Source organism: Haliotis asinina, chromosome 10 (genome assembly GCF_037392515.1).
Source record: "Haliotis asinina isolate JCU_RB_2024 chromosome 10, JCU_Hal_asi_v2, whole genome shotgun sequence".
NCBI lineage: Eukaryota > Metazoa > Mollusca > Gastropoda > Lepetellida > Haliotidae > Haliotis > Haliotis asinina.
This window is the reverse complement of record NC_090289.1, coordinates 6491531-6563619: the sequence shown is the minus strand read 5'-3', so window position 1 is coordinate 6563619 and position 72089 is coordinate 6491531. Positions and strand designations below refer to the sequence as shown.

The window sequence follows — 72089 nt, the reverse complement described above, 5'->3', positions numbered from 1 at the left end:
CCTGTACCTGACTTCATTCAAGTTGCCATCAATGATGTGTAGTGGCGTCCTCCCTGTAATGGTGATCCTACCCCATACCATTACGCCATCTTCCTGCAGTTTCAGGCTTCCTGCGGATTGTCAAATTCCATATCAAAATGATCTCCGCAGTAAAGATGCCATAGATATGTTTAACACATATCACACATACTTTATTACTGGAGGAGAACATAAATGATGCTTTAGGACAGCCAAGCTTTTGATTACGTTGACAGAAAGAAATTGTTATATGTACTGCTTACTAAAGGTTGTCATGGAAAATTGTTTAACGTCATTCGCAATATGTATTCTTCTGTAAAAGCTTGTATTAAAACTTCATCTGGTAGAACAAAAGGGTTTTCCACTTCTAGTGGCGTGAGACAAGGTTGCATTTTAAGCCCAGCCCTATTTATCGTTTTCATTAATGAACTCATAACAGAAGTATACAAAAAATGTAGTTATGATGTATTTGTGACCCAGGATATTGTTGATTCAGTGTTACTTCCTTTTGCTGATGATGTAGCCATGTTTTCATATACTGTAAGTGGCCTGCAGAAACGATTAAATATACTGTCTTCTTTTTGTAAGAAATGGGGTTTGGAAGTCAACTTACAAAAAACAAATGTCATTGTATTTAGACATGGTAAAAGTGCTCAGCAAGAACACTGGACATACGACGGTGTTCCCTTAGAAATTAGGACATATTAGAAGTATTTAGGATTACTCATTTCTTCTAGATTACCATGGTCAGTATCTTGCAAGAAATTAGCATGTCAAGCGTCTAAAGCCCTTTTTCCAGTTTATAAACTTTTAAAAAAAATTGTAAATGTTCCATTTCCTTCAGTGTATTCTATTTCTGATCGTAAAATTGCGCCAATTTTGTTATACGGGTCAGAGATATCGGGCACAAAATATTGCGAGGCAATAGAGAAAGTCCAGTCATCATATTTTAAACGCCTTTTACGGGTTGGGAAGTTTGCTTCAAATAAGGTCATCTTGGGCGATACAGGGCGCTATCCTCTTTTCATTCTCAGCCAAGTTAGAGTGAGTGAGTTTAGTTTTAAGCCGCACTCAGCAATATTCCAGCTATATGTCGGCGGTAGCCAAGTTAGAGTGGTCAAATATTGGTGTAAATTACCGATATCCTTTTCATTGTTATGATTTATTAAAAACTCTTGATGAAAATGGTCAGACCAGTTGGTATTCTTTTGTCTGGATTGAGCAAGACTTTGGTGCTGAAGTGCTATTTCTATCCTCGTTAAAACAAAGATTACAAGATATGTATTACCAAAACTGGCACAATAGCATTTCATCTTCATCCTTTTTATGTCATTATAATTCGATAAAATCAGCTATAGAGCCAGAAAAAATATTTAACATTATTAGAAAACAAGAATTTGATGAGAGCCATGTGTAAATTTAGACTTTCCCTACACAATTTCAATGTCAAATCTTCCAGAAGGCATAAACAAGACGATATTGATCTAATTAAATGTGCAAACTGTAAATTGGGTTTTAACTGAAGATGAATTTCCTGTATTATTAGTTCGCGATAAATATAAAGATCTGACAGAGAGATATCTTCCACATATTAAACATGTCCATAAAAACAATATGTTAATGGTACATTTACTAACATCTTAAAATCCTCTTGCTATACATTCACTTGCAACTTTGTTGAAACATATATTCATTGCTAGATAATTATTTTAATTTGTGTTCACGTGACATTAAAAAACACATTATATATCAATTGTAAATTGGGCCCAGAGCCCGTATATTACCGAATAAAGTGTCTGTCTGTCTGTCTGTCTGTCTGTCTGTCTGTCTTCTCCAAAAGGACCTTCTTCCATGACACCTACAAGCGATATCTGCCATCAGAGCGATGCAACAAAAAACGTGACTCGCCGCTGTGAACAGAACCATTCGCCACTCACGTGCTCTCCATCGCCAATGCTGTCGGCACCACTGAAGTCGTAAACTCTAATGTTGCTGCGTCGGAACTGGCCTTGTGTCCGTAGTCTTGTGTGGTGCAGACAGCAAGACAAGATTTGCACTGGCGAGTGGAAATTTCACGTTGACAGCTCAATGGTGTACAGACGGCGAGGTAAACGGTATGTTGACGCCTGCGCCTTTCAACGCCGACAGTTGTTCAGAGGAAGTGTTTTGGTATGGGGTGCCATCCCATCTCATGATCGGATACAGCTTGTCATTGTCAAGCTGTCTATATGCATCTTTATAACCGCTAGCCTGCATTTTACATGTACTTTTACAGGCCACGCGTGGTTGAAATGGGCTTTGTGACGTTGTTGCTGCTGAAGGAAAGACATGTCCAACAAGTGAGACTTCAGGGGGACATATCTGATGTTATATTTCCATCACTGGCGTGATTGGCACAACTTGCTATTGTGTTGTTGCTGTTACAGACCTATCGAGAGGTTCCTTCATCAAGGAAGGACCTGACCTGTCAGGAACTTCCTTCATCAATGTTGCTGTCACAGACCAGAGCTGTCTGCAGGTTCCTTCGTCAATGTTGCTTACCCTTTGTTATCATCTAACAAAAAAACAAAACAAAACAAAAAAACAAAAAAAAAACAAACAAACAAAAAAACAAAAAAAACACAACCAAACAAAAAGACAAACGTTTAACTGCACAAGCTCTATGTTTATTTTTGCTCTTTTGTAGGTGATAATTGCAATGTGTGCGTCGGTCTATAAGCAAAGGCTATCAGCAGAAACATGAGAAATATTTATCCAGACAGGTAATCTTGGGCATTTGTTGATTTAGTTGGCTCCACAGCTGTGTGAGTAAAGTAGTGTTTATCTAGTGTGAATAAACAAAAGAACAGGTTAACAGTAGCACAAGCGAAACGTGCTGTGGTGCGTGCACACGAACTTTTCCTGTTTCAATTTCTTTCTTCAAGAGAAAGTTTAAGAAAACGATGACGTTATAGCAAGACAATGCGGAGACACATCCATTTCCAACTGTTTGGATTAAGGGTGCTCTACTGTGATCAACTCAGCCCTGTATTTAAACTTTTGTGACTTAAAAATATAAAATGCAATTAGCCCGCAAATACTACCATAAAATCAGTTAAATGAATAGCAGTCACAACATAATCATATATTGAATTTACTCTGTCATTCTGATTTGTGTTGACTTCGAAAGAGTTGAAACTACTGATAAAAAGGATTACAGCTAAATGCTTAGAGATATATATCATTTAAGGGTTGAGTTTTCTAGTCTTACGTCGCAGTCAGACCTATTCAATTACTTCTTTATAGTGGGTCTGGGACGGTACATACCATAGACGACAGTTGACACCTTTAGGTCACGATGACATAAATCTGCTAAGTACCACACTGTAAGTTTTCACGACAGGCTTGAGATAATGAGGAACTACTCACCCCCGACGAACAGTGAAGGGATAAAAATCACAAGAACAAAGTGACAGCCTTCGTTTAAAGCGCTATGACGACACGCCTGAAGCCAGCGTTCGAATGTCACCTTATGTGAAATCACGATATTGATGGCATACTACGGAAGCGCTGAAGGGACATGAGTATGAGAATTTTTTTAATATATATTTCGTGCGCACGAGATACTAAAATGTGCGCACGATATAATATAGCGTGCGCACGATATGATATAGCGTGCGCACGATATACCAAAGCGTGCGCACGATATAATAAAGCGTGCGCACTATATAACATAGCGTGCGCACAAAATGAAAGGAGACACGTATTTTTAAATGTTAAATCGTGCGCACGAGATACTATATCGTGCGCACGCTTTGTTAAAGCGTGCGCACACTATATCATATCGTGCGCACGCTATGTAAAATCGTGCGCACGCTTTGTTAAATCGTGCGCACACTATACTATACCGTGCGCACGTTTTCCTATATCGTGCGCACGCTATATTATATCGTGCGCACATTTTAGTATCTCGTGCGCACGAAATATATATTAAAAAAATTCTCATACTCATGTCCCTTCAGCGCTTCCGTAGCATACTCCTAAAAGCGACGTAAAACCATATTCGTTACTAGGGCCAGGCATCTCGGTATACATCAGTTTGTTTCTATTTTGTATAAACATACATCGGCGTAATCAACGTAGTTGAGTAAATGCATGCACGCGACTCTGCTGTCTTTACTCCATAACTTCTATGTTAATATCGGGACTCTGTGTGTTATGTCGAGATATGCAACTCCTATAAAATGTAAACGAGTAGCCATATAACATGCCCCATGGGTCGAGGATGTGGTGACCTTTGCGGCCGTTTGAACTCACGTGATCTACGTCAGCGTTACCGTCCTTGACCCACATCGACCTAAATGATACAAAGGGAAATCTCGCAGAATCACGTCCAAGTTTCAACACTTTGACATGCACAATAGTCTCGTCCATAGTGTTTTCCATGGTTACCAATGCCATTCCACCATCCTTGTAAAACACTGTGAACTCTAGCGCTTCCGGGTTGATGTGGACACGAGTTATTTGCGCAGCAGGTCTCAGAGATGAAGAATTTACTTGGCCAATCAGAACAGAGGATCCAAACGGTATCCAATCAACTCCGTGAGGTGTGTATGGCAGCAGTCTCACGTTGCCATCTTGGTACATGATGAAAGTCTGAGAGAATGCATCTGCCCAGGGCACCTGAGCATACATTCTGAAGTAGTGCGCTGTCCAGGACTTGTCCTCTCCCTCAATGGTGATATTTATGGCGTCTTTTAGCCACCACATGTCGATATCAACACCCTCAATGATCACGTTATTGTCGTTAAAGATTGAAAAGCTTCTATCTCCCTTAAGAAAACGTTTCTCCAATTTCACACTGGAAACCGACGCAGAATTAACGTTATCTCCGATGAAGACGATCTTCAAGATGTTTTGCTTTCCTTCTGCCCATGTGTAGTCGGGGATGTCCCAGGTGAGGTTGGTGATGTTACCTTTCTTGATGTATTTGGTACCAACGTTGTCCCAGACACCGGCCCTGCCTTGGAGGACAACGCTAATGAATATTCCCGAGGGAACGTTGAAAAACGCTACCGTCAGTAGTGAGCCAATGTCATGGTCATTCATTCCCTCCTCTTGGCCTTTAACTTTAAACTTAGCAGTCATCTCAACAGCAAGCGAATGCTTCTTTACAATGTCTAACTTGACTGATTTGTCAACGTACTTAAAGGTTCTTTTAGTGAATTTTATACCCTTCACCTCCCAGAGAATCCTTGTGCTAAATTCACATTTGGTGAAATCAGGTTCTCTTAGATTGGCTAAAGTATGGTAACCAGGATGACGTGCCCTGATTCTGTATTTCTTGACGTTTTCATGGAATAGCATGATTTTGATATTGTCGGCCTCAGCGCACTTGGTGGGGTAACTTTTCTGTATAGCCTTCGCAGGTCCAATGGTTTCTTTAAAAAATGAGTTCACGTCAGATGAAAATGGGATCTCAGAATAGCAAAAGCTTTTACACGTGAATGCCTCTTTAGTTAACTCCGTGTCTTCAATGTCCAGTATAGCCATGTCGATATTGACCCCATGGCGGTCATCATTGGTCATCTGTACGCGCAGAACATGCCGACCACGTGCTAATGTCATTTCTTCTCCATTTCCCTTTAAGGACGTGTATTTACTGCTCATTTTACCAAAGGCAGCCTTGTGATTAGAGGACATCACTCCAACATAAGTCCCATCCACTTGTATCACAAGCGTCTTGAGATTTCCATCGTTGAAATATCGCAGTTCTCCTAAAGATACCTTCGACTCTTTCTGTAGACAAAAGAACATCTGGTGCTTTTGTCCGGATTTTAAGTAAACAGCCCTATTTCCAGATGCGTTTCTGTGTCCTATAACCGTTCCTTGGGTCCTGAAGCTCTCGGCTTCGAGATAGAATTGGCTGCACTCTGCCAAAGCACAAGCTAACAGCATGAATAGTATGGACATCATTGGGATAGGACGCTCTCCACCAGAATACACCTTGATATTCACTTCATTCGTGGAACGAATGCATGCAGCCTAGAGTATGCCCTTCACAGTCAACTGTTTGATAACATACGAGCGGCCCACATTACCGAGTACATACTAGCCACAACACCAAACACACATGACTTTTATACAGTTATGTAACAGTGTCGTAATCTGAGAGACGCCACGATAGGATTCCGACGAGTGCACACCCACGTTAAATACCTACTGATCACGTACCTGCATAACGAATGACGAGCTATACGTTTGTTGGATGAAGGTTTATTGTGACGAGCGTCGCTTAACGGAATTGTTTATTTGTCTTTTTGTATTATGTCACGAGGATTTAAAGTAACTTACACCATTAAGGAAGTAAGCGGCATTTGTGAGCAGCAGTGATAGGGCAATTGTAGGCTGACTCGTGTCAATTAGTTTGGACTGGTGTAATGCTTGGTGCCTCTGTGTACGGAGATGCTTACTCTTTAGAAAGTATGAGTTTAGTTTTACGACGCACTCAGCAATATACCAGCTGTATGACGGCGGTCTGTAAACAGTCGAGTCTCGACCAGATAACCCAGTGATCAGCAGGATGAGCATCGATTTACGAGAACTGAGGACATGTGTCAACCAAGTGAGCAAGCCTGACCTGCCCGATCCCGTTAGTCGCCTTTTACGACAAGCATGGTTTATTGAAGACCAATATTCGAACTTCACGGGTCTTACTTTTTACAGGAACTCATATCATTCAATTTGTTTTCTGAAATTAATCATGTATTTTAAGGAATACATATATTATTTTGTTATCAGATGTTTATTCTTCCCACAAATCGGTTACATAATATCGAGGAGGGTGCTTGCTCTTAAAATCGATTATGCATTATTTGCGTTAATAATATTTCCCTTTTTGAACGATTTACTGGAGCCAAACTATAAGTGTTATTCACAAATTGTTACCAATTCTAATGCAGGAAGCAGACATACGAATTCAGAACAATGAAGTCTGTAGAATAATTTCAAACTGTTTTTTACATTGAGCATTAACTACTGAGGGCGAGTGGCTTAACTTTTTATGTGAAAAAGAACTAGTATTTAACGCTGTTTGATGTCATATATCCATGTCACACATTTGTGCAACGATCAGTTTTGTGGAGCATGTTGACTTACCGGGTGTGGTAAGCTTGGCATGTTCCACATTTAAGTATTTCCATAATCTGACAAAAGAAAAATAAATACCCTAAAGACTTTGATCCGCTTAAATCCGTGTGCCGGAAATCCCCTTTAAGGAGCTGCAGGCGCGATAGTGGGAAGAGGGAACATGTTTAGTTCTTAATGGCCATTAATGTGTGAAACATACTGTTTTATGCAAACACAGAGTCCGTATACAATTAGACAAAAATGGAGGCTAGCTGCAATGTCGGAAAAAATACAAATTGCAGTAGCAGGAAAGTAGACCAAACTATACTAATACTGGCTTCACTTTATACCTTATTACAAAGGACACTGACAACACCGAATACCTGACAAAGGATACCAACTATATTCTGGAGCTAATTTCAAAGGACACTGGCAACATCGTAAACCCAGTTTCAAAGAATACTGGCAACATTTTAGACCTAGTTACAATAGCCACTCTAAGGACACTTTCAACACACTAGACCCAAGTATAAAGGACAATGGTAATACCATACACTTAATTATAACTGACACTCGCAGCACAGTACACCAATAATAAATGGCATTGACAACCAAGTACACCTACTTATATACTAGGATATTGGCAATACCGTGGAACTACTCACAATGGGCACTGGCAATACCGTAGACCTTATTGTAGGGCTCCACCTTAGACCCCAATGTACAAGCACTAGCATCATCTGTAGACAAAGAGATGAGAGAAAATCACTTCAATGCCGGACTCTAACCATTGGTTTGATTTTACACACCATGGACTTGTTGAGATGAAATAATCCGTAATTTCCCCAACATCCCTGACAGGTTCAGATTGGTGTGTTTTACCATCTTCAATTTCCATCGCACCATAACTATTTCTGACGAAGGGAAGACGCTAATAGTGATTACATGCAAGCTGTATGAAGATCTATTGTGTCTAATGCCAAGATCAACCACATGCTCGCCTCCCGTCCCTAATCTACGCAGTAATAACCAATTATCAACGTCCTCTGAAGTCCCCATGTATATTCACAGCATAACAGGAGTAATGCCAAGTGAACCAGTGCGTTAAGGTGTTGAATACTTGGTTATGCGGTGAGACCATGGAGTGGCTACTCAGACCACCCTGTCACGTACGTAGTCGGCATGCATGTTAACTATTCCCGTATGGATGGGGCACTCCTTCACTGCATAAATGCACATACTTACCTCCGACATGCGCAAGAATATCACTCGGAAATAGCGCTGACATTACAGGAGCTAGCTGGACATGGTAGTTTGGTACAATCATTAGTACCACATACAATCAAAATATGAATTATCGAGCGCTTTCGCATAAATATTATTAAAATTGACTCTGTTGATGTGCCTTTGAAGGAGATGGAAAAAGGCAGTTGTGCAGTCTTGGTAGACGACAGGACGTACCGCAGATACCGCTAATCTCATTTGATCCTTGCGTTATAGGCCTCGTCAGCATTTTGGTGAGTCTGCACTTACGACTAGCAACATATCTGTTATCAAATGATAATGGGTACAGTGGTTTGCGATCTGGTTATGGTGTTTTGCAGTGTTAGCTAAAACGTTGTGTCGTGTTGGTTATGTGGCTGTATGATGTTGGTCAGAGTGTTGTATGATATTTGCACTTGTCTAGTGTGAGGTTTCTAATAGTGTTATATGATATAAGTTAGAATATAGTGTGATGTTTGTAACAGTGTTTATAATAGTGTAAAGTGGTGACAGTGTTGTATGATGAAGGTCATATCGTTGTGTGATGAAGATTGTAGTGTTATGGGATGTTCGGTATTGTATTGTGTGATGGAGAGGTATTCCATTGTATGTTAAAGCATAGGAGTAGTATTGTATGATGTTTAGGTATGATACCATCTTATGGCTAGTGTGGTGCAAGAACACAGAACTGTGTGATGTAGAGATTCACCATTGTGTGATGGTGAGGTATTCCATTGTATGTTAAAGCATAGGAGTAGTATTGTATGATGTTTAGGTATGATACCATCTTATGGCTAGTGTGGTGCAAGAACACAGAACTGTGTGATGTAGAGATTCACCATTGTGTGATGGTGAGGTATTCCATTGTATGTTAAAGCATAGGAGTAGTATTGTATGATGTTTAGGTATGATACCATCTTATGGCTAGTGTGATGCAAGAACACAGAACTGTGTGATGTAGAGATTCACCATTGTGTGATGGTGAGGTATTCCATTGTATGTTAAAGCATAGGAGTAGTATTGTATGATGTTTAGGTATGATACCATCTTATGGCTAGTGTGATGCAAGAACACAGAACTGTGTGATGTAGAGATTCACCATTGTGTGATGGTGAGCTATTCCATTGTATGTTAAAGCATAGGAGTAGTATTGTATGATGTTTAGGTATGATACCATCTTATGGCTAGTGTGATGCAAGAACACAGAACTGTGTGATGTAGAGATTCACCATTGTGTGATGGAGCGGTATAATATTATGTGGTAAAGTGGTATCCTACTGTGTATTTGAGTGGCACTTCATTGTGTGATTGAGTGGTATAATAACACGTGATCGTGCAGTATATTATTGAATGAAGGAGGTTTTAGCACTATGTAATGCCGTAGTGTGGTGTCCTATTTACGTTTCTGTAATTGTCCTCGAATGTGATGTAGCGGTTCACCATACACACATTACTCTCAAGGATGCAAGCCCATCAACATCTAAACAGGAGACAGTCTGTCGGATATCTCCGTTTCTGAACTTTCCGAGAACTCCCTTTCTAATGATGTAGACATACTGACTAAGTGTTGACGATCAGCTAAATGCTACTCTTGCAGTACTTTTAGCAAAACTTATGCCCCCTAAGACCAATTCAAGAAGGTGAGATCTCATTCTTCAAGAATGTTTAGGCATGTATCTGCAAGACGCTGGAAAAAAGTCCAGTCTGGAAATACAGCGGCAAATTGTCAACATGGAAAGGTGCCATATCAACTATTTTGTTTCGCGCCAGATCCCAGTATTACAATGACCTCATAAATACCCCAGAGTTTTATATATTACTATGGCATCCTTATTGGGTAAATCCTCTGAAGTTGTTCTACAAGCTAGAAAAGATAGATATTGCTGAGTGCGATATAACCCTAAACTAAGCTATACGAGTCTCAAATCTTGAACATATACAGAGATGGAACCTCCCAATCCACTTTCTGTCCATTGGATCCTGTACCAATTAAGTTGCCGTTGAAGGTGATTCGTGTCCTTCATATAGTGATCAAAACTGATTAATCTCAGTCCAGAGATTACAATAATATCCAGGGCATGGGAACTGGCTGCCATAAAATCTCTCATAAAGAAACCTTCTCTTCCTAAAGACAACATCAAGAACTATGTGCCTGTATCATATCTACCATTTTTATCCAATATCCTTCAGAAGGCAGTCAAAGAACGACCTCTAGCTCATCTCATCGACAAGTATCATTCAACGTATCGGACGGCACACAGCACGGAGACGGGCGGTCTTAAACTATGTTATTGATCAGCCACGTAGTAGACATCCTCTATATCTCCAGGTAAAACGTTCCGATAAATCTCCAATATACCCTCTATGCATCTACGTCCCGATGATTTCATTACCTCCCTTTGCTGGCCCCGCATCCTCACAGGAGCCAATCAGCTCAACCGGCGTTACAAGCGAGCTTGTCAGTGTCAACAAAGATAGCGGTGGCAGCTTTGAAGGTTTCTTCCAGTGCGACTCAGATTTGGTGGAAATCATACAAACAAATTGTCACGTCCGAAACTTTAAAAACAACATATTAAAACTCCTTCTACCTGTTTCAGACTTAGTCTGCATGATTTGTGTTGCCAAGTTTGATCGCTTAGATATTTTAAAAAGAGAAAACGAGTTGTGATTGGTACGCTCAACTTCAACTACGCGTCGACACCTGATTGCGTACAAAGCCAACCAAGGGAGATAATAATATTATCGGGACGAGCCGTATATGCATCCAGGGTATAGTGGAGATTTATCGGAACTCATACCCTGGAAATATCAAGGATGCGTAGTGGGATGGTTGAGGATCGAATTGCTCTTCTGACACTTTGTCTGACTTGTCATCGGCATTCGACACCATCGACCACTCATCCTCAACGAGTTTACAACGTGTTTAGCTAATGAGGCATTCATAACTTGTTTACTTCCAAAAATACAGATCGGAGTCAGTATGTGAGTAGAAGAAACTCTTCCACCCTTTTGTGGTGTTCCACAAGCTTCAATCTTAGGACCAGTTTTATTCACCCTGTTTACCACTCAGATTTGAGGTGTCATATTGCAGCATAACACTTCTATTTAGATGATACACATATTAAAAATGGTTTCATGACAGATGGAATAGCCGAGCAAAATACGTCACAAAAAATGACGTGTGATGGGATGGTATGCCACAGCGTGATAGAGTGGTTTACCATAGAGTGTAGGAGTGGTGTAACATTGTGGGATTGAGTGGTATATCATACTAGTATGATAGAGCTGTTTGGGTGGAATAGACTTGCTTGATGGGGTGATATAGTCTTGTATGATTTTCTGGTGTTTGGCGTATATTAAGTGGAAAATATCATATTATGTTGGAGTATAGTGCCGTAGGGTGTATGTCACTGTGATATGAATTTGTATAGTATTTACTGTTGTTGGCGTATACTGTTGTTCAGATATGGTATAGTAATGTCACCACTGTGTGGTATAGGGCAGTTCATATTGTCAAATGTAATAACGTGTAATAACGTGTAATAACGTGTGTATTGTTGTGCACTGTGATGTAGTGATAATACTTTTGTGTGATGTATTGAGATGGTATTGTTAAGGTCATCGTATACATGCAGTATGTATTTTATGTGTAAAAATGTTCGATGTAGCGTATTCCATTGTATGAGGTAGGCTTTAGCATGGTGTAATGCCGTAGTCTTGAATCATATTTCCTGATCTGTAGTCGTCTACGAGGCTACCTCACTCCCTTTTAAATTCAAATTTTGAAAAAAAAAACATGTACCTGTACTATGGGTCGTTTGGCCTAAAATACTGAATAAACTGTCTATATCTATATTGCTAGTTATCCAAAATGATAACGCTTGGTTCGTCCAGCTGCGATAAAAGCTGATGTTCGAACCAATCTGAAATACCTGCCCATTGCTATGGGCAACCTGCTATGGTAATCACCATCAGATTTCTTGGCCTAAAGTCACAACCGTCAATCAGTCCCTTGCTACGAGTACCAGCATGCAAGATGATCAAGCGTCTACTTTTGCCTGAGAACAACCTGGAGGAAGAAACATCCGATCGGATGAGTGATTTTTATAACAACATGTTCCATCAATGTATATAATTTGCGGTATTCTTCAACTGTTCTGAGATAAGGTGATCGCTGATCGAGTACTTTTCCTCTAAACACCGCTCTGTCATCTCCCCTCTTTGTGTATCTGAACCACATTCCAACCAGAGCTATAGTAAAAGTTGTTTTAAAGGCCTTTATTGCATCTTTAGTCTTGTATCTTTGATTTTAGCACATATCGGTTGGATTTTGCGTTCATATAGTTTATAAACTGCACGGCGTATGACCCCCTTATCAAAGATAACCAGTTTGTGTCTCCTGCCTGGTCTCTACACATGAGGTAAATGATCTATTCACAACTTTGTACACCTCACCATTTGTCAAATTAAGGGCGTCACACTCTCTATAGTAAACCCTGTCATAGCTGACGAGTTTGTTCTCCCTTTGTTTCTCCAGTATGAAACATTGGTATAAAATTGCACGTACATGAAGTGAAACTTCTATGGGTTAACAGGATTATTTCTGCAATTTGAATTCAGACTTTTTTGCGACATTATTTTGAATATACGTACTTCAAGATTCCCATCTTTTTGACATATAGATAGTCAAAACAAAACTTTTTACAATCGTTAATGTTATTTAATTAGTTGAGGCTATATCGTTAATATTAGTCTGTTTTTTTTTCTAAATTTTAGCTTGTACTCAACATATTTAGGAATGTTGTTAAAACGTCAATATTTCCTCCAGTGAAGTCACCCCTCGGGTGAATTTTTTCATCAGAGCTTTCATATCTAACTAGGTAGAGTCATATATGTATCATTTATATGTGCTTTTATCTTGTGCACAATTCATCATACTGATGTTGAAGCCAAAAAGCATTTTCCAAGCGTTTCCTTCAGAACTTGTGCTTGACGAATACATTACGATGATGTAAAACTGAGGAAGCGTACGTACAAGCTGATGAAGCGTTACAATAATTGCTGAATCGCAAACTACAAGAAGCTCATTTAAAATCCTTCGAGCACCAGGATTGTTTGGAGATGCTACATGATAATCAGTTTTCCTGGATTCTTATCTTGCGTTGAGTATGATTGATACACAGTAGTCACTTTAGAACTTTGGCTTCTAGAATTCAAAATTTCTTTCAATAAGTGTATTTGTCTGGACACGTGCATGTTAAAATGATTGCATGATACATAAATCTTAATCGACGTTTAGGAAAATAATTGTTTTTTTACAACCATCTCCTAGGTTTCGTTCAGCACTTCTAACCATCACCATAACACATCGTGCCGAGCCCAATAAACGACACAGTTTTCATGCGGACATAAAATCACTCACATGTGCATGGGATTCTGGACAGCGGGTCAGAGTATTCAGCCTGGGTGAATGCTGCTATATTGTCACTAAATGACGACAACATACAGACCGGACAAACACGTGACCATAACGCTGTGCAAAGACCTACTTCAGCGGGAAACGACTTCAGCCAGGAAACAGAAAATGACCAGCACAGACTTCAGTTATTTCTCTAAACTAAGCAATCAATACATATATCTGCCATATGCGTTCGTGTTTGTAGAGTTTCATCACAATGTGGGTCCTGACAGGGTTAGATAACAAGTGCTTATACTTTTCTGGAAATTTGCTTGCGTTTGTAGGTGTTATTAATACAGGAGCAGCGTACCTTTTTCAAGAGCACCTTGTGTTATAACTGATTTTTCACCATTTTACCCTGTGCTCGATATGGTTTTTAGTTTACCAAATGCATTGTAAGGGCACTGGCCGCACAAAGGAAAACTGACGACCAGTTAATTACTGAAATGGAAAAACTGTTGATGTGTTTTCTGTCTGGGAGGAGAGAGTTGAATTTACAACAACATGAAGCCACCGTGTTTGAAACATTGTAAATTTGTGATGAAGAAAAGCCTTATTGGTTTCTACGTTATGAGAGTGAGTTGCGTTGAAACATACCCGCAGAGAAGTATGTCTTCAAATTGGTCTGTTGAGGAAATGCTTTCGCTTTGAAAAATGTACAGAGGTCTGTGATGTTTGGTAGTTTGAGGGATGTACGTTTAGAATGAAACAACTTGTCCAAATGAATCGAACTGCATGTCCAGAAGAAAATATTTCACTTTTACGTAGCTCATGAGGCACGGAACATCAATGGACACTCGTAAGAAATTGCTGAATTCTCGTACAGCCTACAAAGCCCTTGATTACACGATGCCATTTAGAAAGTGGTCAAATGCAACATATGTCATATTTGAAAGTGAAATCCCAAATATGACATATGTTACAAAGCCCTTTCATAAACTTCCTCGTTTCATGTCATGGAGTGCAAGCAGTGCGACATGAATCTTAGCCTAGATTACTGAAACCCACATTCCACAACTCAGCTCACCTCATGTTAACAATTAACACAGGGACAATTGACATTTTGTAATCAAAGACACTGTGTTAGGCTCTCATGCTTGGTGGCACGATCATAGTGTAGACATTGTTATTCTCACAGTGGACCATGGTCGGGTACAGTTTACACTTGTAAGAAAGACTTGATGTAAATTAAAGCCTTGGGACATACTGACTTCAGATGACTTGGTGCTTAAAAGATGATATGCGTAACTTTTAGTTCAGCGTACCATGGTCCTGTCGACAGCTCAAGCATGGGTACTTTAGGCATTAAACAAAATTCATTCACTCGCTTGCAGAAAATGAAGTTCAGAGGAGCCAATACACAATTTATATGCTAGTTGATAAAGAAAACAAACAAGAACTGGCTGATTTCTGCAGATATTTCTGTTCTGATTTTTATACGGTTTTATAGCTGATCGAAAATGTCTAATATTTCTGATGCCATGCACGTATCGTCTCAAGGAACGTCATGGTCGCAATTTCAAATCCGATTTTCACGGTATAATTTCTTTTTGCCCTCATCTTATGTTTTAAGACGAAAGCAAGCGACTGTGTTTATACACTAACAATGCAGAAGATGACTACGCAAAAACAATATGGCACCACTCACTATATCCACCCTTCTCAGATATTTTAAATGGCATTCGGCACATATGTTTTACATTCGTTTTGGTTCGCGGTTCCCTACTCGCACTGAAAGATATCGGAGTCGGTTATCCAAAAACTGTTTCAATGTAATGTGTGTGACTGCCTGTGTCATGCGATGAGCAACAGTATTTGTGTCTATCTGAAAGAATAGCCTACAGTGTTCTTTAATTGTTTATCATGTATCAGTAGTTTTTTTAGCCATTTTCAGAGGTCATGTGATCGAAAACTATTTTATTCATTAAGTCATAACTACATGTGCTAGTTCGGAGCTACCTTTTCGGAAAATACAATTACCATATGTGTGTGTGTGTGTGTGTGTGTGTGTGTGTGTGTGTGTGGTCACACGTTAGTTTACCTATGCATGCACCTCCACACAATAAAAAACAATGTCAATAACATATTTTTGAAAAGAATCTTATTCACGTAGTTTCACAAGGAAAACATTTTTAATTCTGTAAATAATTGTCGGTTGAGACGCCACAAGCTGTCAACTACGTGATTGCTAGGGAAGACAGTCATCCTTTACAATATTGACTATTTATTTATGTAGCCGTGTCTGAAATGTTCTCAATGAGCATCATGCTTACCATAGATACCTTGCTGTAAACAGTGTCTATACAGAGATGCTGACATCGGTCAACATGCCCCGGAAGGTGCAACGATGCATTGTCAGGCAACACCTGGCGCAAACAAAGGATAGGTTGTGCAAGACAGTCTGTTCCTCTATAACTGTCATGGTTTTCATACTATTTGCCAACTTAAACTGGATTCTAATGGATGTATATTAAGTGCACGGAAATTTGCATTTATGTTAATGCTGTTCTCTTTTATATGAAAAATAAGGTTTGATTATTTGATTATTTGTCTAATACATATCATGTGTAATAAAGGGTAATTGCGCTTAGGGACAATGGGGTAGAGGGTTACTTATAGGGAGAATGAAAGAGGGGACATCGAGGGAAAGAGAGAATATGAGGCGCTGTGAGGGAGGTTGAGGGTAAAACGTCCGTCGGAGACAATGAAAGGGTGTGAACCTTCGATTTAGACAGATTTGTAGCTTTTATATAATTATGGAGATAGATCGATTCCTCTAGATCTGGAAAGACGGCAGGATCATAGACACATATAACCCCATGTGGATGCTGACATATTGCGAGGTATGTTCAGAAATGGAGAGACAAATTGGTTACTTGGGACCGAGCGTTAGATCCGGAGAAACAGATAGACTTACTAGATTTATGAAGGTAGAAACACATTTGGAGATATGGAGAATAGTAAATATGAATCTTAGGTGATTGAACATTTGTATATCATAAGTACACGGTACGCATAGGGAGTATATAAAGTTTCATAAGTCATTATAACACAATCGATAATGTAAAATGCATTTCCTTATTTATAAATATATTGCGGAAGTGTTACACAGCGTAAATGCAACTCTGGAACTACTAAAAAAGTATGTTATATGATATTAGCAAAATGGTTAAATTGCTATGGTAGACAAGCATCCAATCCATTCTCTCTGACCAACCTGCACCATCACACTTGCACACGATCACGCATGCAGAGGCCATATGCACTGACACGTGTGTCTGCGTCTATGTTGGAAGCATCACATGTCACCTAACCTTAACAAAGTTTAAGTGAATTGATATTTACCGCTATATATTACGAACTACGGAGAATGCGGACGCATGCAAAAAAGAAAATCTCTGGTTCGGCGAGCGCTCACAGATAGAAGTGCTAAGCCAAGACACCCCTCGCCTTGAAGATGACGAATGTCACACATGGCTAGTTGTCCGCCCTCCAGCATGGCGTGACGAGAAGAGGTATCCATGACGTATTTTCGTCACTTCATTAGGTTGAAAGGTGGCGTGATAGTACGTATATCGAAATTTAATGCAGCAGTGACAAGAAGTACTTTATAGTTTCCTTGGCATGCACTATAAGTGACTTTTGTAGCTAAACAATTTACAAGGATTTGCGTATGTTGATGTGGGGCAGTATGGGTTTTTCTGTTCTGTAAACCCGTGTTACCATCACTATTTTGATAGAGAGACTCATAATCACCTGCTCATAATCAACCACAGTGCTTTTAGCAGAGTTTTTCATTTTTAGACAAAGACCCGCTGGGAAAACAAAGAGAAAGGTGACTGTGTTACTTCACCACTTGTATATTTTTTGACAGAAATACAGCTATAAAACGAAACATTTATGATCCAACACGCAAATCCATCTTCAGTCAACTCTGTAATCATTATATGCCCAAACCTTACTTCCTCATGTACTGACACTAAAACTGAAGTCGTCACGGCGACATGGGTATAGAGTGTGAAGCTCTTGTCTGGTGTCCCTTGCCGTGATGTTTCTGGAATATTGCTACAAACGGCGTAAAACCATTCTCACTCACTAAACTTTAAAGGTCCCATGCAACGTAAAACACAACTTTGCAGATTCTGATACCTTTCGGCATCGACTTACACTAACAAATTATCAAAAATGCAAATTCAGCTCAGAAAGTTGAAAGATAACGCGATGAAAAAAAATCCCGCGAAATTGGAGTTCAAACGATTCACTAATTTCTGCATGCCTGTCTGCAAATGACAATCACTGACCACACGCAAGTAACACCTATCAGGCTGTACACCTTCAGTGGCTCGTGCACCTGAGTTCTGCCTCTGTCACATTATGTAATTATACAGACAGGCAGATGTGACAGTTGTACACGACATGTTATGATGTCTGTTGATTGCAAACAAACTGCATCCATTTTTCTCGTTATGACTGGATCAGACTGAAATCGGTGCAAAGTCAGATTGTCTGTATTTGTTTGTCAGATCGAACACAAATTCAGAAAAAATGAGCCTGTATTTACAAAACTCAACATATCTGTATATACACACCAGAACGTATCGACAAATTAAGGAGCCAGTCTGAAAGTCACGCCCACCCGCTCAGACTGGGTTCAGTGTCCCGGCTGCTTCGTTTCGAGGGTAGTATACCCAAGTACGAAATGTTGCAGTTTTGATTTGTACGCTTATATTTTTTTCGTAATTAGAAATGTATATTAAATGTCATAAAATAAATGATTGGGGGTTGTATGTAAACTTTTAGTAAAATATATAGAGGACATTTGATAAACTGGTAGATGAAGATACAAACAATAAAGACAGATGTAACAGTACGAAGACTGTAAGACTTTCAGCACGGGAGGTCAGTTTAAAAAAAAGCATGACTGTTAAAAAAAGAGTATTTTGTTAAACAATACTTTTAAGTGTCTATTTCTTTGTGTCACCAGGCGATACAAACTATGCGTAAATATTTGAACTCGGTGACGAAGCTACCTCATAACATGGTCACCTAGTCACGTGATTGACAATGCCACAAAAGCAGGTGATGGCATTGTTTCGACAATGGTTATCACAAGCAAACTATTGTTTTGTACCTTGTGTGTCGCTGGCATATGACCTTGTCCAGGTTACACCACATGTGTATGCTTGTATCATTCTGTCAAGAATAATCATGTGGTTTGCCTCGAAAAGGTTTCGTTAATGTTTCGTTTGCTCCTGATTGTAACGACACCATTTTGTTTTTCTGTAACATAACCTTATTGGCCGTCTTGTATCAACTGTTTTAATGTTAGCTTATGTTGGTTTCCAGGCTTTTGAACTATGAACCTATGAAAATGCTTTGGTCTTAGACATAATCCGGTATCCACATATTGATGTGGGCCATTTGCACCCAAACCATCGCAAAGATTGGACCCCATCCCAGAACCTGGTATGATGACGAAAATGAAATATTTGTAAATGTATATCTCAGATACGATCACTTGTGTATCCTCAATTCCCAATCCAAACCTCTTCAAAACATACATGTTTACTGAACTCCGAGATCCGTTTACAGGCATTTACTCGATTTCTTATATAATCGTGCTGTTTTGACACCTGTATCAACGGGTAGTTGCATTTAGGCCAGGGGTCCTAGCATAGGCTTTTAGCCCTGAGATGGCTCTAAGATGATATGGTGTACCTTTTGTACTGTATTTACTTCTCACATTTGTCATCTTTATACCCATAAGCCTGAACGTTAGCACTTTGGTTTTCGTTATTTACACTAATCAAAAACAGATTTTTGTTGACGTGGAAACTCATCGGAAAAAATAGAAAGTAAATGTTCTACTCATTTGGGACAAGTTCAACATGTAAAAGCTGAGTAACTTCACATGCTGATGCTTTATTTGTAGACGTTTTACACATATCACCGATTCAGAAACGACATTTGAATTAGTATAGGTGTGTGAGTGTGAACCTACCTTTCCCACGCCAGAAGTCCCTGAAAACAGGTGACTCACACGCTCAGGAAATATGTGACCAGAGTACTAACATATGAAACCTACCCAGCTTGCATCTCTTTCTGTTGTCGGTTACTCATGTCAGTTATCCAGTGATGTGAGCGAGCAAGTGAATGAGTCGAGCCAGCAGTCAGGTCAGTCAGTCAATGAGTGAACGACCGAGTCACTCAGTCAATGAGTGAATGACTGAGTCAGTCATTGAGTGGATGGTTCAGTCAGTGAATGAGTGAATGACTGCGTCAGTCAGATTAAACATATGCACAATTTCTCACTTGATCCCCGCACACAGACTTTACTCAGTACACCAAGGTTAAATAATGTCTGCACAGATGGAAGCTGTCATCTTGGTATTTTACCACTTTATGGCAAAAATGAAACACACAAAAGGTAAACATTTAGGTGTTGAAATTGATGTTTACTGATTTCAACTAAATATGCCGCTGCACGCTCATTGAATTGTTATGTGTATGTTTTCACACGATGACTGTTTGAAAACATTTAGATCTCATGGAAAAAAGACGTTTAAGTATTTCTCTTGACATGCCGAAGCTAAAGAATTCATTTTGTTTGTACAATAAGGCACATACCATAAATTGCTGATGGTGTGGGTAAGCACATGCAACTAAACGTATTGATATACCTTTTTGCACGATGTATTAAATTAACACCTGTAAGTATACATGATTACCATCACGTCCAAAACATGTGGGGATGGTTTCCAGCTATCAGAATACAGTGTGGTGAATTGTCGCCCCCAACATTCAACGCTTAATAAACTAAATAGGGAACACACTTCGTGGTATGAGGTATGGTAAACAACCTAAGATTGACATCGTCATCGGTGAAAGACTGTAAAATTCATGAAATGCTAGTGTTTATTATGAAAGCAGTCATCGTGGAGAAGCGCCACCGAAATGTGCGGATTCCAAACCTTGGCATTCAGACAAATATGTCGTTTTTAATATCCACGGATGTTGATTCCGCATGACCTTGTGTGACCTTGTTCTCCAGGTCGTAGCTATAACTCAGAACTGGTTGTGATTAAACAACTCCATGTCCTGTTCATCTGGGTAATTGTCTCAGCTCAAGTTTTGAACGAGATCCATGACCTTGTTAATTGTTGGCATTCAAGCAATACTCTGAATTGTGGGTAATGAAGAATCTTTGTGTTCACAACGGATCAATGGTCCCCTACGTCTGAACAGCATGTGTCATCTACATGACTATGTCGTTTCGTTTCTATGTATGTACTCAACTGTTTAGAAATATGTATAAACAGATTTTGATTATTCATTTATAAGCATGACATTGTGTTGGTCATGGGAGGTAAACGGGCTTACCTGTTGTGTACACACATAATCAGTATGTTAAACGATTATCAAAACATAAATGATACATTTATTACCAAGAAATATGTTCTAGAAATATGTTTAATGGGGTAAAAACAGATCTGTTTCACGTTGGCATAATTCAATCGTTGTTAAATCAATTTATAAGATTAATCTCGTTAATTAGACTTACAAAAGTTGTATAGTAGAAGTCTGATGATATTTCCAGATTTAATGGGTCAGTGCTCATAACGATTTGCCATGCAATTATCTGCAATTTTCCTTCATGGGGGAGTTCTGATGGGTGAGTAAGTGAGTATAATTTACGCTGCTTTTAAAATATCCCAGCAGATATCACGTCGGTGAAACGAGAACTCGGTTTCACACATTGTACCCACATGATGATTCGAACCGGGTTTTCATCGTGACTATCGAACGCTTTAACCAATAGGTTATCCCATCGTCCCAGAGTTCTCATAACTGATGGACGATTTGATAAAACGAAAGGAATGGCAATATCATATTTGGCATGACATGAACACAGACTGCAATCACTGACTTCAGTGCCAAATTTTCGTTTTGCCTTTCTGTTTCACCGGGTGGAGATTTTCCGATCTCTGTCTGGGTGGACGTTATATGTTTACTTCGCATTCTTTGGTTTTACAGAACGGTAGGTATGATAAAAGAAGCCGAATCATATTCAGTTAGCACATTTACATGTTTGTTTGAGTTTTAACGCAGCAAGTGGACAATTTAAACTAGTGATCGCAGTTATGTTAACCTTCAGCCTTAGTTGGAGTATGACCACACGGTCGCCCAGAATCAACCTTCAGCCTAGCCACGTGTGTAGTCGTTTAATACAACGAGCACCGGCTACGAGGGCCACCCCAACGACGTTGTACGTTTCAACGGGCAGTTTGATATGTACAATGACAGTAAGTATCTAGTGATAATCATACAGCTAATTCCTATTTTTCCAGTTCAGATTCCATGATATATTTTCTACCAATTTATTGTTCATTGTGTTTGTTAACCTTCCTTGTCGTATAAACCATATACACCTATAGATAGAACTTGTTTCGTATTTTTGTCACCCAATGTTTAAACCTTTCATGGTCAATTTTTCGATCAAATCTTCGTTGGTCTTGATAAACATTTACCCAATTGAACCATGCTCAACAAACACTTATAACATTTGCAAGGTGGTCATTGAATGTTCTCTGTTTTGTTGAAACTGACCACAGGCAGACTGCCAAGGTAGAAAGCATGTGGTAGTTATGTATTTGAACAACAGAAATGTAAACATCATCGCTGAACATGAAATTGATGTCTGAGCTTCAACGCCGGTTGGCCATGAATCGGAAATGGCGATGGGAGAAACAATGTTAGCTATCATTTCATGTGTTTGTAAAGCTGCACTTTTCGTTGACTTTCCACGATCACCTTGATTAGCCATTGATTACAGAACCTATTTAAGCATTTAATGATGCAAACTCTACCACCAGATGCCATCGCTAACAAAGAAACACGCTCTGTTACATTTGTGGTTTATTCAGAGAAGAAGGTATTTGTATTACGCTGCTTATATACAGTCACACTAGTAGAACGGTTAGTTTTCACAAGATTATACAGTAGTGATAACAGAACGAATCACTTAAAATTAATCCTTTGTTTGAATCTTTAATGAAACCTCTATCATAATTCAGGAACTAAACAGAGTCTAATTCAATCAGAGCTGTTGATATAAAAAAACGTATGTTTTTTAATCAGCTTGTATGCACGTGAAATGTATAAACAAACACACACTTCTAGTTTGTATGCATTGCAAAATAATTACTCCCAATAACAATCAAAATGTTTTAGTCCAGAACATTAAGAATAACTCTTTTGTTGAAACAAGAATTGCCAAGTTGAACAAAGGCATGCTTTGGGAAGCAATGTGTTTTGAGAGGAAACACCCGACATACTCGGATGTCTTTGAACTACTGAACCCAAGGAATACAGCTGTTGGTAATTTATGCTACCTGTTTAGTAATTATATTTGCAATTTCCCCTTCACAATCTATTGTGGTCTTCTCTTTTTGTCGCAAGAATTTTATCTCCTATGTGTGCACAGCTCCTAAGAAACACTGTCTGAGCAGGCAGCAAATACGAAAACAAGTAGCTCATGAAACAATATTGATTAGACAAAACCTCCTAATTGTTTGTGAATTGTTCGCAGTCTCGAAATCTCGTTGTCCAAGCGGTCACTGCCATATGCTATTTAGACGTTCTCACGGTGTTAACCTTGGCAATTACATTAACAACAGTGATCACATACCGAAAGGTCCTGACCAGTCACTGTCATGAACGTAGTGTCCAGACAATTGGTCCATGTAATGTCGAAAATTTATTTATCTCTCTATATATTCCAATAATATACAAAAAAGTCATTCAAAGAAGATTACGCCTAGTCCTTCTTACACCAAATGTGTTTAGAGGACATGTTCACATATGCCTGCAGGTATTTCACTGCGTGGCAATCTACGCCTGAACTGGTACTGCACATGTAGGTAACTTACGTGCAGTTATTGTTAGCTTTGACTCAGTTATTGTTTCACGACTGACAAAGAAGAACCACTCCGTGTAGATATCTCGTATACAGAGTTTCATGGTTTCTTCTTTTCTTCTGGCTCTGTGCCTACGGCTTGCCTTAGAGTGTTGAAACCAGAACAAATATGTTTGTTCTGCATATTTACTCCTTGTACTTTTTATTGTATCCGTAAAAAACAAACATAAATGTTATACATGAATTCATTCGCGCACGTATGTGTGTATGTGTGTGTGTGCGTGCGTGCGTGTGCGTTTGTATGTTTTGTTTGTGATAGCGTCACATAATATTTGTGTCAGTGACTCACGGATCTTTTCAGAACATGCATTTCCTGAAAACATCAGGGGTACAGCAGCTTCAGCACTACAATATGTTGGAAGTGTCCGTACACTTTGAAAGCAAAACATTTTAAACTGCGCAAGAATTTCTCTGTTGACTATTTACAAACAATACAATCGTAAAACTCTCGATGAAAGTACTGATAATGAAAACCCAGTAATTTCGGATCAAAAATGGGTTTGAAGCAAGAATTCCTATGACGAATATGTTTAGCATGGAGATATCAACACCATGATACCGTAATGTATATCATCGACACATGTAATTATTAACGTTGAGAAAACACATATGTAACAATGTGAAAACATATGTTTAACCTTGTGATAACAATGATAACGTCAAAAATAACTCATATTTAGCACTGAAATTGCATATATATATATATATATATCATAATTGGATTTGTAGCAGGAACAGTCAACCGTGTGATACACGCTAAATGATCATGCTTCCTGTATACATCCAGCTAAACAATTGTTTTGTTCGGTTATCACGTCAGCATATTTTTCATAAGACGCATGTCTTCCTGTTGAAATCCAACGTGCTTGCACTAGTTTTAAGTGGCTATCAGGTGTCTAAATACATGGGTTAATCCCTTTTTAAGTCAAGGAGACGATGATTGTCATCAGTGATTAAACATTTGACTTTGACGGCTGTAGAATTATCGAACGTAAAACCGCCTAGTGATTTTGACCTTCATTTTTACGGGTGACAAACTTGGCTAACCGTCTTCTCCCAGCCATTCTCTACATTTGTAATTCAGTACAATTAGAAATAATGTAAACATTTGTTCTGACACTGTCTCAGTGTTCTGTTGGATCTACCATAAATTAAAGGCATTGGGGCTGTTTCACTTCAATTATTCATCAACGAATAATTGATTTATACGTACTATATTCGACCTTGGCGAAACAAGGAAACCCTCTGAACTACTCGGTGTCAATGGTGAGTTGTTTACTAGTTCCACTGCTATTTCCTCTCATTCGGACAAGTGACAGATCTAATCTACTAAAATGACTCTTTAAAGATGATACTTTGCGGTGAGAGTACATCTAATTTATCGTAATACTAAAGTCCCACCAATACCGACAATTCTGAAGTAACGTTATATTGTTTTGAAGATCCAACAAGTTTCTCTTTAGTGTCTGTACTTGTATATATCGATAGGGCTTTCATTCCTTTCAGCAAGATATGGACCATATCACGGAGAAAGACAGAAGGATGGGATTCGCACATTGTACACTGGGGAGAGCAACCGGTTTGTTGATGTGAAAAGCGAACGATTATAAATCTGGACAAAATATGAAATATGAGGCATCCTAGCTTAAAAACATTAACCTGCAATACACATATCTATTAATGTGCTTTTGTCGATTTAAGACTATTGGGTTGATATTAATTAATGACAGTGCATAATGTCATATATTGCAAGCGTTAATACCATATCAATTTCAACTGTCAGTAAAAGTTATTGCTAATTTAAAGTAATGTCTTTGCATTGAATTTGTGCTGTATTTACTATTGTGTTAGACTGGGAATACATCAAAGAAGGTACCTCACCTCATTAAAGAAAAGCATTTTAACAAATACGCAATTTTTTATTTAAAAAATGATTAATTTGGACGGGAATAGTCTGGGAGACCCCTGATCTGTCAATATTTGCAACTAAATTGCATCACATAACATGACGCATTTAACTTAACGTCTCACAAGCTCTTCCTATAACCAACATCAGTTCGCAATTCTACAGATGTGTGGGAAATCTAGTCAAATGAATGTCGCAACATTCTAAACAGTCCAACCCAGGTTTCAGTATGGCACGAACAACTTAGTTCTCTGATCCAAACATCATGATCACATTGAAAGCCTCCTTCATCAAGACACGATTTCAATCAAAGGCTGGTTCAGGCCTTCAGCGAATCCACAGTCATCTCCCGAACCTTTTTTGAAGTGCTTTCTGGCCCACGTGGGCTGTCCCGCCAAAAGCAAATTTCTCAGGGCGTAGCAGACGTCATTTTGAGTGTCGTCTGCTCTAGCATCGAAACTCCGCACTGTCACGTCTGCACTTGTTTGAGATACCCTCCAACGTGTGCCGTTATTTAAAGCTTTGCACAGCCTGAGAGCGGGATTACCTGGGCAAAAGAAACTGTTACAGGCCCCTGTGCGGTCGATGCTAGAGGGTGGTTGGCGTTTAACAGCAGCCAAGACAAGGAGTGTTGATTCATTAAGAGCTAAGATCTCCACAAGTATAGAAGGAGTGTGACAAGCAAGTGAAAGCTACAAACCTTCTTGAGAGGAAGGAGGGGTACAGCTGGGAGAGCTGCTAAGTCTTCGTGAATTATGATACGGATGCTGGAATTGTGTGAAAACGACGGGTTTTGAGCAGACATAACGTGGACTTAGACTGCTGACCACTGCTGACTACAGAGAGTAAACCTCTGTAGGTTTTGAACTGTGTTGCCTTCATAATAATTTATCATAATACCAAAAACACTTCAAGGCAGAAGTGTACCAAGCTGAAATATGATAAAACGGTTTCGGAAGAACCCGTCTAGGAACAGCACCATGGAAGCAAAATATTGGTGTCATTTGATTTTACTGTTAACAGTCCTGGAGGTAAGCCATTCATTTTATTGCTTTAAATTGTCTTCTTGTTCTGCACAATTTTATATTCTGTATGGGAAACATTACTATTTTCACAAATGTGTGTCACTTCGAATATAGCGTGTTAAAACTGTCATGATCTCCTTATAATGAATTGTTATGAGGTTCAGTCATGACATTCTGTTACACTAAAATCTATTGCTACTTCATATTGAGAATAGGTGAGAAAATATGGCTTTACCTCATCGAAAGTGGTAGTACGCTAGTATTTGATAAGGACGTTCGTCTTGAACAAAGTGACTCAGATGTTGCAAAAAAGAATAATATTACATACGGAATTTTCAGCCATTCAGTGATAAGTTTTGTTATGGTTTCCTCCACCTTCACACAGGTCTGTTATACATGGCCAAGGAACCCTAGCATGTGCTGTTCATCCTTCTTATTGTATCAGTTGTTTAACACTTCCTCCTAGGTGTGTTGTAGGAAACGCAAGGTCTGAACGATGGGTCACCGAGAACCTGGTGCAAAATGTTTGAAGTCTTTTTAAATTGCAGAGGCCATGTGTGTTTTATGCATAATAACAGCACTGAATGTTGTTCATGGACATAGCATATACACACTGTTCTAGGAGAAAAAAGATGTGCTGTTGTATTTAAGTTTAACTTTCTTGATTTTGGGCGTTCTCTTTGAATCGTCGCCATGGATGTATTTTGGAAGTGGAGTGTGGGCTTCCGTAAGGTTTACATAAAGAGTGGACATCAATGAACATCGTGAGATGGAAGGAAAATATCCTAGAAAATATCAACGTTATGTGAATTGCTTATGGAACAAGATTTCCTTTCGTCATTAAAATCCATCAAAAATACGCTACTTGACCATGGGTGGCATGTAACAAAATATATACAGAAGTGTCAATTATGGAAATGTATAAGGCATTTATTTACACGAGAAGACAGTCACTTTGACTGTCCTTATAGTCTGTATTTGCTGTTCTGCCGGATCAAAGGATTCGCCGGGTTCGATTCCCAACATGGGTACAATGTGTGAAGTCCATTTTCTGGTGTCCCCCGTCGTGATATTGCTGGAATATTGCTAAAAAGCGGCGTAAAACTAAACTCACTCACTCACTCCGTGTTCTTTGAGATGTTGTGTTCAAAATTTGTGAGTTTAAATCTACTGCTGACATTACGTTTTAGAAACTGAACACTGTCATAAATTAGTAAGAACAAAATATGTTACAAGCCACAAACACATCAACAAATATAGAACAACATATGCTATTTCTCATAATTTCATTCACCTCACAGGCCAGAACGCACATACTAATGCTTCATAATGTCCAAGTCACACATTCTCGTCCTCATAGATATTAGATTATGCAGGAAGACGTGTCAAAGACGTGTTGTAAATGCTCTTCATTTTCTTAACTGGAGGCAGATAGTGTAAAAGAAACGATTTTGTCCTAATTTAACTTGCGATCAGTCAAGTTGCGTGAGCATTATGTATGTTTAAGTGGTGTAGTCTCTATTAAAGGCACAAGCAGAATACCATTCTGTTTAAGGCTCATTGTCCATTAAGTCTTGCAATGGCTTCGTCTGATGGCATATTAACCACTAGCATCCTGGATGAGGTATATTGGATTTACTTTCATATATGAACTAAACCAATATCTTTTCCACATGAAGGATTACATTGCTGTAACTATTAGTACACTATGCTGAATTGACGAATGCGTCAAAATATGATGTTTTGTTTGGCCTTTGTTGTCCTTGGACAGTTTGACCTGGACACCCTGTGTAATCACTATTTGACAGTGATTCATTACCACATGTTCATGATATAGTTGGACTCATTTTCTCATGGGTTTCTCATAAATATCAACAGATTTTTGTCCTTATTTAGCGAAAGAAATTTGTGAACATTCACAATTTTATTATAGTTCAATTTGAAATGCAAACCAATTATTTTCATGGACAATATTGTTCCATAGTGATATTTATATGAAAAGTTTGTGATGCAATATAAAAAGCACGTTGTCTGGCGGCCTTCATATTGACAAAACAAAATAGAAATGCAAATATAGCATACTTCCCACAATCTCTGTTCCCACAATCATTTATACATTGAGTGTATGATCTGGATTTCAGTCAGACAATTTCTGTCTCACATGGTCACTGTCAAAGACAATGCCATTTCACATGTCCACTAATAATTTGTATTATCTGATGAGTATCAACAGACGTTATTTGTCTTTTTGGAGTCGTGTTTATTCCTCAAACATTACACACAGGGCAAATGCAAACCCTTCTCATAATCACGAGTCGCTGGGAGTATAGTTGATGCCAAACAGAGCGATAACCAGCATTAGTTATTCTAAGCGAGGACTTCGGTTCTCCGTGAGCGATTCACATATGTAATCGATGATGAACATACGCGATGCCACTTAGGAATTTGGATAACAGGTACAGTTCTGATCCCTTCGGAATTACAGTTATGAAATGTTAAGACAGATCTTTTTTATCTAGTTTAAAGTAGGCTCAAGCGGTTGGCAGCACCGGTTCACTTGCATGAGAGCTATACAATTATCTTGGGTATGTTGACGTTGATGGTCCTCAAGATGCGTGATATAACATCTGACATCACCTGCAGCATTTTCTGCATTGGAGGCTGAGTACATACGACCAAAATAATGTCTTCAACAATATTTTCATTCTGTCAAATGGCTGTGTAACACTATTTGAAACGCTTACATTTTATTTGATTCGTCATGTTTGCTTCAGAGAGAAACTGAAAAGTACGACGTGTATGTAAATAAGTGTCAAAATAATGTCCATGGTAATATAAGCACATGGTTTATTGGATACCGATAAATGTTAGACTCTGTGAACTGTGACACTCTGTGTGTGTGTGTGTGGGTGGGGGTGGGGGAGTGGGGGGTGGGGGTGGGGTGGGGTGGGGGGGGGGGGGGGGGGGAAAGGCGGGGGTGCATGGTGGGCGAGCTGGCTAAGGCGCCAAGCTGGTGATCCAGCGAGGTTTCGGTTTCGGGATCGAGCCCACCTGTGATCCGGTGTAAAAACCTTGGAGTCAAGGCTCTTTCAGTTTTGTCACAGCCCCTAGTGTACAGTACACAACCCTGTGCACTTAAAAGAACCCACGAATCCGTTGGTGTATGACCAGATGGTGGTCACATGAACACGTGCATACACTTAGTTGCGGGTACAGCAACTTGGAGGAAACTTGGATAAAGTGCTGTGACTATGTGTCCCAGTCCACCCAGCTGTCAATTGGGAACCTCGTTAGGATGAGAGAGCCACAATAAACTCGGTGCGCCTAGTGGCAGCAAGAGTTGTATACTCCCCAGGGAGTTGAAACTGAAATACGATGTGCTGTTGAGATTGACATCCAGTGATCGAGGGAAAAATACCAGCGCCTTGAGCATGCACTAATGCGTGGATATGTGCGCTATATACATATCCTATATCATACCCGTAGTATTCATGTTTAATGAGGATAAGATGACTTTTGATCCATATTTGAGAATCGTTCAAACTTAACTAGGTTTTAACCATTGCTGGTCCAAAGAAGGAGATGTATATTGTGCACATGCACCTTTCATCCCTCCTCCTTCCAATGTCAAGAAACCAAACGATCATAATCATCATTGCCGATAACTGAATGTGTTTAGCATGGATTAGAACAGGCCCTTGATTTCTTACTGAAAACAGCTCAGGGTAATTTGAGGGTTTATATTTTATGCTCTTACCCTGAAAGTGTATTACTAAGCATTACCCTTCTGCCATTAAGCAAATGAATGTTGCGTCAGTTCAGCTTCTTTTCACATGGAACTTCTTAAACAAAAGCCTTGTGCCTTTCTGCTCATGTTTACTTGAGTCATATTTCTGTATTGGAGCTGTTATCGTCTATGTGATCTTACGTTGGCTTGGACTCAGTCAACAGGTGGCACGAATGCTCACGCCTCAATTTCAATATGGCGGCAGAACTATGTTAGTTTGGGCAAAGTTCCACCTGTCTATAGGGAGGGTAGATCTCCCCAAAAGGCCTTGTTGTCTCAGAATTTATATAATCCTTTTCAATATCTAGATCCTGCTTGAATAAATTAGCATTGTCCCGTTACTGCCAAAAACATGCATTATGCTTTGCAAAAACTGTCACCTTTGTGTTTTGGTGGCTCGGCTGTTTTGACTTGTAACGTTATCTTATTGGGCGTCTAGTTGGAGGTGATCCTTTGCAGCTTTTGAAGGGTGTGGACTCTCAAATCGGACATGAATATGAAATATTCCAGACATGCAGCGTTCGAAACGTTTGGTGTCAAATATGCATCTGTGCCTCATTTGAAATCTCACAGTTTCGTAAAATACACGTTATCGTAAACTGAGGACTTCTAATCTCTAAAGGATTAAATAACCTCTCAATGCTCAACGGTTTCTTGGGCGTGTAATATCACTGACAAGATCACCATTACAACGTCGGCGTTGATATGTATCCGACAGAATAGAGAGATTATTAAAAAGGGAGACGACGAAAACGCGGTGAAAATACACCATAGTTTAGAATTGACATATGAACACCTTCCCACTAACTGGTAAGGTAAACAGGTCAACTGCTCCCTCTCATTGTCTGACTTTCGACGCATGTTTCGAAGTACAAACGAGCATGCAGTCAGCAATTTCTTCAACTGGTCAGACAATCCAGTGATCGCAAATCGAATAGCATGATTAACTCAATGAGCCCTTAGTCACATCTTACGCCAAGAATCATTTGCTGGACAAGTGTCTAGCTAGACACCTGTGGATAGGATACGCTCGCCTCGGCAACATCTGGTATATTCAGTATTTGATATTGATTCATAAACACATGCTCAAGATATAGTATTTAATAAACACGTTAACAATGCAGTCGTGATGATAGGATACATCCCCTGATACCGGTAGGGATACACCTGATGTGGTAATAGGTAATACCTGGTGTTATCACTGATTATGAGTGACCAATTCACATAACAGTCACCAATACAATTAACAAATATTAACAAAAAATTAACAAATTCCTTTTCGTACTGTGACGCTTGGTTTTGAGAGCGCGTTTCACCTAAAACATATTCGTTATATTCGGCCACCTTCAGTACAGTGTATCCGGTGCGATGAAGTATGTATCAAAATGATTATTATCTTGATTTTCAAAATTCATTGTGATGGAAATGTGATTTTTCGAGGTATATAAGTTGCAACTTTCCAGCCTCAGATTATGAAAATAAAGATAGACTGAGCGTGGATTTACGTTGCTGTAAGCAATATCAAAGAGGCCGACACATGAAATGAATCTCACGCACTTTAACCACACGAGGGGTAAAAGGCATAAGGGTTAAGTAAGGTGATTATTCAGAACAAAAACGATCTACATATTGCAGTCCGCCTTGGAAAATATATGTAGTTATAAATCTTGAACGTTGAATCATAAATAAAATACAAATCGTAAAGAACAATACTAACGAAAAGGAAGGAAAATTCCATCAAGGAGAGCAATGTTTCAGCGAGAAATAATTCTTTGAATCCTCAATACGACATCTTCAGAGGGAATTATTGCCTAGACTCCTTCCTTCGTCATACTGAACGATGTTTACCTGTTATGTGTTTAAAACCAACTCCCGTAAGGGGAGAATTACACACCATCTTTGTAGGCAGACAACAGGCGGCTTTGCATTTAAATTTACATTGAACCAGATACATTATCACCGGTAGCATAGCCTTCAGAGCATTGATTAAACTCTTAAAGTAATTAAATAAATACGTCATTGGATTATCGCGTCTGTCCCACCCACATGGACAGTGTCTTCACATTAACACAATCACTGTCTCTCATAACACAAGTGCCTCTAGATCAAACATTCTTGATCCCTTTTCGCCCCCTTGTATTCGTTTGTGAAAATATGTCCTTAACTCTGGTGAAAAATTCCTTTGTTTTGCATGCCAAGATGTGTGTTCTATTCAGTGTTTAACATGTTTAATTTAAACAATCTTTCCTCTCAGATGGGCGCTTAGTCTCTTCAGTAAAGAAACATCACAAATTAATAAATATGAATTTTATGTCTATTTTCTCGATAAAAATAACTCCGTTCTATGGAATACATCAAATTAAATGCTGAGATGATCCATAGGCATCCATTGTCTGATGTCTTTGTTGTGAAATCCAGGTACATACAAACAAAAGCATAGCCACAAATGTCTAAAACCATTTCTCACCTTCAATTCAAGCATAGGAAACATTCAGTGGTTTTACTTCTAACATGTGCCAAACATATGGCACTTATTTTATTACAGGATAAAGGCTTTGTGTCAAGGTCATAACTCATTTTGTCCAAATCTCGAGGTGATGTTATGTCTTCATTTTAATAAAACATATATGGAGAGATACTGTCTGTCAGGACAAAATATTTCCAGTCTTCGTTTTTCTACTTAGCAAACAAAACAAAATCCTTTCTCATGAAAATTGTATTACGTCACCCAAAACCGGATAGAACACCATTGGAACAGCCGCAAATGCAGTAGGAAAGACATATTGCGACCGGATTTTCGTGCGTTACTCGATATTTCTTATTTCATGTGAACAAATATGACAAAGGTGTGACACGTGTCTAAATGGCCTTGTGACCTGATCTGGATTTATCCTGTATTCTAAACTCTATATTTCTCAACTCTCGGTCAAACGTATATAAATTATTATATTGACATCAATGGTTCATTGTCGTGCATCCACCACGTAAGTGACGTGAGAACGTAATTTCTGATAACATGCGGGCGTTTTAATGATAATTCTATGATCCACTTCAGCTACAAGAGACTATGAGTCATGTTTCAATGTCTACCTGTCAAAAGATCAAAACTGGAGGAGTGCAGTTATCACCGATTCAACTCAACTTGGATCATATTCAAAAGCAAGTACATGAATGTAGTTAGTCCCGATGACCCTGGCACGTTGGAGTTTCCTTTGGATTTTCTTTTCGCAATGTTTTCCTGTATTCTTCAATTTCAGGATGCATGTAGATTGGGACTGTGGTTTGATCTTGCTTATATCTACTTATGTCGTAATAACGATGGGTTTTTTTACCAAGGATTGTGAAATGTTCACTGTATGCATAGATAGCAGGCAGTGTGTTCATCCCAAATAGAATAATACGTAATACAAAATATATATGTGAAACTGTCGGTCCTCGTTATCGTCTTGTCGCAATCACAAGTTATGAACACATGCAATCATCCATGAACACTTTCTCAATTGTGTGGAGACTGTCTGTAGTGAGCAAGCGTCCATAGCTTCATATTCACTTTGTAGCATGTTTGCGTCAAATGGGTCAGCACGATGTGACTGGACATCAATGCATGTAAGCTTAATCCACGATGTGGTCCCAAACCGAACATAATTTAAATACAAGGAATCTCTTATAAGTATGACAGAACCAAGGGATTCTTTTCGTCGTTATATATTTTGGTCTCTGTAATTGAGACGTCAGGTCGAGGACTGCTTCGTGAATACATGAAAATAAGTTTTTCTGCGAAGGGTTTCTGAAGCATCTAACACTTCAGAAAATGTACTGTATAGAGTAACGTATGTGCGTGTGTTGAATAGGTTATTGTTATCACATGCAACCTGGTAATAACCAATTGTGTTATTTACAGTTTCCGCTGCAGTTATAATTGACGTCATCCTTTGTATTCTTATCTTTGTCTGTCATGAAGCTTGAGCATTCAATACATATATGTTGGGCGCCCAAGTAGCCAGATTGGAATTGGTCTACAGTAACCCATGATTGCATATACTCATAAGAGGGTATAAAAACTGGTGGTTAGGTTTGCTGACTTGTTTGATGCATGTCATCGCATCACATTTGCGAAAAGCGATGTGCGTATGGTCAGTCACAGGACTGTCTGTTCCAGACTCGATAATTTACAGGCCGCCATCATAGACATGTACATGGAATAGTCGAGTGCAGCCTTAAAGAAGAAACAGGCAAGCAAATGAACAACAAATACACACACACGCAAGCACGCATGTACATATTTGGCATATGCTTATTGCTCTACCTCTAAAAGTGTAAAATGATGCGTTACAATAGTTACAATAGTTACAATATAATTTAGTCCACGGTGACAAGGTAAACATCGACTTTCTCTTGTCTACCAGAATTTAGAATATCGCTCGCTAGTGTGCGTAGCTTCCGTTGACCTAAACTGGATCTCCTCACCATATGTTACCTCATAAGATCATTGACGTGGAGGATGCACACTGCCGAGCCAGTGCTGTCAACATAATGCAGTCTTATTACCGACTATTTGTAATAATGCAAATTTCTGTCAATATGGATATAATTCATTTACCAATAACCAATCATTTAGAGGGGTATAATTAAAATAGGATAAATCTAAATATGGCCACAAACAATTTCAAAGGTACTTAATCATAAAAGAAAAAACAACCAATATTTGAGATATTGTCACATGGTCCTCGAAAGGTACGTGTATTTTCTTACACGGTTCAATTTGTGAAATACTATTCCTTCGTGTGGTGTATATTCCTAAGAACACGGCCATCTCTGTAAGAGATCTAACTCTTTCGTATCATAATTCTAAGCTCGACATATATCCAGAGTTTGTTTTCATTAAACTTTGCCCATGAAATCTGCTGCATGTTCCCTCATTTGTGAAACGTTGTCTCGCCGTACGTGACGTAAACGACTTTTCATCAGGAACAATAGCCTATTATGATCCTACCGACCTGTCCCCGGTCGGAGGTACACAAGAAACGTGACGTCAGCAAATGTGGTGTCCTTATGGCCGAGCAAGTCCGCATGTCCAACTAGTTTTACATGGATTACTGACCAATCCCTTGGACGAGCTTTCTTGTTTTATGTATGTACTCAGACTTCCAGATGGCAGCAACACGACTCCATTCAGCCATTCCCTTACTATACGCCATATTCAGAGCTAACACCAACAGTCTAATTCATAGCTTTGACACATTTAATTATTCATGTTCCTCTTTCAGGAATAGAGATTATAGTATGGGTTGTGGTTTGCCTGAATATTATGAATGTTACACATCTTAAAGAACATTATAGGCAAAGGGACTGTGTGTTTGCAAAGGTATTTATGGTTTTTATATGCGTTTATATCTTCAGTCCTGTTGAAAATGTATCAGCAAATGCTATAAGTTTTCTTTAACGAAATACCATTACAAAAAACTAAAGAAACAGAAAGAAAAACAAAACAAAACAAAAAAAATCCCACAATTACTCAAATTCAAAAAGACATTTCATGTTGTGCCAACTATTGCCATGTTCATAGTTACTTTCACAGCCTGTCTACACATTCCATTACCCTTTTACAATAATTTTCCTAATTTTAACTCTAGATGTTTGATTTCCCATTCGACAGTTCACAAACAACACACATAACACCCTTCAGCAAACTGACAATAATCTTTTCTTTGGAGATACATATTTATATTATGTAAGTGCAGCTACGTGCACAGAATTCCTTTTTATATATAAGAAGGGGTACCCTCCCCTGCGTGTACTCTTCGTGACAGGGTCAAATGCTAATTCACATATTGACATATTTCAAAAACAGCATATCTTTATTCAGCCATGTCACCTGAAAGAAGAAAACGATATAAATAGTTGAAAGGCAGGCAGATAAACAAACCTCCCTGGGCTTGTCGACTGGGCATGTCTCCTGTATCAAGAGGTCACTGGGAACAAAGTGGGACGAGTAAGAAAATTACCTACGCTCTGACATGACATGCAACCTTTTGTCTGACGTAACACAAGATAAATATATTCATACATCCTCTTCTTACACATGCTTGGGAGGGTCTTTTGTATGAAAACGAGAGTGAGGTCGAAATCCAGATCTGTGATTGGCTACTGCATAGTGATGACCTAAGGTGATGTTATGACGTGCTGCTTTCCTGACTGCCATTCATTGATAGATTTATCGTGCTTCAAGTCACTTACCTATGTGTCGAAACTTTGGTTTTAGGGTGTCAATAGATGTTGTTGATCTTATAGTGTATGTATGTTCATAATTGCCTTAACAATCCACAGGTATATCTGAAACATGTTATGTGGAGGGTCATGAGAAGAAAGCATTAAGTGGGATGACATATGTCGTGACAGTCAGGTCAACTAGTTTGATGAGTGATGATTTAGGTGAAACAAATCATTATTATCTATTCAAACAATATTTGAAATAAGTATGTGACATAAGGTTGCCGATTAAGCTATATGTTTATATTGTACATGAAAGTGATTCAACACTTTTTAGACGGCCACCGCTGTCTTATTGTCAGTACGTGACACCCCAGACCTAACTGTCTCAGGTATTCAACACAAGTGACCAAATACCACAAACAGTCGGGTAACAAATCTTGGTCAATACTGTCTATTTGCATTGGCAGAGACTGGTCAGTCAGATCAGGTGTTCCATATATTTGGACACCAAAGTACAAACGATCCTATCCTTGATCTTGACCAATTCAACTAGCAGACTTACAAAACATTTCACACAGTAGATTAAGATCAACATCGGGGGTATTGTACACATGTTGAAGCGAAAATGAACTTCTTGCTTCAGGACAAAGGAGAGGAAAACTATTCTGAGCATAAAACTGTTTCCTCACTGTTATGAAGTGTGACAATATTGTGGTTTACGTACTGTGTTAGTTATAACCCAAGTATTAGCTTCATTTAGAGAGCATTGGTTGACGTCATTTAATTGCTCTGAACCTGTTGATGCGAAGTGAGATAGGGTTTACGATTGCATTCATGATACAGTCGAGGTATTTAGGCAGATCACTTCAGGTTCGACACGACCATGATTGACTGTAATATACTGAAACAAAAACAGTTAGAGATATATGTAAATTTTGAAATTATTAATAAGGATCTATGTATTCACTGAAAATCTGATGAAATATCATAAGTAACAATGTCCCTAAATTATTTTGTCCAGTATATACATATTGTTCTAGACTAAATAGGGAATTGCATCGGACATTTTTTATTAATTAAAATCATCAACATTATTTCCGCGTATTGATGGTCACGAGGCCAGCAGTGCAACATGTGTAAAACAATTAAGCTCAAAACTGGCATAAAAAATAAGAAATATATACAGTAACTACTACTTCATGCCCATCGATGACCTGAGGAGTGTTCGTCGTGGGTGTTGTCGTCTCACAGCCGAGTAAGTAGGCGTGACTGGTCAAAAGGTGGAGTTAACACGAAGACCCTAAGCTAGCTGACCAAACACATGGGTGAGAAATCGTCACCCGATCAATGGATCAGGAAAAGATAACTCTCATAGACTGTCATTCATCTCAGGATTTACTTCAAGCAGTTCAACGCCCTTTGGCGATCAATATCTTTGGAATTCGCACTTGGAAAGATTAACACCTATTGAAAACGAATTAGAATGTTGGTTTTTCAGTCATCTTGTCATACAAATAGTTTGTTGCTCTTTTTAGACGAAACAATATCTGACACGTAAAGAACACACGCTAATCCATGATATCCTTCGTTAAGAGGAAAAAGCTCGCAACGTCAATTTACGTTAATGTTTATAAACTTCTTTTATAAAACAGTGTTTTTTAAAGCATTATAATGTTGAATCGTTCGATTCTCAAACAGTTTGATAGTCTTAGATACACAACTACCGTCATCGTTTGTGCTGTAAAGAAAGAAAATGGGCCTTTAATTATTGAACTCGTTACCATTTCCTTTGTGTCAGCTGATCGCGTGGACAACCACAGTGACATTCATATACATACTTTGTTCATTAGTTCAAAGGTATCATATATCTACTTTGTGATGCACACAATATTGAAATTGTAAACTATGTTGCCGTGTTCTAAAATATGATAGTAGAACAGCCCAGATGGAACAACTCTGATTACTGAAACCTGAAGGAGCACCAAAGACAGCTTTAAAGCGCATCTTTCAACAATGAGTCAGATTGAAATATCATTTTAGACCAGTTTCTTAACCTCACTTGTTACACTGACACATAAACAATGTTTGACACCAGATCTAAATTGCCTGTACCACAATGCAAAATTAATATTACGAGAGAACTGGTGACCATACAGCAAGTGCAAAAAACTTACCACAGCACAGCACTACAACGAAGATATCTTCGCGTTTCTATTGGCTCATATTTTACTTCATACATAAACATTGTGAAAAAAAGAAAGTGTAATTAAATATGGCCAATGAGCTTCCATTTCCTGGAAGGACTTTGCAAAGGGTGACCGTGGCCACATCCATGATGACACGGTCAACAAATGACGGGCGTGTAACATCACTTCCTACAGATAAATAAATGAGTCCCTGTGGGCGATAAATGCCCTATTGTCCGTGAAATCCCAGAGACACACTATATCTGTGGTAGGCTATGTGATTTAGTGTGAGGCTGCATGCTGATATGTGAAGAATGAGGATGCTGGAATCAACTCGATGAAAGACAGTTGTTGAAATGTGTCTCTGACGGTTTGGCCATTTACGTTTCCATCTGGTCAAGCTCTGAAAACACACACGGTTGACACAAGTCACAAGGACAATATTGGCATATACCACATATCACTTTACACACAGATTAATAGATATAACCACATCTTCAATAATGCTTTCTTGTCAATAATCGTTCTTAGATTGGGCTATTTTCCTTATGGATCCAATTTAATCTATTTCGGGAGATTATCAAGACGAACTTTTAAATGCTAATCAAGGATCTCAAAACCAGTGTGGGGGATAATGCATCGATATGATAAGGTCAAGGGCAACTTACGTCACTGTTTTATTAATAAATGATAGATCAAATGGGTTGATTTCAATGATTTAGATAATCTGTAGAACTATAAAAAGGCTGGGTTAAGTTTGAAATCATCTTTTCGCTTTCAAAATGCAAACGCCACCGTCGTAATGAAGTGTGTAGGAAGACGTCAGTACACAGGCATGGTCATACAGAATAATCAGTGGTTTCCATGCAGCGCTCACAGCAAGGCCGATACAAAATGCCAGCACCAGAGACTCACCAGTTTTGACAAACCACACAAACCGATGACCAATACACCAAAAACGCAAAGAGGGCGTGTAATGACATGAAAGGATCTGTGGAAATCAATGATGATACGAGGTTATCTGGGAAAGGATAAATGTAGCAGAAACACAATATCAATGGGTTGACATGGAAAGTAGGTCTTCACGTTTGTAAGAAAACCACATGACACATACTTCAATTGAATTAGTTATTTCCTTGAAGATTACATTTCATCGGAGTTTGATACATATTTTAAACATTTGACAGAATTGTATGCTGGGCAGGAGAATGTGCAATATATTCACACTTGGATACGAGTTTCCCTTGAATCAAAGCATTACACTCATCAGGTTATTGGGGCCATGTGTCTAAGTTGATTTTTATTTCATTTTTAATTTTACTCTCCGATAGAGTTCCAAAATAGAACAATAGCTGCGGAATTATAATCCTCTATGAGCCGTTCCTGTGAAAAACACGTTAGATTTCGTAAATGTCCCCAGAATGCAGTTCTTTGTGATGTGTGTAAGTATTTAATCGTTCGGTTGAATCGGTTTTCGTTTTTTTTATTTTCTCAATGCAACGAACTGCACGTTTGGTAGTCGAGATCTGAGTTTGTGTCAACATAATATGTAGACGTGCATCTCGCCAGTGGAATACTGAGCATCTGACAACTATCAGTGGACATTGTCATTTATTTCCAGTGGGGTATCTGAGTGCATCACATCTCTTGATTTACCTAGAACACTGCTCAGGATTACGACATATTTGATTCTGAGGTTTGTCTTTACTTCAGGGTGAGATATTTTAACCGATTAAAATAACTAAACTCGCTAAAATGGTCTCGCAACGAATGAAATCAGCAAAGTGGGTAAAAGTGTGACATTTCAAAATGACGTGATGCACATTCTGTGAAATGTCTCATTCACAGAAAATTACATTCACTTTAAAAACAGGCGATAGTTTTCTATCTTGAACTTGGACACGTCGCTGTTTAACCAAAGATGACAAATGCTACAAACCGCTTGGAATGGTCTTTGTCATGCTGAATTTACCACCCCAAACCCCAGGAAACTGACAAATGTTAATAACAGCATGTATGTCGTTTTGTCGCAAGTTACAACCCTTTGTTTAAACGTCATTGTCTAATCGGTGACTCTCAGCAAACAAAAAACACATGAGACCATGCAGCACTTTGACATATCGATTGCTTCCGCCTTTGCCTATTTGGGTGAAATGTAGGGTTCCGAAGAATGTGGTTTTACTTTAAACAGGAATTCGCTGTATTTTTCCTACAGCATCGGGGCCAATTTGTCTTTGTGCATGTTATACATACCGCAAGGCATGGTCTGAATAACCCACCAAGGAGCATGAATTGCTGCATTTAGATATGAGGATGGGTTTCTGATCATCCGGAGATGTGTGTTTCAACATATACATAATTTGTATTAAGATATGTGCATATTTCCAGTCAATTCAGGTAACTCTGGGCTATAGCACAATATATTCAAGAAACACCTGTTTTGGAAATGGGATGCCATTGTGTCTTACGTGAAATTTAGTTTCGTGCGAATTCGTTACTAAAAGTGCACAGTTTGGGTAGTAGCAACAATGAATGTACTACGGGAGGAAATATATGGTATAAAATACAACAACTAAGAGAATCCGTCAAATTACAATTTCAGATAGACAACTTTTTATTGTTTGTTCCGCCAAGCGTTTTTATTAATTCTAAAATTTATTTGAGGCGTATGTTTGTGCCTCACCTTCTGAGATAGATACATATAAATGTAGTTATTCTTTATTAGAATCAGTACAATGACCGCAGCAATCATTTGTTCAATCTCTGTTGATTTCTAAAGAGAATTACATGAGTATGTGGATTGTTTTTCACTAAAAAATGTATTATTTTGACATGAAGCATGTGTAACTGTTGGAAATATGAGAAACGGTGATTGGTCTATGGCCAAGACTACATTTAGCACAGGGAATTAGGTCAACATTACACTTGAATTTGAAATTAAAGAGATAAGGTGATTTATTAGAAAGTACTCTGATTTCGCGTAGAGTGAAACTTAAATAAATAGGTATTTTCTTCAAAGGAGACACAATTTCTTTATAAATTATGCTGAAACTGTTGGCCCAATCTGAAAACAAGTGGAAAATTGAGAAAATATGGGATTGATTTGAAACCTGCGTCGAGGCATAGTAACACTAAAGACAAATGGTGGTATTGTATAATATACTGACTACATCCGATCTGCCACAACACGGGTACGGAACAGCCATATTTTCTCAAAACACTAAAGACAAATGGTGGTATTGTATAATATACTGACTACATCCGATCTGCCACAACACGGGTACCGAACAGCCATATTTTCTCAAAAGCATGACTATGATTTATTTTTTTTTGGTATTGCCATTCACGTACAGTTCAGATTTACTTGCGGTTTGTACGTGCCCTACTGTGCAACGTGATAGAGACAATAAGCAACGCTGGTTACGTAGAGTAGTTAGGTGGGTGACCGTTTCCAGCAAGTTGAACTTTTTGTCATTTATAGGGGCTTAGGACTGAAAGACACATACTTTTAGTATTATGCGTATTTTAGTATTATTAATAATATTGTTTAATAGCATATATGTAATCCTTTTGTGCTCGCAGAGCGTCTACTCTCTTGGAACCGTTGAGATCAGAGTGGAGAGACTTGAGGTTAGGGATGGGTACGACTGCACGAACTGCCGGATGATGATTCGAGTATGCGTGTTCGAGAGAGGACGGCCGCAGTGCGAGGACTTCCAGGACAGTGAAATTCTAGGTATGATCGTCACATATACTCATTTAGCATAGATACACTTGACCTAGCCAAATCCGTGAGCCTTTGTCGTGCTCTTCAGCATTCTTCAAACAGCCAATGGCCAATGGTATGCTGAACAGCAAAAGAAACGCAACGCTGTTTTTATGTTTTTAAGGAGACGATATAAACATGAACGATTACTCATATGAGATTTCATTTTTTCGAAACTTGTGTCTCTTGCACTGTTCAGTATATATCAAAGAGTACACAATAAAAATCATCGTTGAAGTATTTGCAAAGTAAATGTATAAAACAGCTAGAACATGCGAACATGGTTTAAAACATAACTTCGGGAGCACATTGGTGATGTGAAGTTCTAAAACACTAGTAACAAACAGTAGTGTAAATTCCTCTCAAGAACTGAAATAGAAATTAATCTATATAACCTTGAATTATTTACAATGATTATTCGTCATCTTAATCAGTCCCAGTGTGCTTTTACCATTATCGTTAATTACATTAGTAAACAGCAGTGTGTCCTTCTTAAAAGCTTTAGGAGACGTAGAAGGATAAAGTTAATAATGTAACGCATTTTGGAAAGCTACATCAACATTTACAATTACTTTTAATCCGTCAGCAAACATTGAAGATATTTAAGTTGTACGATGACCTTAACACCATCAGCGAGGAAGTGTTTGCTTCGGTTAGAACCAAGGCACCTGTAATTTTTATTCAGCAAAAAGCGTTTAAAACTCCCCCAACTATCCCTAAAACGAGCGTTTCTTGGACTGAACAGGGAGTAGCCTACATCTCTGAGAGCAGTTAGAATCTTGGCAAGTCGTCATGACCTACTAATGCATCCATCAGGGTGGTAATGAAGTTAACGCTGACATTTGACAGCAGTATAAAGAACATACCTGTGCGAAGACATTTACCCGCCTTCTAAGTCTCGCAATTCCGCCCAAGTCAGTGTTAGCAAACTGTTGACTTGTCGATATACTGGACGACCCGCGTATGTGTAACGCCGCAACCTGCACGACTCCGACAACAGGTAGTATATGTGGAGCGATTGCCATATTGAACTACGTCTTTAATGCTGAATTGTCTGACCAGATTAGGTCGTCTGAGACACATTCAATACCCAGAAGCGCATAGTGATGAATGTGTGATGAATGTAAACTTCGGGTCTGAACCACCCCTTACTGAACAGCGCGTAGTGATGCATGTGTGATGAATCTGTCTGAAACACCCATTTTTTAGTGCTGAATGTTACCAATGCGACAAAACTCTTTCTGCAATCAATGGGAAGTGGGTCATGGGGCCATAAAACACTCTTAGCGCTGACGTAAGTCTATGTTGACGTAAGTCTGTGTTTACGTATGGGAGTTACGATCACCTAATCGGTAAAGGTATTTTGGTACAATGAGAGCCACACATTTATTTTTACTGATGCATCAAATCTGACATGTATACTGTAGAAATTTTGAAAGTTTCATTTGAAAAAAAATACCTTGCTGGAAACAGCAATTACTCACCAGTGAGCGCGAAGTGTTGGATGTGTCATCAAAGTAAGAACTTGTCACAAAGAAACATATGATGAAAGGTCGAACCAGGGCTACAAACAACTCACTTCCCTGTTAGTGCAGTGTATGTTTATTCAGTTACTACCTGGAGGCATTCAGTGTACAATGTGTGCACGAAGATTGGCTATAGTCCTTTGATATAATTTGGCTACCTTGAACGAGGTGATAGCTATTGGATATATTTACACAATGACGAGCAGTAACAAATAGCAGACATAAGGACTGGTCTTATCTATTCTTTAGTATAAAGGTATTTAGTATATACCTTATTAGAGATGCACAGTTTGAGAAGTAGCATTTACAGTGAATACACTGCAGATGCAAATACATGATATAAAGTCAAAGCTCAGCTCTATTCAAACGTTAACATGGCCACACACTTGAAAATGAACTACTACAACTACTACTACTACTACTACTACTACTACTACTACTACTACTACTATTTTTATTATAACTCAACATGACATGACATGTTGATCACTGCCCAAACCATGCACACGTAAGACATATGCTATTTTCCTCCACCCAGCAAATTTCCAGAATCTCTTACCTTTCGTGTCTACATTTAACATCGAGTCTTGGTACTGGACATCGTGTTTCTAAGACGATTTTAAAAAGCGTCATATTCGTGCTCAAACTTTGTGGCGAACTAGGGATAATCTAAAACAAACTTGTTAGAGTCGAACTGAAAACGCTGCTTATAAATGATTATCAATTCTAAAAGGGAAAAAGATAATAAGGTGTTTACACATTTCGAATTTAAATTATGTTCTAACAAAGCGAATCCCAAAATATAATATGCATCCCTAAGCAAGGCAAAAGGAATGTAAATGTGGTTTCTGATTGTTATTTTGCTAAAGAATGTTTTCAGGCAAATACAAATATATTCGTCCTTAGGATGTGTCTGAAATATCTGATATAGTGTTAGCTGCTTGTCCCAAGAAATACCACTGTAAATGAAATGAAAACGTTCGGCATCACTAGCGCTTGCATTTTTTGAAGCAGTAACCCCAAAATATTTTACCAGTCAGAACCACCGTGAATCCTCTACCTACCATCGATCATTATGTCAGATTACTAATGTAACATGCATATATGCAATCTGTAACTAGACGATTTCCTCTACTACTCCTTGCTACAGAGCAAATAGCTGGGAGCGGTCGAGATAACCAGTGTTACACAACCTACGCTAGTGCCTTGTACACGTGGCACCGGTTTTGAAGAGCGTACATAGTGTACATACATGTCGTGACTGCAGTACCACAGAGGAGATTAATTTTGTGGAGTGTCTTTTTTAAAGATCCATTTGTAAATATTTTCTTTAAACAATGTTTGTAAGTGCTTCTGAAAACATATCATTTTGTGCCCATGCTTTATTATCACAGCAACAGACGGAAATGGAGAGGGATTGCCATAACAATAGGTACAGGCAAACACAGACGTGTCACATCGTTTCCAGGTTTCCTTGTTTATCGGGATTTTCTTTGGGATGAGAATATTATGACAAAGAGGATAGTAACAGTTTTATTATTTGACCAACCTTCCGACAAATGTTATTATTCCTTAATCGTGAAGTTTTGAGTTTCGCACGTTTTCTTTGAGTTATGCAAAACAATTAATCGTAACATGCAAAACGTAATTGCTGGGTTAATCAGGGGATGAGAGTGATTTTGTACATTAATATGAGAGAGTATATATCAGTATTTCCTGAACCTGAAAGTCAATGCCAGGGTCTACATCCCGTTCTGGACCCCCAAAGTCTGCACCCCGTACTAAAGATTCAGATCCATAGTATATATACGTGTCTACATCTCATTCTGAACCACTGTAGTATATACCAGTGTCATTTCCCGTTCTGAACCTGGTCAGCAAAGACCAATGTCTGCACCTCGTTCTAAGTCAAGGCAGTATAGATCAAATTCTACATCCCGTTTAGAACCGAGGCAGTGTAAACCAGCATGTCCACCTCGTTCAAAGTCCAGGCAGTATGGACCAGTTTCTGTATCCCGTTCTGAACCTAGGCAGTATAGACCAATATCTCTGGACCCAGGCAGTATATACTAGTGCGTTATATACACTGCGTTCTGATAAGAGTCATTACAAAACATGTGCTTACAACTTGTTGGAACCCAGAGTGACCACAATCCCGTTCTATGAAGTATATGCTAGTGTCTACATTCCGTTCTAAGCACAGGCAGTATGGACCATTTTCTACACACCATTCTGAACACAGGCGGTATATAGTCTGGTTCATAATTATTGAGAATTTTTCTTCTTACTTTGAGCTATCCTAACACCTCAACTGATTCACTGATACTTAAAACTAAGTAATGGTATAAGGGAGGTAACTCATCTTGGCCTACTGAGTATAGTACAATTAGAGTTACCTCCCCTGAATTTGTAGCAGACGTCATTTTCCTCAGCACTGTCAACAATGTCTGCTGAAGATAAAAGAAGGTTGATTTTTGAGTTGTGTAATCAAGGAATTGATGATGTAAATGCATTGGCAGAGAGAACAGGAACTCCTCTTTCTACTGTGTATAGGATTAGGAAGAATTTTAAAGAGGGAAAGGATTTTGGGCACCAGAAAGGAGCAGGGAGACCCAGAAAATTGGACTTCTCAGATCGCGTCCGGCTGGGAATTTTAGCGTCTAAAAAGCAAAGGGCAAGCATCTCCAACATCAGGTATGAAATGATAGAAAGGGGATCAACAGTTGTATCAAAATTTACAGTTAGAAGAAATTTGATTGATCTTGGATGGGAGAAAAAGACTGGAATTCCTTCTCCTCTCATGAAACAAGAACATAAAGACAGGCGTGTTCACTGGTGTTTGGCACATGAAAACTTTGACTTGGAAAATGTGATTTTTACTGATGAAAGCTCAATATGGGTATATCCCAATAATGTGAAAATATGGACAAATTCTGCGTCAGCACCGTTGTATCGACGACCTAAATACAGCCCAAAGTTTCATGTATGGGGAGGGATATCCTTATTAGGAACGACCCCGCTGTGTGTGTTTGAGGGAAATCTGACAAGTCAACGCTACACTAACATATTAGATAATTTTCTCCTTCCAAGTGCACATGTGTTTTATGGAAATGACTGGATTTTGCAGCAAGATAATGATCCTAAACACACCGCAAAACATGCCAAGCAGTGGTTTCAGGAGAAAAATGTGACTGCATTACCATTTCCTGCATATAGTCCTGACTTAAATCCCATTGAGAACATTTGGGGGATGATGAAGGAATGTGTGAATCAAAAGGGGTTGACAAAAATTGAAGACATGAAGAGAGAAGTGGTCCGATACTGGGACAGCATAACTCACGAGACACTAACCTCTCTGATAGGAAGTATGCCTACCCGTCTTAGACTGTCCCGTGAAGCTCAAGGAGACTTGATAAAATATTAAATTGTTACCTACACAACATGAAAAGGTCAGTTCACTTTCACAATACATTCAATTTTATCTGATTTGTTCTTGTTTAATAATATGAAATGCTTTAGCAATTCTCAATAATTTTGAACCATACTGTATATATATATATATAAGGATGTGAGAGTACTGAGAGTATATAAGTGAAGTGAGATATGTTTTGTAGCAGACACTTTTAATGAAGTAACTGTAAACAAGGTAGATACTATACATATAGACTGTGTCAGTATAACGTGAATCCCTACAAGAGTGTACATACACGTATATTTTGCTTAATGACACATAAACAGTGGTAATTGCATTTTCAGGAGTGTGTATATCCATTAAGAATATGTGTGTGCGCCCGCGTGTGTGCGTGCTTTCGTGAGTGCGTATGTGTATGACGATAAATAATGTTCATATGAAAGGCTCGGAATATCCTTTTGCATGAACTGCATGTTCTGAAAATATTCTCAACGCACCTGGTGACAGCATGGCCGGTTTTGGTAATAAAAGGGTAATACGAAATCATGGTGTATGATTTAATCTTTGCACTTCCATTTCTATACATATCTTAGAAACCTGTAGCACATTCGTTAATGCTACAGTTGAACCCTTTCCCTTCGTCTATTGCTCCAGAATCTGGGTTAGTGACGTGTACTTGAAGATCTCGCCGAATAAATGTCAGTTTACCTTACACTAAGAACACTCAAAAACATTCGCTTACTCTGTACCTACTTGAATAATTCGGCCAGACGTGTCTTTGATGTATGTGCTAATGTGAGTTTGGATCGGGATGTTTACCAACATTAATATTGATAACGTCACTACCACTACCAAAGTCAGGGATGGTATTGCCCAGTCAACATATGTGATAGTCTCTGTCAACATTGGATCAACTTGTGGTCAGTCTTAAGCCACCGGATATGACTGGACATTGCCAGGAAAGCCAAAAACAAACATGCTCAATAAAACATGATATTCATTGCAAACTATCGTCTTTATACAATTGTAATTTATAACATTATCGGAATATCCGCTTTCAGTCAACATTTGAATGAATGTTGTGTTTGATTCGAACAAAATTCAAAGACTCCTAATCAAAGAAACGTTACTGTAAAGTAGAACAGTGACGTCTTAAACATTGATGAACCAGAGTGGGTATTTCAGATATGTTCCAAGTTCAAATGGTGACTAGGGACACACGGTGCGGTGGACTGTCACAATTGATAATTTTCATAAAGTGCAGGTCTAGACGTTTAATCAGAAGTTACTGCATTACCCTGTTTCCTAGGCAATACAATACATGCAAGAAATTAGCTATTGCAAGCAATCTGTTAAAACTCGGGATTTTCAGAACATTAACACTTGCTTATATGTACTTTGAATTCAATGCACTGGAAATGATGAGGCCTTATGCCTTGATTCGCCTGTGCCAAATAAGAGCATACGGCATGTACCCTACCTTCCTGAAAGGAATAACACGTGTCACGTAACTAGTATCGCCAAGTTGCCATGTTTGGATCCAAAATAGGACTGGTAAGCTGAATGTGTGGAGGCCATGAACGGCACTGGGTGTGCTGTGGTATGTGTGTCCGGGAGACTCTGTACTGAGGGGCTGGGTGAAGAATGTACTCGACTGACACCGAACACGAAGCGTCCCAAATGAACAAATGTACTTTCAATTATTATTAAAAAATGTTTCAATTAATATGATATATCATTGTATTTAATTAGAAAATAATTAATGTTAAGGGATTAATGATGCTTTGTTACACGGTACCCACTTTCTGAAATGTGTATGGTAACTATTTATGATTCGAATATACATAATTCGAACTGACAAATTAAGGAATGTGCAGTCTAATATGTATACGCTTATTTTTGAATATTATGTGACTAAATGTGCTAAAATGGGTAAATACTTGCATATTTGTACGAATGAGACCTAGTATTCACTCTCAGTCCCCCGCCAACACCCCAGTCTTGTCATGAAAAAAATGTTCATTAAATCCGGTCAGGCCACGTTTAGAGCTTTCCAAAATACTTCCCATGTTGATGCTCAAACAACTATTTTATGTCGATGGATTCTATTTTCATTTCCTAAAAAGTAGTTCAAACCGATCGTGCTACGAGGTCTTCTTGACACGAGTTTCTAACCGAACACGCCATTCCTCACTTCCGGATCTGCGCGATTATTCTTCTTATCACCTGCCTGTGGCTCACCAGGAGTGCATCTTTGATTTGGTCAGCTGTGCGGTTGCTTTGAGCTCGCTTGATTGGATTTGTTCAAAAGCGCCTACAGAGAGTCCCGGGTCAGAGCTGGCTTTTTCTTGCAATTGTGTGGGTAGGAATTAGATAGTGGATGTCAAAATAAATGTTATTTTAACAAAAAAAAAACACTTTTTGTTGACTAAGTTATTTTTTACATTTTAACCTTGAGCGTTTCGACAGAGTTACGTTACCTTTGCATTTTCTAACAAATCTTGCCAGCGATTCAGACAGTTTTATCAGTCCAAAACTATTTTATGGAAAAATGCGCTTTATGCGTAAATCTTAATAACTTTGTCTCCTAATCGTTTCCTTTGACAGGAACATGAGAACAGCAGTGGTATATTCTCAGCCATGAAACGGGTATATTTCGTTCTACGAAGCAAGCGTTAAGCCACAAACACCTCAAATAATGAAATTCATTTAAACATCAAAAGTAGAAAGATTCTCACGTGTTTAATTATAACTATGTTATTTTTACCTGAAGACGGAGCAAACAAGCACTATTCTCCCTGTCAATGTATTTATTCAACTTTCACCAACATGCAACACTAAATACCTAATATGTGTACTTTTCCATACTCACAATCTGATAAACACGTGTATCGATCAACTTAAATGGCAGCATTAGTTTCCGATTTGCTTTTCACCTGCTTAATGATACGGAACAAAACTCCATTTTAATTCTGGATATGATGCAGATATTCTGGATGTAAAATGTTTTTAAACCGGAGTTTTACCTGTCTATGTCATACCGTCTTTGCTCCTTAAGGGAAGCTCAGTGGTGAGGTTAAGATCCCCACATGATTACAATGTTTGCAGCTCATATCTATGTGATCCCAAAATACATGTCGTGCATTCAGAACGCTGCAGTATTCAGTAGATACAACGACTCGCATATAAATTGGTGTAAGCCTTGCGACAATACGTGGAAAAAATTGCGGTTGGTCGACTCGGTGTCCCTTAGTGGGGAATGCAAACTTACTGCATGGTACCTCAATTGGGTAGACAGACAGACAAAAAGAGTGTGTAACTGATCAACTTAATAATTTTGAGTTACCGAAGGAGGAAATTCAGTCCTGCAATGAAAAAAATAAACATCTCTTACACTTGACCATTCGCTGTCATGCATGCGTTCTCAATGAAATAGATGCCAATATAAAACATTTGAGACATTTGCTACATGTTATTAATCACTTGGTTGAAAATGAGAAGAAGAGTTACTTGTGGAAGCAGCACGATAAAGCTACCTTATGTATGAACCCGTGAATCCGGGTTAGAATTGATCTTCGGCAATCCATGTTTGTTGTAAGAGGCGACTTACGGGTGGCCAGACTCGCTATCTTGGTTGACTCATGCCATCGTATCCCAGCTGCGGAAATCGATGCTCATACCGTTGATCACTGGATTGATTGTGGATTATTTATAGACCGAATAGGTTGACATAATGTGCTATCGACACTTACATTATCAAAGTAAATGTACAAAACTATTCCGAACGAAGTCGAATCAAACAACAGATAAGCTAGCTTTGTACAATGTCATGAAAACGGCTACAAGATACCGCAGTCATAAGAAATATCTGGCAACAGCAGAGTCCACTCAACGACTACGACAGTATCAAGAGCATGTTCTCATGATGCACTAACAAATAATGATGACACCAGATGTTCGGGAGTGGTTCCTGACCCACTGGAGGTACTTGAAAAAGGCTCATGTGTAGACAAATAATCGTTCCTGTTGTCTCTTTTTATCTTATCCAAGTAACCAGCACCTTGTCGACCAACATATGTATTGACTTGCAAGGACTGAGGATGTCCTGATGTTTTTCTGTTATTATTAGATATTCACGATCTTTTACTTGGAATTAAAAAAAAGTGATCAAAAAGTGTACTTACAACCAATGTGTAATATCTGTACATGTTACAGTCAAATTGTGAAATCGGTTATCTCGTGAAATGGCTAAAAAATTCAGGACTTAGAGGACCAACCATTTCGAGTCATTTTGTGTAACAACAATCAATATACTTCAGTTATGTCATGAAATTTCACTTGAAACAACCTACAAGAATGAATCACAATTTCAAAATGGCTGGCCCTCTTAGTCATTTTTCGAAATGACTGAAATTTTCAGTCATTTCACGATTTGACTGAATTCACAATTTGACTGTAACATACTTCGAGTACTGTAATTCCAACAATTCTGTGTGGTATACAGGTCGTGCTAACCTATCGTACATTATGTGGACGCGTGAATTAATTCAATTTGCAAGAGAAACGTCTCAGCCAATACCAGAAAACAATGGTGTCTGTGGGCAATACAGAGAGAGATTCTAGAATTTCAAGCGGACACAACCGCCTTCATCATGGTACAAGTATTCGCACGGCCAGTCGATTTTGTTTTGGCCGAGCGTTGTGTGATAGGTAACTGGGTCTAATATGAAGGGCAAACATCTCGCCAGGTCTCGTACACAACGCTAGCTTGCTACATACACAACTAGTTTGAAGCTCTCTTGCAAATTAAACACCATGCTGCCTAAATTGGTCCCCTTGTCAACGCTCTTTCCGTTCGTGACAATTTCAAATTAGTTATAATTGTTATTGTTGCTCTCTTGCAGACCTGGGTTGTTTGTTCCAACAAATGTCTCGATTGGAAAATGCCTGTTGGCACTATGCGATGTTGGAATTTCAAACTTTTCAGAAAACTACTTTGTCAGTATTTTCAGGTAGGGACTTTTGATAACCGTGGAGAACCTGTTGTGTCAACGTTGAACATGTGTTGAAGAATTTCAACGCTTTGGGTATCCCCTGAAATATCTCTTGTTTATCTGGAATGACAATACCGTTGAGTAATTCCTAAAGAAATACAAATGATAATATACTCCTTAATAATACGTGCTTTTATATGTAGTTAAGTATATGCCTCAGGCTGAAAAGGTGTGTAAACACAGTGTGTAGCTGATATTATACGCATTTAATAGGTTTACTGCATCAAAATTTATGGTTTTGTGTTAAATACCACATACATACCACATACCACATACCACATACAGAACGTTCAACGTTCAACCATAAGGAGATGTATCATGGGGATCAGTTTAAGCTATGAGCATTATTTCATTAATTTCTTCTTCCCTTCTTTCGCGGAATCACAGTAGCACAATACATGGTTCTGCATATTATATTTTGGGGGCAGTAAAAATGTTTACTGATTATACCTCAAGGAAAAAAAACAACATTTAACTATTATTGCCTTTCATATTTTATGGCTAAGGGGCGATAGTGATTTTAAAGGTGTGTGTGTGTGGTTCGTTAAGCAGTTTGTCCTGGGGAGGTAGGGAACGTCATAAATTTTGCATGCGTGTACTGGGGGTGGGTGGGTTTTGTGTCAGCAATCACACTCATTCCTAAATTAGAAAAGTCCCTCATATCCAGTAATTTGTGCCAGTAAACACAAGTGTTTGAACGTCTTAAGGGGTGGACATTCTTATAGTCCAATGGGGACTAATTGAACGCTGGGTGGTTCGAGATGGTGTATTTAGTATCCACACCTGTGTTAGAGCTGCCCTACTTTCTTCCATGCCACCTACTTCGTATCTTCTCACAACAAACACGGCGCCTTCCCTTCTCCAACATTACGTCATTGTTGTATCACAAAATCTTTTCAAATCCTCAAATCCCCATTTCTTTTGAACATCTCTAAATATCTGGCAAGAACCTGTCGGGATTCGCCACAAACAACCAAACAGACTTGACGATTGATAGCTTTCGTATTGACCAGATTAAGAGTCAGCTTTTACGGCCATACTCATAATCCCTTAACAAACATGGCGGACGCCGGTCTGTTCTCGCGAGATTCGCCTTTAATTTGATGGAGAGCGCGGTTGTTTTATCAGAGCATTGCCGTCATTCATCAGCTTGGATTGTAAATTGAACGCAAAATTTCAGGCATTTAACGGCATTTAGCTCCATTGTTGTCATGGTGATAAATATTTCTCGCTTTATAAAGGTAGAAAGGGAGGAACTTCCGGCATTGTGTTCAACACGTCCTCTTTGCGGAGACATTCAGGAAACCCTCAGCTGTTTGTTAGTGACATTTTCGGAGGCCACTAAATATCCTAGGATCTCAAATAGGTATATTTTGAAGATTTAATGTGTGCATGGCGTTTCCCCATGTCGGAATGTACTCATTGCCTTGTCTTGTCATCACACAGAATACTATTTAGGGTGGTTTAGTGAACCAACCAGAATGAAGTATTTGAAGAATTGAACCCAACAGTCCCTGTTTGAACTCTATGAACGTGTTACACGTGGAGTAATGGAATACCGTCATTTTGAATTGTTGACACCCTTTTTATTGTAGTTTATTGAACTTTCCAGAATGTTCTGCTAGGGCATTTAGGGCAGGGAATATAGGGCAGAACGTTTGGGTGTATGGATTCCAAGTGCGGATAGGTCCCTATCAACTTGTGCTTTTTACGTGAGGTGCATGGATCTGGTGGTTCATATCGTGTAAACGTATCACGGCGGCGCGGTTTGATGAATATGGACATGGTTGTACACATGCTGGTAAGACTATTTTACAAGTGCTGGTAACTTGGAGCCATACATTGCCAGGCTTTCCTCCTCCGCACTTCAACCGAATGCTATGAGATTTTAACGCAAATCAGCTATCTTTTAGCTGACATTCTAAATATATACACAACACAAACAGCCACATATACACCCGCGCTACTCATGCACAAGATCACACATGAGCATGCATACATATATACACAATCCATGCCACACACATGCCTACACACAAGCACATACATACATACACACACACACACACTCACACACACATATACATACATACATACATTGATACATACATACATACATACATACATTGATACAAACATACATACATACATACATACATACATACATACATACATACATACATACATACATACATACATACATACATACATACATACATACATTACACATCACACACTCAGACACACACAACGATTCGCTTATTCCAAAAGTTCCACATGCGAATTACATCTAGCACACTTCATGACCTGTCCCGGTATATGTACCCATCACCTACATATTTGTGCAAGAATTAAGTGGCATTATGAACCTCATATCATGAGTCAGGATGACTTCAGTGATTCCACAAAACTGCACGTATTTCATCGGTTGTGAATGGATCATCTATCATTCGTTTTAATACCCCCCTTTCATAAAACTGCCAAGTGCTCTCCTGTGTAAGGGTATGTCGACGTTGTACACAATGGACTTCAAATACTACGTCCAATATACGTCATTCATGAAAACAAAAACGTTTCGGTGATACGTTTACACGCGTAAACTATGTCAGAAATTTAATCTTCACATACTTTACGATATGTTCCTGGCAGGAAATCGTCTACAAAGTTTGTCCTTCTAGGAAGTAAATCTCTCGTAACATATAAGGTTCCCGTAAGATATTCGTCTCATCCAACTCTGCCCGGTGCTGGGAAACGGCATAACGATGACTACAACTTTGACATTCTTTTGATTGGTGAACGAACTCCCTTCTTTGATGTGGCAATCAAAATGACTTCCATACCGGAAGCTCTTGCGGGACATGCAGGACATGTACAGCAGATGTTAGAGATGTAACCGACGTTTAGAGATGGCTATAAATTGTGTTCAGACGTTGAAGTGCATTTACTTGTAAATACGTTAGTCAGGGATTCCTGACATTTATCCCCGAAACGGAAGGAAACACGTTTTCAGTTAGATTTGTTTTACTTCAATAGCAAATGCTAAAAAATACATCCTATTTCCTACTGTCTGACAGGTGCTTGTAGTTTGCCAGTCAAACACTCATTGCCGGAACCAGCAATGTTTTTTTCGGCATTTACAATGTAATGTTTTCCGTGGCTGTTTCGACAATCGGTAAGTGACTTCGCACACATTTCTACAATGAAAAAAAGATTGATTTTCTATGAAATACGTGCAAATCACTTGCTCAGACACCGCAGAGCCGTGCGAGACATGCCTCCTGGTGCAACACTCTACAAGACTTCCGCTCGTCACAATGTCCAGTGTTCCGTGGAACATGTGTTGATTCATTCAAGGGAGACTAAACAACCCTTCTTAAAAACGCCTTTTAAAAGGATTTCTTCGTATAGCCTCTTTTAACGATTATGTTTTAGTTTACGTGAACATTTGGTGTCATCATTGATTTACGTGACATCCACGTAATCGTCACCGCTATTTACGCGCAGGGGAATCTGTTCCAGAGGAAAATCTAACTTTATCTTTAGAGTTGACCATTTATATGCACAAGAATAATGAAACTAGTATATATACCATTAGAAAAAAATAGTGGATATTGGTTTTACAACGCTGATAAAAAGCAAATGATGACACAAATTATGAAGAGAAATGAAGGGAAAATAAGGCAATTTATCCCATTCCTTTGAAAATGTTTCATCTGTATGGATATGTATTACTTTTCCTCATATGCATTGGCACTGGCTTGTTGTATGCTAGCAAAATGGAATATCCCCAGCCTTTTTAATGCTATGGTAAAACAGATAAGATGACAGCACCGCCAAAAGAACACATGACTATAAAAAGGGTATGACAGCTCCAAATGTCCCTGAACATTATTGCATGCATTGTGTACAGTAGAACATAGTTTGACATTACAGGACATGCATTACTTTCACTAAGGGATAAATAAGTTTGTCTATACTGCATACTGGATCAATTCAGGTTCGTGCATTTGAATCTTTACAAAACTTGAACAATGCTTCATCGTTTGAATGTGGTGTAATTTACAGACTTCTGACACGCGTGTTCAATAATCGGCATGGGTACAGAAGACTAGTGGTGATCACACCAAAATGTGGCAACTAAGCATCAACTTACAACGTATTGCGGATCGTCTTATTATAGCAGAAAACCTGAAATACGGCATTTGCACATATGAATATAAGAATTTATTTTCATATGTCATGCATTTGAACCGAAGAAACTACTTTCTTATTCAGGTATGCGGGAATATTCTTGCCAGTTCCAGAAATATATAAGGGTGGAGACACATAGTAAATATAGACACTCATAACGAAAATAACATTTTTAAAAGTGTGAGTTCAAGTGTGACAGTTCTCGTTTCACCTTTCTACCGCTGTGGTGGAACAAGCCAAAGGACTTGACACCTCTCTGTTAAAGTAACCACGGACAGGGACAAAGTCAGTAGGACCTGCTTAAATACGTTCACCGTTACGGTTTTCTTCTACAGCTAACAACACCATTCTCAAACCTTTCTACAAATCTACTTAAATTTGAAAAGCATTACAGGCGGACAGGGCAGGCATTTCCAGCTGTTTGTAGATTAACCAAAAGATTATGCAAGTCTGATTTAAAGAATATAATCCACAGGGTAATCCCAAAGCCATGTTTCTTTATCGGGGGATTCTGTTTATCAAGTTAACAAGGAGTGGCTATTATGTTTGTAAATAATCAAGGTTTTTTTCTCCCTTCTGTGTCGTGGACAAGGAACACACTCTGAAGGGCCTACGGCCTTGGGGAGGGTCAGTTAGCTCTTGAAGGACTAGTTCCCAACTGGGTGGTAATATGTTGCATCCTATCATGAAATCGGTGAAGTCTACGGCATTTAAAGAAAGACTTTTGGACAGACGTGTGTTAATTTCAAGACAAATGCCAAGTCTGACTATGACCTAATTCCGTGTCCAAAATGGACCCTGGGACTGATCTGTAGAGGAAGATGGGAAATGAGAAAGTATCGTCATAAGATACTGAGTAAGACGGAAGTTGACAAATGAACAGATAACTGTTCTTTGATGTTTCTTTCTCTGATACAATATTGAAACTTGACCTTATGAACTGATGTTTTTGTCTCTTTCAGTTATAAGTTATCATTAGGGATACAGGAAGTAGAGGCTGCAAAGTAGCATTTGTAATGTTCAATGCCAGGATCCGCAGATCATGGGATTTTGTTAAAAGAGTTAGTGAGTATTGTTTTACGTCACTTTTAGCAACATTCCAGCTATATCACGGTGCGATAGACCAGAAAGAGGTTTCACACACTGTACCCATTAACCACTTGACTGCCCCACCGCCACCAGAAAAAGATAACAAGTCATGATAAACTGAAACTCTGTTCTGCTTATTAATCCATTACGTTTGGACATACTCAATCTGGACAGCTCAATCTAACGAAATATTTAACGTGCGTAGTGAGCAAAATCGCTAACTCTCTTTGGATACGATAAGATACGTGAGTTAGACGAGCATCACAAATGTTTGCTGTGGCATTACACAATGTAAAAGATGATTATCCACAGAACGTTTAAGATAATTGACCTAAATGTTTCGGTGTCACAAGTCAAGCTGGTCTGTTACCTTCAAAAAAAACATTTGAGGAACATGCAGTGATCGAGTTCTTGCTAAAATAGATTTAATACGAGACAGCATCCATTAAAGTATGATAGGGAAGGATATGTCTTGGTATGCTACCTTAAAGAGAAAAGTACTCGCGTGGCAGCGACAGACTTCAAGACCCGAATTCTGCTAGTACTACAACTACAGCAGTACTAGTATTAGCAAAAGTAGAAAGAATTCAAGACAACCTGAATTCTACGAATACTACAACTACAGCAGTACTAGTATTAGCAAAAGCAGAGAGACTTCAAGACAACCTGAATTCTACTAATACTACAACTACAGCAGTACTAGTATTAGCAAAAGCAGAGAGACTTCAAGACAACCTGAATCAAGTATGAAGAGAGTTGTGGGGTAGCCTAGCTGTTAAAGCGTTCGCTCGTCACGCCGAAGGTCCAGGTTCGATACCCCACACGGGTACAATGTGTGAAGACCATTTCTGGAAATAGCTGGAATATTGTAACAACGGCGTAGAGACTCAACTCACGCACTCAAGTATGGTTTGTTTGTACCAGTTGTTGGAGTGGGCAGATTTCATCCTGTCGACAAACCAGCCTCAATATAATGTGACGTGTCTCATCCCCATCCTCCAGGAGTCTCTGCATAATTATTACGAAACATAGATCACCATAAAATACGTTTAAAACTAATTCTACATGAACTACTATTTGCATTCTTTGTTTAGCATTGGCAAGTAACGATCCAGTTTAGAACTGTTTTCCGTCCAAAACTGGTCCGTTAACATTATCCTCTGCATCACAAGTATCATCACATCTCGAGTCAGCGTTTGATGTTGACTTAAAAAGTGAGAATCGTAGAGCATGTGAAATAAGGAATTTGCACCAGCAGGTGTCACAAACGACACAATAGGCTAGAGAATTAACATTTGAAATCCTTTACGTTCGGTGGCTGGCAACGTCTGTTTGCTTCCTCAATCCAGTATTGTATTTGGCGTGGCAGTCAATTCAGCATATGGCCATAAGGAGATAGGATGCCAAAGATGTGACTGCAGACACCAAGGGTGCGTCTTGATTTAACGCGCTTTTTTGTAGAGTCGCCTCCGATTTTCTCACGTTCATAATTTGTAATTCAAGAGTGCAACACTGGCTATTGGATCAACATTTTGACACTTTTTAAAGTTTGTTTTTGACGTTGTTCCACGTATTAGTTTAACCTAACAAGTAGTATATTTGTGCCAATATATGGAAACGTATGTACACACAACACTAACAAATAAATCATAAGCCGTAGTTAACGCAGCAGCAGCAGCAGCAGCAGTAGTAGTAGTAGCAGTAGTAGACCTGATAGTGCATTTGACTCTGCATGCTTAAAAATCAAATTTTCAGCTCGTGTTGGAAGATGAAGAACACACGGTAGTTTTGTTTACTGTAGCTTCAGGTTTATGGATGGTGTGATCGTTAAAAATCATTGACGGTCAGTTCCCTTGCGTTGACTGGCCCACCTGACCTTACAATAAAGGAAGAAAGTGAGATATTTCTACGTGTTTCTAGTTTCTGTGTTACAAAATTGATGCTTTTATGCCGAACATACTTCATCATCTCCTGTCAGTGTTACATTGTTGTTACATATAGTTGGAATTGTACAATCGACACAGCTTTTGGCAGGGATTATTTTTTTATGTGGAAAGGGTTTGTCGCTGTTACTGTTTTGATCACAAAGTACTACGTTTTTATAGCACAATCAATTTTGATGATAATTATTGATGATACGAAAACATGTAAGTCTTGATTTATGTCTAATTTGATTTCAGGAACCGGTCCTGTTCTAAGGCGATCAGGATCCCTATTCATTACAGAGGAAAATGGGCTCGGGGTAAGTGCTATGTGATCTCTCAACATGGAAGTTGGGTCCACTGTATGTTATCAGAAATTTACTGTTATAATCATGGATCTGGCCATGATTTAGAGACAGGTACTATCAAATATTGATAGACAACAGAAACTGACAGTCTTTGTGTCATATTTCCCGTTTAACGTATCACGATATAGGTGATATTACACAGATGGGGTTACACCCGTGCATCACAATCCAACATGGACTTGGGGATTTTTATTGCAGTATATTATGCAGTATATACGATATCTTGAGACTTTTGGGTTTAGGAGGATTAGCCTAACTTGAACATCGCTCTACCACTTGAGATAACATGCGATGTGACAGAATGGTTCATTCTCCGCTAACCTGCTTCAAATAAGACGCGGACCTCCAACAACCTTCCTTATAGATGCATTTGTCAATCGTTTAGCCAGTAAAACAATTGTATCACAATCATTCATAATTTGCATAACTATACAAATCCAATACATTCAACACATACTTCCAATTCGTACACCTAACAAATTCAGTACATTCACCAGACAACATATATACATACCCCACACAATTCCAATACATTCACCTCACAAACCCAAAATATCCTCCAAACAAGCCCAACACATCCACCATACATGCTTAATACATCCAACAAACAGCTCGAATACATACACCACACAAATCCAATTCATTCAACACACAAATCCAATACAGTCACCTCACATCCAATACATTCACCACACAAATCCAACACATTCACCGGACAAACCAAATACATCTCTCATAGATACCCATTAGATTCTAAACGATACACACCAAAACATTCTACTATACAAACCAAATACATCCATCTCACAAAACTAAAACATCCACCACACAAACATGACCATATTCCATTAAGAGGCATCATATATGTCCTCAGTCTCGAACAAGTTGACATCAGCAGATGGAAGTCGGAGCAATTTGGTACATGGCACCTTGTAATTCTGATATTTTTCAGGACCTTATGATGAGAGTCCAGGTCGTGGACAATGTTGGATCCAGCAGGATACTGATTGGGGACTTTACCATGGACATGACAAGTGGGTGAACAGCAGTCTTGTCTAGAACTGGTCCCAGCAACATATGCTGGTCATGAGAGGGGACTTATTGCTGCGGGTGGACAGCATCGGTGATGATGTGCACACCTTCACTATTTGTTCATAATATCAAACACTAGAATGTCCAGTACAGACAATTTAAAGGACTTTATAATAATAGCTGGAACACCAAAACCAATCAACAAAACAAGAGGGATCAATGTAAGACAAGCGAATAAAAATTTATTACGCATGTCAGAAGGACACAGGATAGTCTTTTCCTGTAAGTCCCTGGGAGATTACACCTTTTGGTGAACGTTGAATGGCTGTTTCAGAAAATAACACAGCCAATCAACGCGTAGGGATATGGGATTCCCCACACTGGCGGTTTCGTTATAGAAAATAGTCACGGCTCGAGAATTACATAACTAGTATAATTAGGTAAAGATAGTCTGTCACTCGTTAGCTATTGTCTAAATCATTTTATATCTTAGACACTGCAAACAGTGAAACGTGGATTGTACCTGAAACGGTATCTCTGTACAGCGTGGATAAGGTAAGACATGCCCCATGCCTTCAACCTATGCCTTGACTGTACAGTGTCGGTATTAACTGATGTACATGTACTTGAATAATGCATCATGTTGGTGAAAATCGGCGTACCTAGTTTATTGATAATTAAATATATAAAGATCCGGAAACAATCATGGAAGACGGAGTACCCTTTTTGAGATGTCCTTGAAAACGCCCGAAGAAGCTTACTATTTACAGTACATACACTGTCCACAAAACTGGTAAAACCTACAATTCAGCCCAGTAACAACTTCAAGCATTCAAACTCGCTCTTGTTTACCCTCATTTTGATTCTCTTTTTCGGCACTATATCGTGCTGGTGGCAGCACCAAATGTAATCCTCCCCCTGGTTATGTAGGTAGGTCCTGGTTAGAATGTAATTCCACTTTGTACCAATCTTGGGCAGACGCCCTTGTGTGGACTGAGTAAAGCTGAACGTTGTGATCTTTCAGGTTTGGATGTTGCTCGGAGCGTGTATCAATCATCAGGCTTTGAGACTCTTGTGTCCATCCCGTCAGGACGAAATACTGCACAGATAGATCTCCTCTTAAACGCAAGGGTAAGTACATCAACCGCCATTATCAGCTAACTGTCTTTAGACATGCATCAAAACATGCAAAATGCACTTGATCATGACTAGGGATTCAACGTGCCTTATAAATTTGATCCGACTGCGTCTGTTCCAATTTTCATATCAAATGTTGTGAAAAGAGGTCTGTAAGTGTAGCATGTGATTTACTTTCTTACAAAATCCAAATGGGCAGAAGGACATATAATTTCAACACCAACCAAACTGTGGTTTTCTACAAGTAGTGTTCACTAGTTTACGGAGTTTTGTAACATACTCTTGCAAATTACACGAAACATTTGACTTCCTCTATCCATGAATTTCAACCAGTCTCGAGACTGCTGTCCTCTGTGCTAACCCATGAAATGTTCTGGAGACGTGCTCGGAAATGACAGACTGTTTGTACGAAAATATATGTCTCATTGAATAGAAATAAACAGAGTAACAGATCAAATAATCTCTCCGAAACAAAACCCCATAATCTGTCTGAAACAAACCCCTAGCACTGTATGACTCCTTTTAACAATAGTATACAATAAAATCAAAATGCGTATAGCGAACTACGGCGAACTTTTAAGTAGTGGCCCTTGGAGTTGTAGCCATAGTTTTTTGTGTTGAAAACAACCTCACAATATCAACCCATTCTGGAACAACACAACGTTAAACAGAAGCAGTATTTGAAACAGTGTCTGTCAAGCAGTCACGATATACCACACTACTTTCAGATATACTGTCAAGACAACTACTACGGCGTGAATTGCATGACATTCTGCCGAGACACCGACGCCTACACCTGTGATTCATTTGGGGCCAAGAATTGCACTGTTGACTACACTGGAGAGGACTGTGATATTGGTAATGGGGATGATCCTCAGGGCATGTTATGTAACTGATGTAATAAATGTCTTTCATAACTAACGGTAGAATATCAGTGGCTCACAGACAATGAAGACATCATTAAAGCAGGCAACACAATTATTTCAAATGGAAGGTGATAGGTTTGGGCATAAGTGCATTGACGGTAGGTAATCCTTCACACGGAATTTGTATACTGTTATTTTCTAGTTTATTCTTTCTTAGAGATAAAAATACTTCATACCATTAATATGATGAGATAATTTTAAGGACATAAAGACTTACTCTATCTCTATCTCAATGCACATAACGATGATATTCTCTAAGCGATATGTTTGCTGTTATACTGAATGCTGTTATACTCCGACGACGCTGTCTACCACCGGGATGTCGGATGCGCCATCAGCGGAAGAATCCTGTAACACTCAGACTGTCAACTAAAGGGTTCTTCACTCATGTCTGTGTACAGTTTTAGGAAATCAGCGGAATCATAACTGTCGGGACACTACTTTAGCTACAAAGTCCCTTTAAATTGTTTTAGAGTAAACATCATTCTTTGTGTAGCCGTGCAATAGTGAGTGATCGAATGTATAGTCATCCCAGTAACAGACGTCTCTTTGAGTAATACAGTCTGAGCATCTCAAACCGGTAGTTAACATTATGAGCAACGATCAGGTCCTCGGGTCACGATGACATGCACGTTGTCATGTGACACATTGTTACCATCAGTCGGGTCTTTCGACATGCATGGCTTGGAACTGGGATTAATATCCTTCAGACACCATCATTACTGTCTTACTTTGCCAACAAATGCCTGTGGTAGATTACATTCTGCATTCAAAGCTTTTTCCGCCTTCATTCTAGCATCTGTGACCATCAAGATAATCAACCTCCCTGGTCATTGTTCGAGAAACACTAAGGCATCTTTTACAGTTACTTAGCCTTAACATTTCCGCGTCTTGTCCTTGTGTCCTTACCTGCTTCCTGCCCTCGATTCCAGTGAGTCCGTGCAGGACGTATCCTTGCCTCAATGGAGGATCATGCACCCCGATTCAGACAGCAAATGGATATTCTTTCCGATGTACCTGTGACAGAGATTACTCCGGCGACGACTGCAGTCAGGGTAGGAACTTTGATTGATTGGTTGGTTGGTTGGTCGGTTGGTTGGTTGATTACTTAAAGATGGTTTGTACGGATGTTTCAGGCCTTCTTGTGACCTCATCATCGACCTCTTTCATCTATTTAAGATTAACCTATCACTTTGGGATTATTCAAATGCGGATAGTTCAACACTTATATTGACATGTGTTGTGCCATTGCAGGACGTGATGACTGTGCCAGCAACCCCTGTCGTAACAATGGCACCTGCAGTGACGGCATCGGCAGCTTCGTATGCATATGTGCTCCAGGAATCACCGGAGACAGATGTGAAGATGGTAATAGCTCATACAGACCTAGTTATTACAGAATTACATGTCTTATACCGGTGTTTAAAGGGAAACATAAACCCGGTGGTAGTCTTACGTCAAATTCCATACATCCAAGTACCCGTAATGCCAGCAATCGAAATGAATTCTCAGTTCACACTACTTTAAGACTCACAACTATACTACCACTCAATGGCCCCTTTTTAAAGAGTATAATGCAAGACCATTGTTAGTAAATGGAGACTTGAAGAGCAATATCCAAAGACCTACATTGTAAAATGCTCACTGTATCCTGTTCACACTAACAAACGATTTGTCTATCAGATATAACTAAGCTTTCCTTCGAAGACCTTTAAACCCGTGAAGGTCCCGGGTAGAATAGGCCTTCTGCAACCCATGCTTGCCATAAAAGGCGACTATGCATGTCGTAAGAGGCGACTAACGGGATCGGGTGGTCAGGCTTGCTGACTTGGTTGACACATGTCATCGGTTCCTAGTTGCCCAGATCGATGCTCATGTTGTTGGTCACTGGATTGTCTGGTCCAGACTCGATTACTTACAGACCGCCGCCATATAGCTGGAACACCGGCGCGGCGAAAAACTAAACTCACTCATTCACTAACTCGAAGACATTTAAACTGTAACTCGTTGTAAAAAGAAACTATTCATTGCACATATCATCAGTTTACTTTCAGAAGCATACATGGTAAATTATGTTTCACGATAGTTTATCTACTATATGTTCATAAACTGATTGCTTCTTTTATTTTAGTGAATATTACCATTTTACAGACATCAACGAGTGTGAAGAGTTGTCTCCATGTCGAAATGGTGCAACATGTTTGAACACTCTCGGCAGCTATGTCTGCCAGTGTCCAAGAGAATTCACAGGCAAAGATTGCCAGACAAGTAAGTGAAGTACTTATTTGCATAAAGTAGGAATAAATACAAATAAATATGAAATTCATTTCATTCTTAAGCATTTCATTAATCATTAACCTGTGTTATCATGCTTCATGCCTTAAAGATTCAACACTGGAAACTTTCAAAAACTAATATAAGCAATCAATTGTGTGATTTGATTGCATTGCATTATCATTGGCTTATGTTTATATCCAAACGAAATCAAAACTGAGTCAGTCTTGTGACTTTGTTATAAGGTAACATACATATTCCATTTTTTCCAGAAATTACAAATCCCTGTTCACCAAATCCTTGTTTGAATGGTGGTGTGTGCTACTCAAATGGCGACAACTTCATCTGCAACTGCCCTCGAGGATTCATTGGGGATAGATGTGACCAGATCGACAGATGCACGTCAAGTCCGTGCCTCAACAACGGAGAATGCAACACCTTAGGCAACACATTCACATGTACATGTGATCCTGGCTACTCCGGCACCACCTGCAACATATTTGACCCTTGTTACAACAGTCCCTGCGAGAATGGTGTCTGCAGCAGGAATGGTAATAACTACATCTGTAGATGCCAACAAGGATACGTTGGTAGAAACTGTGACGTCGTGGACACATGTGGCTCCTCGCCTTGCCTTAATGGAGGGTCATGCGTTCCATCTCCCGTAACCCAAAGAGGATATAGCTGCATATGTGCCCAAGGCTTCACCGGAACTAGATGTGAGAACTTCCAGCCATGCCTGAGTAACCCGTGTGCTAATGGGGGTATCTGTACAGCCAGTGGACGAGGATTCACTTGCCAATGCCCGATAGAATACACTGGCGCAACCTGCACAGAAAGACGCAATTTTTGTGAACCGTTCCCGTGTCAAAATGGTGGAGCATGCTTCTCAAACGACGAAGGATTCATCTGTAGCTGCACGTCTGGTTTTACCGGCGATAGATGCGAACAGATAGATCGGTGTAGCTCTAACCCTTGTCAAAACAACGCAAACTGCATCACCATTGGTAACTCCTTTTCGTGTGATTGCCGTCCTGGGTACTCTGGTCGCACCTGCAACGAATTTAACCCATGCTTCGTCAACCCTTGTCAGAATAACGGTATCTGTCGAGCAAGCGGGGGTACCTATACCTGTCAATGTCAGCAAGGATTCACAGGTAGAAACTGCACAGTCATCAACACGTGTGAAACATCTCCCTGCAGAAACGGTGGCACTTGCTCACCAAATGGTCTTACTTATCGCTGTAACTGTGCATCTGGATATACCGGATTCAATTGTGACACGTACCAGCCCTGCGTGTCGAACCCTTGTCAAAATAGTGGAACATGTTTCTCAAACCCAAGTATCAACTCGTATTCATGTCAGTGTACAGCAGGTTTCAGAGGAAGCAACTGCGAAGAGACGGATTATTGCATCTCAACGCCTTGTCGGAACAACGGCCTATGTATTAACACCAGAAACACCTTTAACTGCACATGTCGCAATGGCTTTAGTGGTAGAACCTGTGAGATTTCGGATCCTTGTAATTCAAACCCATGTTTAAACGGCGGTTTCTGCGATGCCAGTGGCCAAACCTATAGGTGCATATGTACAGACATGTATGTAGGAAACAGATGCGCCTCAAGAAACCCCTGTGCTTCTAGCCCCTGTTTGAATGGAAGATGCTTGACTCTAAATGAATCCAGTTACGCATGTGACTGCAATGCCGGTTACTCGGGTCCTCAATGCCAGACGTTTTCAATCTGTTCACGACAGCCGTGTAATAACGGTGGGACTTGCATTGGAAGGGGCATATCTTACACATGCAATTGTCCACGAGGATACACTGGGAACAACTGCCAACTGGAAGACCCATGCGCCACAAATACGTGCGACAATGGTGGGACATGCAGATCCTCTGGGTCATCTTTCATCTGTGACTGTCGGCAGGGTTACAGTGGCGGAAGGTGTCAATTTGGACCCTGCTCACCGCGAAACGGCGTCGCCTGCTTCAACGGTGGGACGTGTTTGCAGGAAGGGTCGTCCTATACGTGTGAATGTCCAGATAATTTCACTGGACCAACTTGCCAGATAGCGACCAGCTGCCGACCCGGGCTGTGCCAGAACGGAGGCGTCTGTTTCTCCTTCTCAGCAACATCATTCAACTGCAGCTGTCCAAATAACTTCACAGGACAATACTGCGAGAGACACGTGTGCGCCACTTTTCCATGTGCTAACAGCGGATTCTGCTTCCCCGATCCAACCAAAGCAAGGGGATTTGATTGCAGTTGCTTAGCTGGGTATACTGGAGAAACTTGTGAAGTTGAGGTTACACAGAACTGTGGCTCTAACCCATGTCAAAATGGAGGAGAATGTGTTACACGGGACTTTGTTTCGGGTTATTCGTGCTTATGTCTCGACGGGTTTACTGGGCCGAACTGCGAGCGAGAGGTGAATGCCTGTTCCAGCCAGCCATGCTTAAACGGAGGAAGATGCGTATTTGATGCATCTTACATTGATCAGTACAGATGCAATTGTCCTGTAGGATTTGGAGGTAAGAACTGTCAAAACTCTGAGGCAACCTCGTGCCGGGACAACCCTTGCAGAAACGGAGGAACATGCAGATTTGATGCTTCTAGCAACATTGGCTACATATGTAACTGCACAGCTGGTTATGAAGGAGCAAACTGCGAGACCCTGTTGGACCCTTGCTTGACCAACACTTGTCAAAACGGCGGAAGATGTATCCGTGATCCTTTCCAAAGGCCTGGCTACTTCTGTGTCTGTTTGGATGGATTCGGAGGAACCAACTGTCAAACCCCAATCGACTTCTGTGCATCCAATCCTTGTATTAACGGTGGAAGATGCACTTCGTCTGGTTCAGGATACATATGTCAATGCACTACTGGTTTTGGTGGTATTAACTGTCAAATCCGCACCAACTTCTGTGCGCCGAATCCTTGCAGAAACGGTGCTACTTGTTCCCCATTAGGGTCAACAGGATATATATGTCGCTGTGCACCAGGATATGGGGGTGTAAACTGCCAGACCAGAATCGACTTTTGTGCACCAAACCCCTGTAGAAATGGTGGAAACTGTGTCTCATCAGGATCTGGATATTCATGTCGATGTTCTGTCGGATACGGTGGAGTCAACTGTGAGACCATTACAGGTGCCTGTTCATCGAACCCATGTAGTAATGGTGGAACCTGTGTTCCATCAGGATTAGGTTATTCTTGTAGGTGCAGACCTGGCTTCGCGGGCACCAACTGCCAATCTCTCGCCAGTGCATGTAACCCAAATCCATGCCAGAACGGAAACTGCGAGTTTGATGTCACACAGCTTCTCGGGTACACTTGTCGGTGTAATGCTGGGTATCTCGGAAGAAACTGTGAAACCAGGTCAGATGCTTGTTCTAACAATCCCTGCCAGAACGGTGGTACATGCGCACCAGATTCACGCAGTGTGAATGGTTACGCATGTCAATGTTTCCAAGGCTTTGGGGGGCAAAACTGTCAGACCAGAGTTGGACCATGTTCTACAAACCCCTGTCAAAATAACGGCATCTGTGTCACTCTCTCAAACAGTTTGTACTCCTGCGCATGCCCTGCTGAATTTACAGGACCTAGATGTGAAAGTCCGATTAACGTATGCAGTGCTGTAACTTGTCAAAATGGAGGAAGATGCGAAGTCGACCCAAGCAACCCCAGCAGGTTCAGATGTATCTGCCCAAGTGAGTACAGCGGTTTACTCTGCCAGATATCAAGTGTCGAGTCCTGCCAGAGTAATCCTTGTGTAAATGGAGGAGAGTGTTCATCCCTTTCGTTTGGAGGCTACATCTGCACCTGCCCTCGAGGATTTGCTGGAATCAACTGCCAGTACATGACATCACCCGCCTGCAGCCCCCAGCCGTGTCTAAATGGTGGAAGCTGTACCCCTTCGCCAGATTCTCCCTTTAACTTCACCTGTTCATGTCCCTTGGGGTTTGGTGGTCAGTACTGTCAGATCCCTCTGACCACTGACGGCCCCTGTAAGTCGTCTCCTTGTCGCAACCTGGGTACGTGTGTACCCATTGACAGCGTCGCGTACAGGTGTGAATGCTTGAATGGATACGTGGGAGACAGCTGCCAGATCCGAAACTTCAACTGCACTCCCGATCGGTGTCCCAATGGTGTATGCTACCTAACCCAATTTGGAGAAATCGACTGCATGTGTCCACCGCTGACGAAGGGTCGACGATGTGGTAGGTTGGACATTATTGGGAATAGTGTATGAGTATCTTTAAGACGTCGGTTCATAGTTTGTGATTTACAGATAGTTACAGTGTTTTCTGTAGCCATAGCAACATGAATCACAGAGTGGGTTAAGCTATCGCAAGTTTAGTCATGTCAGGATCTAGAATTCAAACCAAAAATACTCTGGTCAGCCCTTGGTTTTAACTAGATGTTAAATTACATTTGTATTTCTTTAGGGCATCCTTCTATAGATAAACTTAGATACTGTTAGACCTACAACATTACACTCACTCGAAATCTAGTTATGTCTGCAAATCATCAAAAGCCTGAAGTTTAAGGGGACAAAATTTCCAGTTTGGAAACACCTGGACCGCGATTTTATGTAATCGGCAAGTGACAACGAGTCTGCTGTAATCAGCTTTCTAGAAATTATCACCCTGAACGTAAACCTAAAATTTTCAATGTGACGTAACAAGCGTCTTTGGTTTTCATAACCAACACATGTTATACTTTTTTCAGAGCAAGTTGATTTCAAGTGCCCGCGCGGTGCGGGAGGTGAATATCCCCACCCGTGGGACTGCAGCCTGTGGATTCATTGCGACTGGGGACGTGCATGGATCAAGAACTGTCCAGCCGACCTTCACTTCAGCACCACCAGTCATAACTGTGACTACTGGGACCGGGCGGGCTGTGCCGTCAAGCCAAGCAGATACTGGTTATTTTAGTCGACACCAGCCACAACCACTTCTCAATGAGTCATCATTCAATATTTTAAAATACGTTTCCTTGTTTTCTTCTAAAGGAGACTCCAGCTAATTGTCACTGATTATTTACAGCATTACACGCCTACATATTCAAACGATTGTGATAAATGTGTTTTATGGAATTATGCAGCAATTTCAAGTAACAGAGCTTGAAACTAGACTCATCTTGAAAACTCGATTGGGAAAGTGTCGTGACATTTCCAGCAGTACATATAAATGAGATACTGATGATTTCATTCAGCTTCTGTCATTAAGGGGTATGAGGCTCTATCGTAGGTAGCGAATAGTTGGGCTACGCTATACTATCCAACACATACAGGAATCATCACAGTTTAAATATCTAGAAATGGTCAGTATTTCATTTATAGGAGGCATTGATAAGCGGTCCCTCAGAATGTTATTGTCTTTCATATAGTTGCATTCCAGCTTACTTTGTAAGTGAGGGAACGTAGGGGCGGTTCTAGCTCACTATTCCTGGTGATAATATTTTCTACTTTTATGTGACTTTCATATTCACATTAACGCTTTGATATATGTATATATACATGTTGTCACTTTAATTTTATACCCAAAGTACTCAGTTACTTTTGATCATTCAAGGTTTTAACGATTATGTTTAGACTGCCGTTTCGAATGGATTCTAAGGTCGGTTTTCATAACACCTTTTCGTTGTACATGGTCGCTTCTTGACTTACTCGTCATTTCCTCAATAATCGTATCATACTTTGCATAATCTGTGTAAACTCTCATTGCATAGCACTAATATTGTTGTATCTGAAATTGTTTGTCACGTTTGTGTTATTGTGTTCATTTCCAGTTTTCAATTGTATGTGTTTCATTTATGCTCACCATGTAAACACCATATGAAGTCAATTCCCAGAAAGAATATCGACAGAGATTTCTGACCGTGTATCAAAATAGGCTACACCATGAAGCTAGGCCAGGGAGCACACAGCCAAAGCGTTCACTTCTTATACCGTTGGTTTGGCTTTAAGTGTTTTTGTGGAACGGGTTCGGTGTATCCAGATATCTGATAATAATGCTAAAGAGAAGCAATCCAAAACGGTACCATAACTTGGTAAATAATTACTAACAAAATATCAAATATTAAGGGTGTGTTTGTGTAGACTGTGGTCAAAGCGTTCGCTCGTCGCCCAGGTTTGATTCATGTAAAACATGAGCGAGTCTATTCACGCTGTCCTCTGCTTGGTGGTTCGCTGTCAGTAGCTAGGTAAACATCACCAAAAAACACCATCTCCGACAACTTCTGTCACACCATTCTAACTACAGAACACAAATTACGAACTCAAATGGGCCAATAATAATATTTCGTTGTGATCACAGTTCGCTCCATGCATTTCAACTCAAATACGGCGAGCAGCTGCAAATACAGTTCTTTAAATATCCGTCAAGGGGTGTAGAAGTCTCGTGGTTAAAGGGTTCGCCCATCACAAATATACTTATAAAATATAAT

The 72089-nt window shown here is 39.5% G+C and overlaps 1 protein-coding gene across 1 annotated transcript; it reads left to right on the top strand.

Annotated features, from left to right (window-relative positions):
* Window positions 1–26666: 26666 nt before the first annotated feature.
* On the top strand, window positions 26667–70576 carry LOC137297621 (fibropellin-1-like). Its single transcript, XM_067829495.1, has 11 exons — window positions 26667–26759; window positions 42522–42675; window positions 60158–60219; window positions 61220–61301; window positions 62324–62430; window positions 63165–63294; window positions 64295–64417; window positions 64617–64730; window positions 65514–65630; window positions 65909–69859; window positions 70371–70576. The coding sequence occupies exons 1-11, from the start codon at window positions 26667–26669 to the stop codon at window positions 70574–70576; spliced, it is 5139 nt and encodes a 1712-aa protein (XP_067685596.1).
* Window positions 70577–72089: the final 1513 nt, after the last annotated feature.

What these genes read in the sequence shown, in the direction of transcription:
- LOC137297621 (XM_067829495.1), top strand. Translation starts at nt 26,667, where the DNA reads ATGATAAAACGGTTTCGGAAGAACCCGTCTAGGAACAGCACCATGGAA. An exon ending in CTTTACCATGGACATGACAA is followed by an intron (nt 61,302 to 62,323) that starts GTGGGTGAACAG and finishes GTGATCTTTCAG; the next exon opens with GTTTGGATGTTGCTCGGAGC. An exon ending in GACGAAGGGTCGACGATGTG is followed by an intron (nt 69,860 to 70,370) that starts GTAGGTTGGACA and finishes TACTTTTTTCAG; the next exon opens with AGCAAGTTGATTTCAAGTGC.